General features: G+C 36.3%; 1 protein-coding gene, 3 long non-coding RNA genes and 1 pseudogene across 19 annotated transcripts; 1 reads left to right on the forward strand and 4 right to left on the reverse strand.

The window, feature by feature from the left end:
• Positions 1 to 24770: 24770 nt before the first annotated feature.
• LOC147522864 (uncharacterized) lies at positions 24771 to 37869 on the reverse strand. Its single transcript, XR_015195677.1, has 4 exons — positions 37738 to 37869; positions 36852 to 36941; positions 24901 to 25248; positions 24771 to 24811 (listed from the first exon to the last, which is right to left on the reverse strand). It is a non-coding gene; the product is annotated as an uncharacterized LOC147522864 (long non-coding RNA).
• LOC147522865 (uncharacterized) lies at positions 26315 to 28972 on the reverse strand. Of its 2 annotated transcripts, XR_015195670.1 has the most exons (4): positions 28753 to 28972; positions 27206 to 27312; positions 26771 to 26860; positions 26315 to 26514 (listed from the first exon to the last, which is right to left on the reverse strand). It is a non-coding gene; the product is annotated as an uncharacterized LOC147522865 (long non-coding RNA). The 2 variants fall into 2 exon arrangements; XR_015195669.1 differs by lacking the exon at positions 28753 to 28972 and having other exon boundaries at positions 27206 to 27471.
• Positions 29391 to 30384, reverse strand: LOC147522866 (uncharacterized). The gene is made up of 3 exons (XR_015195674.1): positions 30364 to 30384; positions 29624 to 29761; positions 29391 to 29502 (listed from the first exon to the last, which is right to left on the reverse strand). It is a non-coding gene; the product is annotated as an uncharacterized LOC147522866 (long non-coding RNA).
• Positions 30444 to 32042, reverse strand: LOC147522867 (carbon catabolite repressor protein 4 homolog 2 pseudogene; annotated as a pseudogene). The gene is made up of 2 exons (XR_015193136.1): positions 31850 to 32042; positions 30444 to 31341 (listed from the first exon to the last, which is right to left on the reverse strand). The product of XR_015193136.1 is annotated as a carbon catabolite repressor protein 4 homolog 2 pseudogene (transcript).
• A 14741-nt stretch (positions 37870 to 52610) lies between the features above and the next one.
• Positions 52611 to 58425, forward strand: LOC147522868 (uncharacterized). 14 transcript variants are annotated; one of them, XM_086595712.1, is made up of 6 exons: positions 52611 to 52764; positions 52936 to 54942; positions 55668 to 55713; positions 56094 to 56148; positions 56979 to 57049; positions 58209 to 58425. In XM_086595712.1, the coding sequence occupies exons 2-4, from the start codon at positions 53399 to 53401 to the stop codon at positions 56094 to 56096; spliced, it is 1593 nt and encodes a 530-aa protein (XP_086451838.1). In that variant the 5' UTR covers positions 52611 to 52764; positions 52936 to 53398; the 3' UTR covers positions 56097 to 56148; positions 56979 to 57049; positions 58209 to 58425. The 14 variants fall into 14 exon arrangements, with proteins under 14 accessions (XP_086451838.1, XP_086451775.1, XP_086451790.1 ...); XM_086595716.1 differs by having other exon boundaries at positions 52626 to 52764; positions 52966 to 54942; XM_086595674.1 differs by having other exon boundaries at positions 52627 to 52764; positions 52936 to 55115.
• The last annotated feature ends 13664 nt before the right edge of the window (positions 58426 to 72089 follow it).

The following is a 72089-nucleotide window of genomic DNA, read 5'->3' on the forward strand; positions in this document are numbered from 1 at the left end:
TTGACTAGGGAAATTATCTCCGACATACTTCAGATCCCAATGAATTCCCAGGAGTTCCTTTTTCCAGAGTCATCATTTGATTCCGTCAAAACTTTACTAAGAGCTACCATATCTCATGGCAAAGTGGGAAATAGACATCACGTTGTTCTTCAACGCTCTTTGAAACAGAATTAACGAGTTGTGCTCCACTAGTTGGGACACAATGTGATAGGTACATCTCACCAATCATAAGTCACAAAGTCTCAACTTCACCTACTTTGGGTTTTGCAGACTCAAAGGGATGATTTTTGTCTAATCTAACACCTCTGGAACGTGATCACAAGGAAAACAAGAAAGTCAGCACCTCTACCTCTACCTACTTTAGTCACGCAAATTATGATGTGTTGGGGTTATCCAGTAATTTCTCCATAAACACCACTTCAAAGAGCACATATTAGTGTACTCCAAACAGACTACTCCATTGGTTTTTGGACTCCTGATACTCTGACAGATGAACATAATGACCCAAGCTCAAACCCTGACCATTTCTTTGATGAAAATGCCATGATAAACATTTTTAATCCCATGGAAGGCATTCAATTTCTTCATCACGGCATGCAAGAACTATACGCTCGTCAGAATATCATTATTACAACTCTTAAGGAATTCCAAGAACGTCAAGCAATGCATGATGTTGAACAGGAGGAAATCTTGGAAAATCATTCTCAGTCCTTGAAAAATCACGCTCTCTTAATGGAGAATCAAACTACACTCTCTGCCAGCCAAGGGGACATTCATATGCAGCTCAGACAACAAATTGAAGAACTAAACACTGTGGTGCCGCGATATCGTCTCCAAGAGCATCATAATAATCCATGATTTTCTTATTGAATAAAAATGGAATAATAATACTAAGTGAATAAATAAATAATCGTATATATTATTACTTTTTTAATATTATTAATTTTGTTCTTATCTTTGTGTCATCTTTTGTAAGAAATGCTTGCTAGAATCATTTACATTGTGACTAACTAATTTTAACATGTGATTTTCAATGTCATTACAGGAGGGTTTATTTTCTTACATACTCATTTATCCATCCAGTTGCCTTTCTCATTGCCCATTTCTTTACTTCATCCACCATGGCATCTTCATCAAACATTGCATCTTCATCAAACATGACACCTCCAAAACTCATTCCTGAGCAATCCTTTCAGTCTATGATGGATTCTAATACTTATGGTCATCTCTTCCGTGACTACATCAATAACATTGGGTGGTCTTCCCTAGTTCTTCAACCTGACCAAACTTATTTTGCGAATTTGGCCGCATACTTTTATGCTAATATGGAGGACACACCAGCATTCAATCATGCACATGGCTTCTACTTAGACGGGTTCACAATCCTAGTTAGTGACACACATCATATTTTTTCTGAACAACAGCTTGCCCTAACTTTGGATCTTCCATATCACGAACCGGCCGCATCATGGCATTACATCTACCATAATTCTTACCGTTCCTTTCAGTGGCAAGTGTTTCGCGAAAATAACGGTGATGGTCTTGAGATTAAACGAGAAGGAGCTGGACATGTGCCATGGCGTGACATCACCATTCCCTTAGCAAGTATGACCATGAACATGGGGATTGCGATGTTGTTTGTACTCCTGAACATCATGGGAGATTAGCATTTTTCTACTGCCAATGAGGCTGCCTGCATAGTATTCACTGCACTGGCTCAAGGTCATACATTATTTAACATATTAGGGTCAGAAATTTCCAACCTCAAACGAGCTCGCGACTTTTTTCGGGATCGATATATTTTTTACTCAGAATCGCTTGCGCGAATCATGAAGACACATTTCCCACAATTTGTAGATACTTTTCATGATTGGGTCAAGGTAGATTCTATGTGCCCAGCAAACAGAATCATTCGTTCATTAAGGTTTAGGCAATGGAAGCGTCCCGCTCAGTATTTGAGGCATGTTCGTTGTTACCCGAAGGATGAAAATATGAAGAAACATTTGAGGAAATCTAGAGACAAAGAATGGGCAGAAATTTGGCAGACTATTATCTTTTGTCGCGATGCTAAGGAAATGCATTTCCTTATTAAGGACGCCAGACCTACACATCCCGCTGGATGGTAAATTTAAGCTTGTCATTGTACATATATCTAGCTAAAAATTATGTTTAGGTGTCTTTATTGTCTTTCATTATTCCGTGTGCTATGTTTAGGTGTGCTATTGAACATTTATTGTTTCTTTCCGAATAATATATTATGTTCTCCAACCTTTCTGTTCCAAAGAATCTAGCCCTAATTTTTGCTCCACGGTTTCAAGTAATTTCTCTCTTTATTTATTGATACTTGAGGACTAAGCATCATTCTCATTGGGGTATTTTTAAACCCACAGAGCAAAAATTAGGCATATTGTAACCTGTATATAGTTTTTATTTTCTTGTTAATAATTATACTTAGTGACAAAGTCTTGTTTCCTTTTCAATGATTAAAATTGTCTAGAAATCTCACATTAGTATCCGAATTAGGATTTGTTTTAAGAAACTTAAGATAATATGTATGCAATAGTTTATACATCTTTTCATGAACATTCATGCATTGAGTCTCATTGATTGTCATAGCAGTAAGTTTCTAGAACCAACGGTTAGTTACTTAAACTATAAATCCTGTGAGAATCTAACCAAAAGCCTTGACATGAGTGATTTGTGTGTGATGACACAGAGGAGTAGTTTTTCCGATTAGAGAAAATCACGCGTCTACTTACTTGATCACCACCCGAACCCTAGGCGAGAATTTAAGCCTTCTTTGGATCGACATAGCTAAAAATTCTTACCTGTTACAAATTTTACCACTAGTCACTCCACTAAACCTTTCATCAAACCTTTCACTTTCACCAAAAATTCCTTACCCATCTATTAAACCAAATAAAAGAACCTACCTAAGTGAGGAGTATGAGAAATAGGATGAAATGTGGAAAAATAAAGATAAAGACTTGTCCCAAATAAAAGTCAGTTACTTGCTTAAGGAAAGAAAAATAGAATCATGTTCTTAAGCAATAAAAAAAAAAAAAAAAAAAAAAAAAAAAAAAAAAAAAAAAATCATATCCAGAGGCTTAAGAACAAGGTTGGAAAACTCAGTTAGAAGAAGGAAAGAAAACAAGGAATTCTCTAGTATAAATATCTTAAAGACCCTATTCTCTCATACTCATAAATTTTGGTTATCCATTTCCATTTTCTTGTCCACTATCACCTAAGCCCCACAATACCTAATAAAGACCTCTAGCTCAATTAGGAGTAGGGTGGTGTGATAATAAGTAGTAGACATGATTGATCGACATCAGCTCATCTGACTGTCATTGAGATGTGAGGAAATGTGTGCCCACTGCACAATGGAGTTAACAAAACCTGAGTGGTAAAATTTTGAGTGGAATTGTGTTTCGACACATACCTGTGAGAACCCATTTAGGTACGCTCTCCAAAGGATCTAGAAACGACCCTGCTAGTACATTTCAATGCAAGTTCACTGTATGCATTATCATATGTAGATGTTTTAATTATTGGATGCATATTAACTTGAGATTCAAAGAAATCAATCCTCGTTCCCTGCTAAGGAGATGTCTTGATATCTGAGATTAATTTAGGAAACTAGTTTTTATCACTGAGTCGTTGTAGTATAAATGAAGTTTGTGAGTATCTTCTCTAAAAAAGTCTTACGAGGCTATAACTCGTCCACTAGAGAATTCCTAGTGGTTTAAGGCCTTATTGCATATGGTCAATGCAACCGCACTCTGCGAAACGAGAATTAGTTAGGACTACACATTTTTGGCCACTTATCTGTTTTAATGTCTCTTCTTTGCTTGAGGACAAGCAAAGTGCTGTTTGGGGGTAGTGTGATAAGCACCCAAAAGTGTATTATGAAACCCCATTGAGACATATAAATTTGGTTAATTATGTGTTTAATAATCATGAAATAAATATGTTTTCATAATTTTGCAGGTATTCACAATAAACATGGAAATATTGGTTAAACCTACGATAAAGCACGGGGAACGACGTATATATAAATTCTTCCAAATCCGCACAGAAGCATCAAACTTCCGAAGCTCCAACCTCTTGAACCAGGACTCCGAATGCGACAAGTGAGCTGCTCAGACAATCAGGGCGATGAACTCTACGTATAGGCGGGAAGTTGTAAAATTGCCCAAAGACCGGACTGCCACTGGACTGCACATGGACCCACTATACGGGCACGCAAGATTAGATAAGTCATCAATCATGGAGCATGTCAAGACAAAAATGACAAATTATTGGTGCAAAGTTGACACCTTGCATGTAATTAATTAGATTAGGTGTTAATAGTGAACAAAAAAGGCAAGGTGTCACTTTGTTTTAATGTGGTGGATAAAAATGAAGTAAATGTGGTTTGATGTTTCACGTGGGAGAAAATGAGATTTCTCTCAAATGGAGAAGAAAACAAAACAAGGGGGGACACTCCATTTACTCCCTTGACTTCTTTTCCTTACCTTGTATTATTTTAGTTCATTAGTCTTAGATTTTTATTTAGTTTTTATTTTGGTAAGAAATAGCTTGTAATAGTTTTAATGGAGGAAACCTTGTGTTCCTCTTGAAAAATTCTCACTTCTTCATGTAAGTGAGTATATAAATAAATAGTTTTCTTCTTTTTCTTGTCTCTCTCTCTCTCTCTCTCTTTTTACATTCCACACTTGTTTTAGTGTTCTCCCAAGGATCATGAGCTAACTTTCCTTTTTTGGGGAGTTAATAAAACTCATGTGAGGGAAAATCTTTGTTGTTTGGTTTAGTAAGTTGTTTAGGAACAACAACTAGACCTACATCCTATCCCAAAATGATAGTTGATGTAGTGTCTAGTTAGGGATCAAAGTGATGAGCTTAGAGATAAGTCATTGCTTTGGTTCCTCATGCTAGCATGTATGAGCTTAGAGATGAGTCATATATGTTAGGGATTAAGTTTTTTTTTATTAGGACTTGTCTATGAGTTCTAGGAAGATAATAATGAACTTATTAAAATCAAATAACAAAGGTTATCTTCACATGAAGAGGATTAACTCTCCACCTTTGTTTTTAGTAAAATTTTATTGTGTCTTAGTTGCATGATTTTTGTAACTTAATGTTTTTAATTTTTGTGTAGTAAAGAAACCAAGTATTTAGTATTAATATAATCATATTTAAACTTACTCACTCGTTCCCTAAAGAGTACAACAACCAAGTTGTAGTTTGTCCTAAGCTTTAGGTTGGTTCGAATCCTTACTCCAACTATATGAACACGAAGATCGTGAGTAAGGAAAAACTTTGAATTCGCACTTTCGCCAAAGAAGAGAAGCAATTCTCTAACATAGCAAAAAGGTAAATATCACAATACCACCTTTCTAGAGTATAGGCCAAACAAAAATTTTCAAACTTAAAAAGAGTTTTCCAATTTTGTTTGGGGGTGGCGTATTTTGGTCTTTCATTTCAAAATATTTTGCCACCCTTTGTCTTTCATGTTTACTCCAGTAGAGTTGATGTTAGTTAGTACGTAACAGTTTAATTGTGCTTCATGTTATCATATCATCTTTACAATATTTTTGTTATAGGTACTGCTAATTTTTGCCACGTTTCTATGGTAAATTGTTTCCTTATCTCTTTACAGTTTGAGGACAAAGTGTTCGATTGTTTGGGGGTGGGATGGAAACATTTGCAAAAATTAGGCACATTTAGGATGTAAATTACGCACTTTTCTTTATAAAATGTTAAAAATCATAAAAATTAGTTAGTTACATAATTTAATTGTGCTATTGAATTATTTCATTAACCCACTTCTCCCAAATTGTTTGGGGGTGATATATTTAATTTTAGCATATTGTACGTTCACGTATTAAAATTGCATGTATAAATATCAAAATCTTGATTTAATTGGGATGCATAATGTAATTAGGTACCTTAATTACGTGAAATTCACTATTTCACAAAATTTTGGAAGCTAATCCGATAGGAGCCATGATATGCGCATGCTTGATTTGTGAACATATAATATTATTTTATTTACGTTAGAGTCTGCTTATGTCCCAAGTGTTATTTATTATTTCATGTTATCCCCATAACGGGTGGAACTCATATAGGAGTTGCGTATGTTTTTATTTCTTTATATTAGTATAGATTAACCTTCTTTTTTAGGTGCTCCCATTTACAAGCACGTTTCTATGGTACTCTCTATCCTTTATTTTCATTCCATACTTTGGGGACAACGCATGATTCTGTTTAGAAACACGTTGTTCCCTTCTCCATGATGATATTAGTCTAGAAATCTCACGTAGTACTTGAATTAGGATTTAATTTTTGAAACTTAGATTAATACGTAGGTAATAGTCATTGCATCTTTTCATGAACATCTTGCATGAGCATCTTTGATTGTACTTGGCAGTATTTTTTTGAAACCTAGGTTAGAGTACTTAATACATATCCTGTGAGCATCTAGCCTAAAAGCCTCATAAGAGTGAAATATCTAAGTGATGAGACAAGGGAGAAGTAAATTCCAAGTAGAGAAATCACACATCCACTTGCTTGATCACCATACCATATCCTAAGCGAAAATTTAGGCCCTCTTCAGATCGATATAGCCAGAAATTCTCACCTATATGAAATTTATTATCCGCTAGTCGCCCCACTGAGCCTTTCATTAGCCTTTTCCACTATACCATAATGGATATTTGTAACACGCACCTTTTTTGCTTTGTAACAGTTTTTAGCCATTGGTAAATTGTCAACATTTTGTAAACGTTGGGAATGCGGTAAAGTGTAACTTAAATTCGGATGAATTTTAAGAATTAATTTCTACCACTTGAAAACCGTGTGATAAGTGTTAGAAATCCAAAAAACCAAAACAACTTCAAAATTTCGAAAATAGGGAAACAAAAAAGAAATCACGAAATAGAAAACCTATCTTTCTCTCTCACAGCCGCTGCTACTCTCTTCCCATTAGGGTTTTCTTATCTTTTCTCTTACTACTTTCTTTGTCTTCAATAACAAACAAATACACTTTGAATTTCGAGAGGTGAGCTGCAATCTAGTCTATGTACTAAGGATTTTAAAGGAAACTTCGCATCATCTATGACACAATTGGATTTTGCATAAACTGATTCGGTTGAGATCGATCCTATGTGCCGCCACCACCAAACATCGATTCTGGCTGACCAAGCCCACCAAAACCACCAATATACCAGCAGCCCTGGCATCTGTACCTTACCGAGCAGTGGTATTTTGTCTGTTCACCTTTTAATTCAACAACCTTTTTATATATAAGCTACTGGGATTAAGTGGTATGTTTGGATAGTATGATAGATCGAGTGAAATTTGAGTTTGGTATCTTCGTCAAGTTAGTTGAAAGGTTAGAATAATTCTCTCTCAATTAGTTAATTTAGGTTAGATTGAATTAATGTTAAATTTCTTTAGATTGTGATATATTTCAAAGGATTGAATTGGGTAATTGATTTTGACAATGGGAATTAAGATATAGTGGTTTGGCGTAATCACAATTGTGGAGTTTACCTTGCTGACTTGGTAAGAAGCTTAACTATTCTAATTTGTTAAGGAAGAAAAAGAACTTGTGCTGAATTTTAGATTGTTATAGTGCATTAAATACTTATCGCACATAAAGTTCTTTATCACTTGATTTGAAACAAGTACCAAGAGTGTGGTACTGGAGAGCTAATTTAGCTCGTGTAATATAAATTGTGGGTGTTGTTCTATGTTGTTCAGGCTAAGTAGACACCATTACACTTGTGTACCATCTGAAATACTTGATGAAAGGTGTCGAAGAGAACCATATAGGTGAATTGTTTGGTTCTCATATAGGCATGTTGTACTGATTGGTGATTGGTTGGAAGAGGATTAGTATCTGGCATAAGTGAACCAGTATTAGTTTCTGAACCAGTTTTTGAAGGGCTAGACCCATCCCTACCCATAGAGCCACCTTGATTGGTTCCCCAAAAGAGCAGCTACCAAACGAGTTTGCACCCCATGTTATTCCTTGTTTCTCCAGAGAGCATTGTTGCATTTAGGAATTGCTCTTGAATAGTTTCATACTTGCGCCTGAGCATGTTAAATCCTTCAGGTGAAGACTCGATGTAGGTACTTATTATTGAAATTGAATAACTTTTTCTTTGCAAAACTTGGACTAAAGTATTGTATATTTTCGTGTGTAAAAAGGTTGCTATGGTTTTGTGCCCTTCCATGTACTTTGTTGCTATTGCAGCAAGATAAAGGAGATGAAGGGAAGCTACATAATGATATTCAAGGTCTACATATAAAGATCTAGTGCAGTCAGGTAATTTCTTTGATATTGTATAAGTTTGTACTAGTGTGCATTAGTTTGAATATGGAATTTTTACAAGTAATTTTCAATTTTCTTGACGACAATATATGGTAATTTCTTGACTAGATGCTTCTAGTTGGACGTCATGGTTAGAGAATCCATATAATTTGCTCTATATATTTTCATTGGATACAAGTTTTAGTTTGAAAGTTTGAATTTCACTTGGTACAAACTAGATCGATCTACTTTATACATTGATATGTTCCCCTGCTTTTTAGAGTTCTGTTGGGTCCATGGTTTGCTATTATATGTTAATGCAGGGCAATATTTTTTGACACTCCTAGGTTTGTAGAAGTGATGCTTTTGTTTCTTAAAGTGTTTCAAAGCCTTCTTGAATAGCTAGATAGATAATTTTTATTATGGTTCAATGTGTTGTGTAGGGTATAAGTTTGATGGATGCAAAAACAAGAAGACCAAAAGAACAACTCCCTAATCAGATGATCATGCTCACGTCAAGCTCTTCATCAAGGTAAAAACTTAAAATTTCACCATCCATTTCTCATTTGTTCAACTTGTTACTTCCTTTAGGTGGATTTTCAAAATTTTAATTAATTACATGAGTTTAATTAGTATTATTGTATTTCTGAGTTCATTATTTGTTTTGTGAATTTTTAGGAATTAGATGAACTTTGTGGAGCCCCACTAGCTAAGATTTATAGTGAGTGAAGCCATCACTAATGCTTGGTATTGCAAAGATTTGGGATTGCTTGGAAAATTGTATCGAAATTTGTAACCCTTCGTTATTTGTAAATATGAATTTGTAACTCTTAGAAAATATTTTGAAGTTATACTATATATATGGTTTAACGAATATCCTACATGTTTCAGCCTTTTACTTGGGCTTGCTATTATTTACTTATAAGGTAATGGGGATATGGATAAATTCATATATGGAATTGAGATGTTTATTTCAGGGCCGAAAATATCGGTCGAAAAATTGATTTTTTTGCCGATATTTATCGTTTTTTTAGCCTACCGACTTCGAAACATTTGAAATATCGGCTCTGAAAATTAAATTAATTTTAAACCGATAAAAGATATATATCGGCGATATATTTCGATATATTTGATATATATCGTTCGACTTGGTTGGACAGTTTGACTTTTGACCGATTTTGTTGACTGTTGATCGATATATCCCGATCTATATCGTTATATATCGGTGATATTTCCAATATATCCAGATTTTCCAATTTTTTTTAATATTATCACCAAAATGGGAAAAACAATATATCGATCCGATTTTTCGATTTTTCCGATATGTATCGGTTTTGGGAGGGTCCGAAATATCTTCAAATCTCAAAACTTTCAGCCTTGGTTTATTTCAATATAGAACTAGTAGTGTCATTTTTGCAGGTTAAGGGCGTCCCAATATAATGAGAAATATGAGAAATTATTTTTTTGTAGGGTTTAGCAAGATAGGCATCTTTTTGCAGGTTTAGCTGGTTACTACAAAATACGAGATTTTTTTTTTGCAACCCATCAGTAACGGTTCATAACCGTTACAAATTAAAAAGCATTGCTAAAGTCTTGTATGAAATAGGCATAACCAAGCATTACAAATAATATTTACAATGGTTAAAAATCATTGGAAAATATTGCTTGCAACGGTTAAAAAGCCTTGCAAATATTTATAACACTTTACCCACGCCATATTTGAAACACTTAAAAAACGTTGCCAATATTATTAGCAATAGTTTTTTGCTGCTAGTAATAGCCTGTTATGGTGTAGTGTTCACAAACCACAAATCATTTACCCAATAAAACAAAAAATAAATAAATAAAAAATAAATAAAAATAAAAAACAGCCTACCTATCGGGATAAGTCTGAGAAATAGGATGAGTGAAGAAAAGAGAAGAGAAAAACATGTGTAAACAAAAATTAGTTAGTTGCTTCGAAAGAAAAATAAAAGAAAAGAAAAATATAAATATAAATAAAATAAAAACTCCAAAAATAGAATAAAAGAAGTCAAAAAGCCAAAATAAAAAGGCTAAGTATGGAGCAAAAAGTGTAGAAGCAAAAGAACAAGGTTTTCTCTAGTTACATAATATGAAGACCCTATTTTCTCAAACTTGTCTTTTTGAATATCCATTTCCTTCTTTCTTTAACCAACACCTACGCCCCGTATCACATAATAAAGACATCTAGCTCAATTAGGAATAGGTTGGTGTGATAGTAAGTGGTAGATGTGTTTGATCGACCTCGGCTTCCTTGGATTGTCATTGAGATTGTGAGGAAACGTGTGCCAACTACACACTAGAGTTAGCAAACTTGAGTGGAAAAATTAGAGTGTTATGTGTCTTTACCCATTCCTTGTGAGAACCTATTTAGGCATGCTACCCAAAAGTTTCAGAAACGGACCTGCCATTGCATTTCATATCATAGTTCATTGTATAGTTGTTTATCTTAAGATGATTTGATTATTATGTATGTATTAGCTTAATTTTTAGAATGATCATCCTTGTTTAAATACTAGTGAGATGTATAGATTTTGAGATAAAATTAGGGAACAATTACTTTTATTTCTTAGTCGTTGTAGTATAAATGAAGTTTGTGAGTACCTTCTCTAGAAAACACTCACGAGGCTATAACTTGTCCACTAGGGAATTCTTAGTGGTTTAAGGCCTTATTGCATATGGTCAATGGAGTCGCACTCAACGAAACGAGACTAGTTAAAAATACAATTTTAGCCACTTATTTTAATTTCACATATTTGCTTGAGGACAAGCAAAATACTGTTTGGGGGTGGTTTGATAAGAGCACAAAAGTGTAGTTTAAACCCTTTAATAGTATATATATTTAGCCAATTATATTTATAATAATATAGATTTATCATTAATTACGTGCATTTGAGTATTTCAGGCTTTGGAGTTGAATAAATATCAATTCGTTACTAATTAGGCGCTAAAAGGAGCTAAAGTGATTGCTAGGGAAGTTCTATGAAGAAAGCCCAAGTTTCATGGAGAAAAAGCCCTTAAAAAACCTAAGTCAAAACTGTTAAGTGAAAGTCAAGCCGGATTAGAGAGTTGAAGAAAAGTCAATAGAACTTCAAAAGGTCATATCTTTAGACTCAGGCCTCATATTTGGACCCATTTTATATCAAAATGACTGATTCAGAAAGCACTTTTGAATGGTCTTAGCCTTGACTCAATTGGAGTAGTATAAGTTAGTGAAAATGCACACTACATTAACACAATCAGAATTGGAAATCTTGGATTCAACCAATTGGGTTATGGACTTGATTTATAGGTCCATAACCTAGCCTAAAAGCCTATGCACGAAATTGTAAACCTAGCCCTCTCCTATATAAAGAGGGTTAAAGCTAAACAAAACTACTCTACTCCCCTCTTTAGTTTAGTTATAAATTAGGGTTCTCTCTCTATATCTGGTTCCTTCCCCATTAGTTTAGAGTAATTAGGGTTTAATGCTCTTGCCTCCAACTCCATTACACCATTAGTTTTATTAATATAAATTTAGTTTAATTTAATTATGTCTTCTTATTATTGTTTATTGTTAATGAACCTAATGAAACTAGGCTAAAAACTCCATTAGAGGAATTTTATAAAGTCTATATGAGGATTATGATTGTTCTTCATTAGTTTTCTTATTGTCTTATGTGCTTCAAGTTCAAGTTCTATAGTTGTCTAGAGATAGAGATTATTGAAGTTGAACTAGAGAAAGGAAACTCCACAAAGAGATTTGTGGAGGAGAATTTCTCTTATGCTAATCATATCTTAGTACAGAGATTGCTAGGATTGGTTAGGGATCAATAAAAATTGTGAGTTTTGTTGTTTTATCTTCTGTAGATTAATAAATGTTAAGATTAAAACATGAGAAACTAGTTAGAATAATCATAGCTTCACATTGATGGATTAATCCTTCCTCTATGTTCTTCTTATTCATTAAATTCACCTTTTAATTGCTTAGTTTAAATTAGTTTAATTTATACTTATTTTATTGCATTATTAGTTTAATTAATTTATAATTAGTTCCAGTTTAAATAAATCACAACACTACTCTCATTGTTCTCACCTTGATTTCTTGTAGAATTCTAAGCTTTTAATGATTAAGACTGGAACGAATCCTGACTCTCTATATTGCATAATGAATTGAGAGTAGGAATAATATTGATCGATAAGGCAGTTGAACATTAGTTGTTTGTGTTATTCTATAGATAATTAAGGATCAATTTTTACATTATCACCAACATGTAGGGTGACATCCCTATAGGTGTTTTGAAAACGGTTATGTATGCCCATAATGCATCACTTAGTCAGAGAGACCAGTCTTTCCTATTTGGATTAACTATTTTCTCTAGGATACGCTTAATCTCTCTATTTGAGACTTCCACTTGGCCACTTGTTTGAGGATGATACGGAGTTACAACCTTGTGGGTTACTCCATATTTTTTCATGATATGCTCAAAGACTCGATTACAAAAGTGAGATCCTCCATTACTAATGATGCCTTTTGGAATCCTGAATCTTAAAAAAATGTTTTCTTTTATGAAACAGATGACAGTTTTGTTATCATCATTACGACATGGTATGGCCTCAATCCATTTAGATACATAGTTGACTCCTATTAGGATGTAAATAAAACCATGAGAAGTTAGGAAAGGTCCCACGAAATCGATGCCCCAGACGTCGAAAATATCCACTATAAGAATGGGATTTAAGGGCATCATGTTACGGGCAAAAATACGACCAAGATGTTGGCAGCGAACGCAAGCCTTGCAATGAACGAAGGCATCACGGAAGAGAGTCGACCAATAGAATCCACATTGTAGTACTTTTGCAGCAGTTTTATTCACGCTAAAATGTCCTCTGATCAACTCCCAAATGTGCATTTTTATTACCCTTTTATTTATGCATTTCAACCATTCTTATGCTTAACGAAAAGACAATTTATAGCTTTTATTGCCATTTTCAGGTTATGGAGATATTTAGACCAATTACCACAAAAGCAGCATCTTAGCACCAAAAGGAGCTTAATTCACACTTATTATGAAGACTGGAAACTGCTAGGAAAAAGAGCTAAAAAAGTCAACAGTCAACGTCAAAGTCAAAGGTCAAAGATCAAAGACTCATAACCAAATAGCTAAAAGTCAAAGTCCTCAACTCTAGAGACCCAAGATGGATGTCCTTAACTCAAAAGTAGACATTATTCTCCTAAACCTATTTTGGTGGATGTGAGGTGTCTCAAGACTAATGGAGAAGGGCAAATCTGTAAAAGGCAAAAGTAGGGGTATATAGTCTAAAAGTTAGGGAGAGAGAAACCATCCATTGTATTAGGATCCAAACCATTTGGTTTGTTTAATTTCTTGTCTAGTTTTTCAATTCTAGTTTTTCAATTCAAGTTTTATTTGTTGTTTTATTTCCTTTCAATCAACTTGTTATTTACTTGTTCTTATTGCAGTCTACTTGTTATATATTGTTGTTTCATTTCAATCTTCAATCTTATTACTTTCAATGTTTTCAAGTCTTTTCAATATTTACAACTTTTTTTTTTATTGGCAAGCCTGTTTTAAATGAGATCAGTAACTCTTTGATGCTGGCGGGGTTCGACCCCCAGACCTCTGGTATCATCACCCAAAGGTTTTACCGACTTTGCTAGTCGACACCTGCAATATTTACAACTTATGCTAGCTTTCAAGTTCTTCCTTAAACTTAAACCAATCTAGTAGTCCACCTTCCTTCTTCACAACTCCCACACTCAACTCTAAACAATCTAGGATGAACCTCAGCTTCTAAAACTTTTTTGAAGTATACTTACCACAATCTAAAGCTTCATCCTCCACTGGACTACACGTGGCAAAAGGATAGCACGGTAGACTGTTTCCATTTTGGAATGCAACATCGAATAATTTGATTCAGATAGTACTTGAAAAGTTAAGAGTCGTCCCAATGATAGTACTTCCACTTGAGCTAGAAACTTTTTCCTCTGATTTCTATTCCATACGGACGGAGTCTCTTCAGTCACTAGATAGTTCACAATATCAGCATACCAAGGTGCAGAAAGGATCGCATAAAGGTGCTCATTAGGAAAAGAATCTGAGATGTGTTCGGAATCACTATCACTATCATTGGTTAACCTAGACAGGTGATCAGCCACTACGTTTTCAACTCATTTTTTATCTTTTATCTCCAAAGTGAATTCTTGCAGGAGGAGAATCCATCGGATTAACCTCTACTTAACATCCTTTTTCACGATAAGGTACCTAAATGCTACATGATCGGTGTAGATTAAGGTTTTAAAACCTATCAAATAAGGACAAAATATGTCTAAAGCATAGACAATGGCTAAGAATTCCTTTTCAGTGGTCATATAATTCCGTTGAGCTTTATTTACTATTTTACTTGTATAGTAAATAATTGTAAGTCCTTTATCATGTTTTTGACCTAGAACGGCGCCAACAACATAGTCGTTGACATAACACATGAGCTTAAATAGTTTTGATCAATTAGGAGGTTGAATTATAGGTGCAATTATTAAAGCGGCTTTCAACTTTTCAAAAGCCTGCATACAGTCTGAGTTAAACTTAAAGGGTACATCTTTTATAAGAAGATTGGTTAAAGATTTAGAAATTTTTTAGAAATCTTGGATGAATCTTCGATAAAATCCAGCATGGCCTAGAAAGGCCCGTATGTCACGGATGTTCAATGGAATGGGTAGAGTAGAAATTTTGTCTATTTTAGCCTTATCGACCTCTATACCATTTTTAGACACAATATAACCTAACATTATCCCTTTTTAACCATGAAGTGTCACTTCTCCCAAATAAGGACTAGATTCTTTTCCTGACAACGCGCCAAGACTTTGGAAATTTTGCTTTTGCTTTTGCTTTTTGATTTCTTTCTCACCAAGATAGGTTTAGGAGAATACCAACTTTTGGTTTAAAGACATCCATCTAGGGTCTTTAGAGTTGAATACTTTGACTTTTCAGCTCCTTGGTTCTGAGTCCTTCACCTTTGACATTTTACTTTGACCTTTGACTTTGACTGTTGACTGTTGACTTTTCAACACTTTTTTCTAGCAGCTTCTAGTCTTCCTAATAAGCATGATTAAGGCTCCTTTTGGTGCTAAGACACTGCTTTTATGATAATTGGTCTAAATATCTCCATAACCTGAAAAATGCAATAAAAGTTATGAGTTGTCTTTTCGTTAAGCGTAAGAAAGGCTATAATACATTAATAAAAGGGTAATAAAATGCATATTTGGGAGTTGATCAACTTTGTAATTGGAAACATTTAAAATTTTAAATTCTTGTAATTTAAAATTGCATATTAAAACAATAATTGTAAAAATAAAAACATATTTAATTGGTTGTCCCTTCCTCAGGTTTGCATAGATATGCCTTGCACAACATCTATGGTCTGCAAATGGTAACATCTCATTAATGATTTGCAGTAAACCTTTTTGTTGGTCAGTGATTAGAGTCAAACCAACACCATGGGCAATTCCAAGGTCATTAATCAACAAATCAAGAAACCATCTCCAACTGCTTGCATTCTCAGCTTCAACAACATCCCAAACAATGGGAAACATTTGATCATTGCCATTCATCCCAACTGCAATAAGAAGTTACCCTTTGCAGTACCCCTTTAAAAAGCAACCATCTAGACCTATGACAGATTTGCAACCTTCCACCCAACCCTTCTTACATGCATCAAAACAAATGTACATTCTCTTAAAAACAAGTTGAGCTAATCGTACAACTTCATCTACATCTATTCTCACTGTACTCCCTGGATTCCTCTTTAATATTTCAAAACCATACAACAGAACAGCACTTTTGTTACGGCTGGGAGGCGTCAGAATTAATATTTGTGACGCCTGGGAGGCGTTGGAATTTAGGCGTCTGTGTTGGTGTCAGAATTATTTGTGACGCCCAGGTGCCGTCACAATTTCTAATTTACTGACGCCTGTACGCCGTCACTAAATATGCATTACTAACGCCTGTACGCCGTCACTAAATATGAATTACTAACGCCTGTACGCCGTCACTAAACGTGCATTACTAACGCCTATACGCCGTCACTATTGAACTTTCGAATCTCCCCAAAAACTGGCGCTATAACTTGGCGCCAAAACAATTTAACGCCTCAGTACCGTCAGTAATTATAAATTTGTATTTTTTTTAAAAGGCTTACTGACGCCTGTCAGGCGTCACAAATTATTATATATTTGAAAAAAATAATATTTGTTTTTGGTTTCCATCCTAATATTTACCTTATCCCACCTTCCCCTCCAATTTAACTGTACAAGAGAGGAATCTCATCATCTAAAACACAGACCAATACGTACGCAACAACATTTCTTCATTTACATTAAGCCACAATTAGCTGGAGCGACCACTACAAATTTCCCATAACAGCTTTACTTAATCGGTGGTCATCTACCCTCTGGGCCACCAAAGAGTCCATAGCTTAATCAGCCTTCCATATCACAATGCAGCTCGGTACCCCCCAAACAACCCTTCTCTTAAAAGCTCCACTTGATGCAAATTGTTAACCAGAATAGCAAGGCTTGAGCTTTTATTGTTGTAGGATTGATGAAAAGTCAAACCACAGCAAGTGCCAAGTATCATCTGCCATTTCTCCCCGAGTAAAGTAGCGCTTCGGATTGGATGCCATCACCAATATTCTTCTTGGTCTTGACCTTATCGAGACGAGCTTTACGGACAGCCTGTTGAATTTGCCTCTCATGCTCTTTAAGCATTTCGTCGAGATTCCCCCCAGGAGGCATTAAAGGTCCAGAGTAACAGTATGAAGACATGGACATACTTGTAATGAGATTTGTAACTCAGCATTCACATTTGGATCTGCTGCAGCGTTGGAGTTTCTCGAATCCCTCCTCCCATATTCGGATTCACGGCCTTTAACATAAGCTGCTCTTTTGCCTGCATAAATATCGTCGATTCCAAGATGTCTGAAGAGAAAATAATTGCATGATAGAAAGAAAATAGTAACACTTTGTGCCTTTTGTGGAAGAGGTTGCGATCCTCGATTAGTGTTCGGATCTTCCTTTTCATTTTCATATTCAAAACAGGCGTAAGAGCTTCTAGCTACCATCTAAAACCATCTATAGAGGACTCTAGGAGATGCTACAAAAGCCTCACATTACATAAATGGCCTCAAATACAAGAAAAAACATTTTGAAAAATGGTTTGCCACCTAAAAACAAAGAGCATGAGGGAGTCTCACTCGACACATTAAACTGATAGGGCTGAATAGCATTTTCCAGAACAAAAGAATGACATAAGCTGAAATAAATTAATTATTACATACCTTCTAGCTTCCTCATCCCGGAGTTTAGTATCAAACTCCTTGCTCGGTGGATACTTGGGCAAAGTTGATGGATCACAGGGGTACGTATGGCTTTGTTGTAAAGAACTGACCAAACAAATGATCTTGAAGTTAGGAAAAAGAAATAGCAGGAAGTATATATATTAAAACATTACTTCTCAAACCAGATGCTCCACATAGGACATAACTAAGAATTCAGTCGTATAGATGATCCCCGGGCTTCAGGTTCTATAGCAAGTAGATTAAGGAATATTGTTGTCCATTGGCCTCAACCCAAGCATCTCCATTTGGAGCCTTTACTATCTTGTATGGAACCATTTTCATTTCTTTTTGTGTCTGTGGGTCATCAAACCTTCGCCAATCGACGCTTTTAGTCCCGAGACCGTGTTTGTCGGGTTTGTTACAGACTAACTTGGCGGGGAGTGCCAACGAAGTTCCCCCTTTTGGTTGAAGGCTACCATTGATGGAGTGGTTCGAGCACCTTCTGAATTTTCAATCACCTTTGCAGACTGCATACATGACAAGAACAAATAAGAAACAACCTTAACTAAGTAAACTCTTCGGAGAATTGACAAGTCTCATACCTTCCCTTCCATGACGAAACACACGAATTGGTGGTACCCAAATCGATACCGATAATATCATTTCCAAAGGGCTTTGAACCTAATAAAGTCGAAACTTAGTTATTTCATCAAAGAAACAATATAGAAATTAAAGAATAGTTGTAGTGGATATCATAACAACTCTCTCTTGTACCTGAATGGTCTTGCTAGGCTCGCCCATTTTGGCCGAAAAGTCGAATCGCCAATGAGTTCTTAACATTGCCACCGAGCCGCAATGTTATATCTTATATCTTATATTAGATGCAAATAGGAACTGTTAAAACGAATGAACTGAAAAGATTAAGATCTACCGAACGACGAGATAATGTACCGCTTTCATGGCTTCACGTGCTTTATTCCTTATTCCAACATTTGAAAGTGGCAATATTAAGTGCTCCCTCTGGTTCGCTACATTTCCTTTTTTCATCCAGACATTTCAAGACAGCACACAGAGAAAATGAAGTAAGTTAGAGCAACCTGCTGGCCGGAGAGAGGCAGCCGTGGCTGATGAAAGAGAGTCAACTTACCCCCTTCTGCTTCACTTGAGCTTCTTCTTACTTTGGTTGAGTTACCTACCATTACCAAGCAATCGCCTTTCCTTTGCAGCCAAGGCAGCCGGCGCTGCGTGAATCTCCCCTTCTATCGCTCTCCTACCTACCACGAGAAAAGAGGTAGAAGCAAACAATTATTTCTTTTTATTTGAACCTAATTCCTTCCTGGTGGGACAATAAAATTCCCTTCCTTTCGATCGCATCCGATCAAGAAATTGAATTTGTTATCACGCTAGATTACAACAGGCAATAAATGAAATAGAAGAATTGTATGCCCACCGCCCTCTCTTTCAATTGAAATTAATTATGCGCCTAAGAGTTGTGTTGACGGAGCTACTTCTTGTTTGTGTGCCCGTGCCCACCAAAGCACGGACTCTACTCACCCACTTTGACTATTATACGGGCTAGTGAGACTATTCCACTACTGATTGATGGACTTACTACTTTGGTGACCGATGAAAGGAGTTAAGACCGACTCAATATCGGGATAGACAGAGGTGGCTTGATGGCTTTACCCCTTTATTGAAGGATGAAAAACCCTTCTATTACTAAAACATTTATGTACTTCGGATAGGTGGCTAAAAAGATTGGTTGAGAATAGGAAATAGCAACCTATGAACTAACAACCTATTATTATAAAATCGGTTGCTACAAAGATAGGTTGTGGAAAGGATTGGGCTTCAAAGTGCCCGTGAAAACACGCTTCACTAGTAAACCTTGCTTTTTAAACAAAATAAGTTTTCGAGGGGATTCAAAATAGGAATCGGGGTTGTAGTAAGTGGGGAGTTTGACTTGCCTTTTAGGCCGCCCACTATCAACTCTTATCCTCTTACGGGAAAGAATCCGTTGTGGACATAGTAAACCTGCTACTAGGAGCGCCGCCCTTAGCCCATTACTGACTTTAGGCAGTCATCGAGGGTTGACGAATTCCTTATCAAGCTAAAAGCAAACGGGCTTAAGGGAATATGGATCCATTATATAATGCAGGATTAAGGGAATATCAAGAAATTATAATATACTCGAGATCAAAAGCTAGTTCTTGAAATAATAATGGAATCATCTGCTCAGATTTCTCACCTAAAGCTGGAGCAGCTGGTGGTACTTCAACCTCCTGCGCTAGGCGATTCCAACCACGCCTAACTTTCCCTGCCTAAGTCCATCACCGCAAAGGAGTAATAAGCATTAATAACCCAAGTAACAATGAGAAGCGTTTAACAAGATGGAATGAAACCCACCAATCTCTCGCAAAACTGTGCGAGCTCAGCTTTGAACTTGGGCACATGCGCATTGTGTCTAGGGGACTTCTCGAAACTAAGAAGAAAACCAAAATGAGTCAATCCATAAAACCCAATTCGCAATAAGAAGGACTATTTTTAATTTTACCTCTCTTTGAGCTTGGGATCATGAATTTTAGGGCAAGGTCCTGACACACCAGATTCGGATTCACGGCCTTTAAAGTAGTCTTTTTGCCTGCGTAAATATCGTCAGTTCAGTACGCTAACATCTGTAAATGCATCATCTCTGCATAAACTTAGCCGTTCACACCTTTTCTTCAATGTAAATTTGTAATGTGTGTCGACATTTGAGCATACACTTTGGAACATAAATACATAATAATAATAATAACAAAAAGTCGACCATAGACAAACCAAGTGAACAAGAAGATTTGTCGAAGACACCGCTTTAGCTCATTCATAGTCGTGACCCTCGGGATGCGACTTGAGCATTTGTAGAGCCTCCTTTGCTTAGAAAATTCAAATGCAAAATAGCATAAAGTAAATGTAAAAACAGTTGTAGTCGCGAGTAACTTTCTAGTATAGAGAAACGAGAGATTCGTTCAAAAAGTAAATTGGTAAAATATAATGGAGTGAATATAATCAAGACAAAAGCAAATAGGTTCCCTCGCAATCAACGAAACTTGTATCAAACATCTCCTTCTCTAGCTTAATTAATCTAGTCCAACGAAAGGCAAAGCAAAATTCCTATACATTCTTCCAACAATGCCATTAATCAGTATAGTCATATAAACAGTTCTACATCTCCATAAAAGTGTAATGCCTCCTGTTCTTCTTTTCTAACTAACCACAAAAGTCCAAATAAAACCACACATAATTCAAGTTCAAGTCTATAAATTCTCTTTGTATTATAATATTTTCCGTTGTGCCCTCTAATGGGTGGGCTGCTCTCAGTGTTGTGCTAACACAAGCATACCAACTAAAACTTGATAAGAATATGATGGGGAATGATGATAAACCATATGGACTTATCTCAAAATTTCCACTTCTGATATATACTTTAAGCTATCTTTGTTATTGTTTACAATATTTTCCACAAAGCAGTCATTTCGCGGAACCTCATATTTGAGAATAGTACTGAGAGAAATGGAACTTTGACATTGAAAGTAAGTTCATTAACCAATTTATTCCACGTCACAAAGATGATGTATCAAATTGAGGTCCATTTGACTAAAAACTATAAATGGAATCACAGAGTTACATGAGATTCATGGTTAACCAAAAATAATTATTTCCACATGCTGATACAAACATACTTGGCAGTTAAATTAGAAATTCATAGCTAACCGATACAGGATCGACTAGCAACCAGGTCTACTTCTTCGAGGATTAATTGGACCAATTAAGAGTTTTCTGCGAATGATTTTCATGTCCAGCACCGACTAACTACACCAAAGAGAAACCATCGAAGCTCTAGATTTTGAACATTGGGAGGAAAAAAAATGTTACCTTGGTAGCTTCTTTCACTTTGAATAAATTATATAACCACCGATACTATCAGAAGTCACCAACCAATAATACACTCATCTTGAATGTCACTTAAATGCTAAAAGATATCATCTACCACTACTTAAATACCGGTTTACATTAATCCTACAATCAATGACAAGCAAATAACTTCTCAATTAATTCAATCAGAAAAAAAAAAGTATTTAAGACGAATTTGGCGAGAGAATACTTACAGATTCCAAATGAGAGTAAGGAACTTGACGAGTTAACATCTCCAAGACAAGTCAGCCAAGACTCCATATATCACCGCAAGCCCATAGCCATGACTCTTCCTGTTGACAACCTACATTTCACAAAATGTATTATGACTTAACAAAACATTACATACATTATTCATGAATTCAAAAGGCAGATCATCCATGCATTGATTGGTATTGAACAATTAAACCTGACTTCCCCAATCAGATTGAAGTCTTGACAATTCCCCACCTAATGCAGAGTGTAAAATGGCATAAAAAAAAAAAATGCTCACCTCAAAGCCATCGAATGGAGTCCCTTTGCTAGACTTCACATCATTGAATTTGGTTGCTCATGAAGGTGAACAAAAAGCAATATAAGGTGACAAAGAACTACAATTGCTTAACAAGTTACAGAAGCTAAGAAAGAAAGAAACCTTTGCCAATCCAAAATCTGCAAGTTTCAGCGATCCACCGGCATCCACCAATATATTAGCACATTTAATATCCCCCGAGATGACATAAAAAGAAAAGTGTGTTAGATAGAACTTAGAAGTAGAAGGGAAAAGTATGACCGAAATATTCGGGACAAAAAAAAAAATTAGTCAAATCTAAAAGAGAACTCCAAAGCTAAATAACCAAAACACTAAGGCAAGCTTAGAAATCACTTGAGAAACCGAAACCATCCCATCCTAACCATCTTTGAATGTTTAAAATGTTTAAAATATCGGAAGTGGAAATTTCCACTTCGATATATACAATATTTTTCCTTCACCGAGACGGACTCTAGTCGAGCATCAATGAGATTCGAGGAGTTTCTCAGATTTCTCACCTAAAGCCGGAGCACCGGTGGTGGTACTTCAACCTCTGCGCTAGGCGATTCGACCACCCTAACTTTCCCCGTCTAAGTCCATCACCGCAAAGGAGTAATAAGCATTAATAACCCAAGTAACAATGAGAAGCGTTAAACAAGATGGAATGAAACCCACCAATCTCTCACAAAACTGTGAGAGCTCAGCTTCGAACTTGGGCACATGCGCATCGTGTCTAGGGGACTTCTCGAAACTAAGAAGAAAACCAAAATGAGTCAATCCATAAAACCCATTTCGCAATAAGAAGGAATATTGTGAATTTTACCTCTCTTTGAGCATGGGATCATGAATTTTAGGGCAAGGTCCTGACACACCAGATGAAATTAATTAAACACAATTATAATTCAAGAAAAAGTAATAAAAATGAGTGTAACTGACCTAGATCAGGGCCTTAAATTTGACGAACAATCAATCAATCAATCCATGGTAGTAATACCACGGTAGTCACCTTTCTCTCTCCTCATTTATCCGGGCTTGAGACCGGCAATGCAAATTTTTATGAGTTGCATTGGCGGAGTTAAAAAAGGGTTAGTAAACTTCTCTAAACCTGCAAAAGTAACCACAATACATATGAACAATCAATGGCAAGGAGCATACACACATATATAAACAAAAGAGTCCATTCACTACTAAACATATCCATGAACAAAAGGTCCATATAAGGCCTTGAACTAACAATAGATAAACCGCGTCCCTCGTGACTTGAGTTCCAAATTAAAACAGAACAAAACAAACGAAATTAATCTTCATATTGCAGCCTGCCTCCAAATTCCCAAATCAAGAAGCCTCCAAAGAGCTATATCTCAGTAGATACAAAATATCATCCCGGGGACCATCATACACAGGGAGCATCACCAACCAAGACATTGGTAATATAGACAACCTTTTCATCTCCCATAATATCTCTAAAATGACATTTTTGGCCGTCGGTCTTAACATACCCATTAGCCACGTGTTCACCTTTCCTCCCCAATATCTTCACATTGGGTAAGAAGTCCTAGAAGGAGGGTTCAAATATCCATTTCGATTAATCAAATTTGGAACTTGCGAGTCACGAGGGGCGGGGACGAGAGTAGAATCAACTTCAGTTGTAGGTGTAGATGGTTGGCCATTTGTCGATCCATTAAGTTTCACATGTTCAAGAATACCCTATATACACACGATGAACAACAACAATTACATAAATAAAAAGAAGTTACAATTATGGGAAAACAAGAAATAGCACACAAGTCATAACTTACCGCCATCATAGTCTCCATTCTCGTTTGGCTAGCCAAGAGGTTTCCCACTGTAGACTTCACCTCAGCTAATTCATCCTCGAGCTTCGATTTACTTGAGCTCTCCTGTTCAACTAGCTCCTCTACCATAGCAAACGTTTGCAATTGTTTGTTGGACATGCAAGAGCTCAATCCACGAGTACGACTCCCTTTATCCTTCCCAAAAACTTGAGCCAATGGATCACATGTGATGTCGTAAACCACTTCACCCCCATGTTCACTTGCTTCTTCACCATCCGTTCTTCAACACTTGTAACTTCGATCCTGAAATTTTTTGGGGGCATATACTTGAGTATGGACTGCAAGACTTAATTAAGATAAATTTTTTACAAACTCACATAGTATTCTTGGGCACGCTCCAAAACAGTCCCATCTCGATGTTTATGACCATATTTCCAACTATCCGTGCGTCTATGCTTCTTCTCCGGATTAAACTTCATCCTACATAAACAAGTATACATAGAAAGTTATTAAGTAATAACATAGCAAATGAAAGGAAGAGATACAGTAGTGATAATGATACATACAAGTTCCTCCAATATTCTTCCATAAGGTTTCACGCCACAAGTATGGCCAATTAAGTTCATACTTCTATTCTCGATTCTTAGCGCATACATATCCTTTACTTCTTTGTCTGTTCTCATGGATTGCAAATGCTTCCCAATGAATTGGATCAAACCCGTTGGACATGATGAAATAGCTTCTTGCTCAGATTCACAATTCTTCAATATTTTACCTCATGAAAAGCATATTTCCAATATCGAAACTTAGGAGTGAACCATTTCTCTATATTTTTCGAGCCCCCATTGTTGGGTTCACATTGAGTTGGAACTCCTCCTACAAATCACATATATACATTTATATATATGCTATGACTAGTATGGTTATGGAAACAAAAATAATAATAAAATAAAATAAATAGTTACCATTAACTTTAACCAAACTTCATCTTTGAAAGAACCATCTACTTTATCCCAACTTGCATAAGAAATTGGGACAATAGCTCGTATCCAATAGCCGACTCTACTGCTCCACTTGGCACTATAAACTCCTGTGACCCTACCGTCGGCGTGCGCTATGATTGGCAGCTTACCATTACTAGATGGCAAAGTATTGTCTCCCGCTGATTTAGATGGTTGGGACACATTAGGTTGATGTGAACCTGAAGGAGACGACTGGGGCATTGTACGGTGTTGTGGGTGTTGTGAACCTGAAGGAGACGACCGGGACGCTCCACGACGTTGTGAACTTGAAGCCATTATATTAAAAACAACCTAATGATTGAAGAAAATAAAGTAAGTTCATCAAAAACTAATATAGCACAAACTTGTTACATGATAAGAGATATTGGCACAACATATAATTAATCAACCAAAACGAAAAAAATAATAATAGAAAAATAGAGGTCGTGAAGTGTACATTACCAACAACAAAAAATAAAGTGCATATTACAACTACTATCATTTGCGAACTTTCTGCATCAGGGGTAGCAAATTAGGTCGGTCATCAAAAAAATAGATGGACTTCAGTTAGGCTTCTAGATCATCTACGTTACTACTCAATCGAGGAGGAGGATGTATGACCACCCACCAATCAAGATTTTTCAAATCATTTGAATAGAACACTTGACTAGCCTCGGAAGCAAGAATGATTGGCTCATCAAGTTGATGATGGACACTCTTGAGCCTATTAAAGTTGACCATCACCAAATTAGAATCGGGACAAAGTTTACAACCATTAGTTTTGTCCTCAACCCTCACCCAATCGCAATAAAAGACCACTTCATGGAAAGTTGTGTAGTCCAACTCTAAAATTTGCTTGATAACCCCATACCACATGGTTTCTGAGTCGATCGGATTTTTGCACTACACCATAACAGGCTATTTGCAATGGCAAAAAACCGTTGCGAATAATTTTCGCAACGCTTTTTAAGTGTTGCAAATAGGGTGTGGGTAAAGTGTTGGAAATTTTTGCAACGGTTAAAAAGCGTTGCAAACAAAATTTTCCAACGGTTATTAACCGTTGCAGAGTGACAATTACTAACGGTTAAAAAGCGTTGCAAACCAAATTTTCCAACGGTTATTAACCGTTGCAGAGTGACTATTACTAACGGTTAAAAAGCGTTGCGTAATTTGATTTGTAACGATTATTGATGATGTTTTAATATTTAATTTTTGCTTTGCAACGGTTTACAACCGTTACTAATGTGTTGATATAGTAAAAAAAATTATTTTAATTTTTTTCATGCCCTAAACCTGCACCTCTTGGTTTCATATAGAAGCAAATAAAATTACCAATACTTTTTCACACCATTTGACAAGTAAAATAAACACAAACAAACGCATGAAAAAAATATTATATTCATTGAATCATATATATAACTTCAAAAGAGTTTTGAGGATTACAAATTCAGATTTATTAAGAGTTACAAATTTCTATATGATTTTCCTAGCAATTCCGAATCTTCAAAATGCAATAACAAGCATTAGTGACGATGGCTTCACTCAATATAAATCCTAGTGCCGCTCCACAAAGCCCATCTAATTCCAAAAAAATCACAAAACAAATAATGAACTCAGAAAAATAATCATACTAATTAAATTCATGCAATTAATTAAATACTTGATATTAATTACTTGACCACCCCCCCCCTCAAAGATAAACCATTTGTTGTCTACTCCCATATCTCGACGACATAAACAATGATTACATAAAATCGGTGCATAAAAAGAAAACCTTGTAGTAACTTGATGAGTTGAAAATTGAGAAAATAGAGAGTGGGATTTAAGTTTTTACCTTAACGAGGAGCTTGAAGTGAGCATGACTCATCAGATTGGGAAGCAATTCTTTTGGCTTTCTTGTTTTTTCTTTCATAAAATCGATACCCTACACAATACATCGAACGACAACAAAATGATCTATCAAGCTAAGAAAAAACTTGCACGAGTGATAGGTCTTACATGTAAAGGGTCCTGTACCCATGACTCAAAAATAGATTTCCGAAAGTCCACATAAATATATTATGAATTAGCTCACTTATGCAAATCTCATTAGATATACAAATGAACCTAATTCAATAGCAATTCACATACAAGACATAACTTCCAATATTTCTTAAAGTATTCAAATGTATCAGGGCATAACTTACATAAGCAAAGCAAATAGACTCGTACTAAGAGAAATTTAACAAAGTAATTATAATAATGAAAAAAAAGGGTGAGAAAGAGAGACCTTGAACTAGTGGTCCGTTGTTCCGCAATAACTTTCCTCCGACTTCGACGCCAAAAATTGGCTCAATGCATGTATTTCAACCCACAGAGGATCTCATACACAAAATACTGCACAAAACATAGAGATCACACAAATTCGTTAATTTCATTACAATATACAATTTTTTCTTGTCAGATCGGGAAAATCGGCAACCACAAGAAGACAATAATTAAGTAACTTGGACAAACAAAACAGAATATTCAATTATGTGTCTCGGTGTCCAAAGTCCAAACCACGTGCATCCAGCAAATCATACATATCAAACGCGGGCTAATGTGAATAATCGTCTTACACTATCCTTTCTTGTTTGTCTCTGGATATCCTATTCAGAAAATGCATACGGACGATTTAAAACATGTGAGTGTGAATGAATACTGCAAAATCAATGAAAAATTAAAAACTACAAATATTTTTCAGTTTTATAGTTATATAGTACTCTTAAGGGATCGTAAACACTCCCTGCTTCCCGGATTATCGAGAACAAGTATCTTTTAGAAATGAACTATGAAGTATCGATGAAATGAATTTTTTATAGGCTTCTAAAGGGATGTGAGTACTACGAACAGTCCCCCGGTGTTTGTACCACAGTTCTTATAGTTCTCGCAAAAGAGTTCAAATCTAACTCAAACAACGAAAATAACATAAGTATCTTTCACGAAAATACAAGACAGTTCAAGCATCACTTAAAAGGAACATTTCTTTTTATGTATAGAAACACTTGGAGAAAGATAAAGGCAAATAACGATGATAGTAAATCGAGGATCTTTGAGATAATTGATGGGCTACCTTTTATGAAACATTGCCATATAATTATAGCAAAACATGATCCAAGTAGAGCAAGCAATTGATCCAACTGAAATAAACTACAACCCAAGCTTCCAGAGACCATCCATTATGCCCCTGAGTTTAAAAACTAACTAGGACATGCCAACTTGATGAATAGTTAACCTCCAGGAATGTTGAAGCTAGATAGATAGGTGAACCCATGCATTCTATTCCTTTTTTGTCACTATGATACCAAATGTAGCTTATCTTAGTATATTTAATATATTATAATAGTTTGTTGACAACCTCAAAATAGCTAGCCCACAGTCGCAGAGATGAGGCTATGTATTTTGTTTTCATACAACTTTATGAAAACAATAAAAAGCCTTAATTTGTTTCACAAACACTCACATACTGCAAATTCAATAATCAATGGTTAATTTACTACTAGTAATGCATGAGGCCCATCTTGTAAGTTTGACTTACAAAGCATGATCAAATTGCACACTGTTTCTATCATGGTAATGACAATATTATCAGCCTCCAACTAACATATAATAATAGTATCTAGATAAAGCTATTTGCTACTTAAGCAGATAATGATTGTTCAATTAGAATTACAAATCATACTAATAATCAAGAAATTCAGATGATTAACACTTTTATCCGAATAGAAAATACGAGAAAATATATTTAATATAAAAAAAGGTGGGGAGAAGAAGAACTAAAAGCCATTAACTTACAGTTGCAATGATAAGAAATGCTGCAACGAGATATTTCTTCATTCTAAATGGAGGAACAGAATATATGGTCCCAAGAAAAAGTCCAAGGCAGTACAGGGAAGTAATAAATGGACCAAAGTTGAAGATAACGATCGAAACACCTGCAACTGCAACAAATAAGACCAAGGACCATGCTGATTGAACTGAGAGATCCCCTACGGCTATAGGTAAATAAGGCTTGTTTACCATGCAAACAACAAAATGCATCGAACCTAAAAATAATAAGAACTATGTAATAGATGCTTATATCATATGAGGTTGTGTATCATTAAATGATTAAGACGAAGTAAAACAGGAACGCGGATCATTCTGTATTTGCTTACTTGTCAATACCAACATCATAGATCTGATTAATGCCCACTATATAACCATTACCACATATAAGAGCAAAAACACCACGCGGCCTTTGAACAAAGAATGGCCACTTAATTAGATCCGTGTTTTCAATCAAAGCTCTTGATACCAAAGCACCGCAATAAAACAAAACGGATGAACAACAATCATTTGCTTTGGGGACTAACATAAACGATAAGCAAGGCCCAAATATACGTTTGACAAACAAGTTATTAGCAAAGCACTAGCATGATTACTACTTACCGCGTAACCCAATGCAGTCCCCCGTATTGTATGTGGCCTTAAGAATCTCAAAAATGCATCTTTGAACACAAAAAAACTTTTTTAATAATGGATCATCAGATCCCGCATCTCCAACTTGAGTAGAGCCCAGCACATGTACATATCAAAATGTGTAAAATTAGATCCGAGCTAAAAAAAATGATTATTAAAAACAAAACACTCATTTTCATATAAGAATTACAGTAACTTAACATACCCAAATAGAGAGATGCCTCGTTCTTCGACTTGGTATCGACTTAGTGAAGTTTACACTGCTAAAACTGGATGAATTCTTGGTGGAACAAGTTTTCCAGTCGTGTTCTTGAGAAGAAACAGAAGAATACCCTTTCGCTTACTAAATTTAAATATAATTTGATTTAGTTCCAAAATAACAATTCCATTCATATAAATCGTGCTTGAACGGACCCTAATCATATTATATAAGTAAATTTTCATCACTACTGAGATATTTGACGAAAGTGCACTAATCAATACACACTTTAATCGCTCTGCCTTTAACAAAAGATGCTAAAAGTTACTGAACATGGCAAAACTCATGTTAGGACACATTAAGCCTCAAGACAGAGCAAAGCTTGTTTTAGGAGATGTCAAAGACAAGTTTAACCCTTTCAAGAATTTTTTTCCTCAGGTATCACTATGAAGAACTACAAAGATGGATACAATATGCAAAGCACATTATTACAAACTCGAACTGTGGTGTAACATGTGAATCATGCTTGGGGGTAAAGCACAAGCTACTCCTTAGAAAAATGGGGGCGGCGAGAGTGAGATGAAAGGTCTCCCTCAACAGATCCCAAGTTCCATTATGTATGGCGGGGAAAAAAACACAAAAAAACACAATTCCTACCAAATCAAAGAGTATAAAGCTGGACTAAGTAGCATGTTAAACCAGAAAAGGGAAGAATAAAAAGTTAAGTTCCTAAGTTATATACTAACCACACAGAGAAGTTGTTTTTTCGAGGGGTGTTATGCCCTGGTTCTTGAACTTTGCTCCTAAAACTGCTATTAGAGCGGCGTTATCCCAAAATTAATGGAATATTCACAAGAATTAATACGCTCTGCACACCAAGGAAAGTACGCAGAAAGAACACATGGTGCAGACCCACCAAACACCGAATCAAATGATTTTTCATAATGGACAATAAAACGTAGAGTACCTCTTGAAGGCAAAGGATGTCTGCACAATATCCAACAATCTCCCGCAATAAGTTTTGTCTACAGTAGGCCCAAGAAAGGGCCCAAGAAGGGCAATAACTGTATAAATCATTTGAAGCATACACATCTGACAGAATATTGTATGAGAGCACAGTAAAGGTTCCTGAAGGTATGACCGTCCAAATCTAAATTGCCCATCACATCAACACCATTCACTGGAACCAAGCGCCTCGGACTAGGGGTTGGGGGTGGAATTACATGGGAAGTCAATATTGTGTTAGCATGACCAACATGCAATTTCTTTTCTGCATCAAATGACACTCAAACTTGAGAACATGCCCAATATCATCAGCTGTTGGTGTATAGGTCTTCAATCGTCCGACCTCAAACCAGGTTTCACCACCACTCCTTTCGGTAATAGCTGCTGGATATGAAGGAGTAGATCCATTACTTAAACTAGTATTATGCCCTATACTTGGAGTAGAACTGGACAGGCTCGCATTGCTAGCTCCAGATCCAGAAGTATTAAAGCGTCCAAAAAGCTCTTCCTCTTCAGTGCCATTTTCATTTACATCACTAGCTGCCCTTTCATGTAAGGTACGATGATGCTACCAGGCATCTGAAAAGCACTTAGGAGAGCAATGGTAACTTTTCGCAACATGTATCTTTGCTTTGACACAACCAAGGCACTGCAAGGTTGCTTGTTCAAAAGGATGCACACTGCAAATTGCAACTTTTCGATCACTTTGGATGTGATACCTACAAAAGAAAACAGAAATGTAACTACATCACATGAATGACTTTTGCAATCTCAATAACAACATAACATGACTATGCATTGCTTGAAACATTGTTAGAGAGAATTCAAGTGGATCGAGGACACTGCCCATTTCCATCATCACAAACAGTTGTCTTACTAGCACGTCCAATAAACAGGTCAGTACTTATTATTTCCCTTAGTTATGAACAAAAAGTAAAAAACTAAATTAAGCTCTCTGTCAAGGCTATAGGCCACTCTACCATGTAAAATGTGACTATTATTTTAAGTATAGATGCCTCCAAACAATAGGCTTTACCCCCAAACAATATTACTTACTAACATACACAAGCCAATAACATCATATGGAAAATAATATGAGAGTATCTCCTATTAGTCTCTTACACGTCCATATATGTGTGCCTAATTTTCACTTTCTGACATTATAGGGTGAAAAACGAGTAGAGCATAAAAAATAAAAAGAAGAAGAAAAAAAAGTGGGAAACTTACCACCTATACCTCAAGCAAAAACCATCAATAGGGGAAGATTCAGGAACATCATCAGTAGTAATAGAAGTATCAGGGCATTGTAAAAGTACATAAGGAGTTAGCTCACATCCTACAATTGGAATGTCGGACGGAAGATGTACTCTAAGCACACTTAGCATTCTTCACAATCTTCTTCTTCACTCTCAAAGTAGTAAACTTCTTCTTCTTCTTCTTCTTTTTCTTCTTCTTCACTTGTTAAACTCAGACGGGTGTCAAGCAGATCCGCCATCACTCATAAACCATTAAAACCCGCCAGCCTTTAATCACTCTCAACTTAACCCTTTAAAATTCAATAAATATAACCATATTAATCCATAAACCCCACAAAAATCACTCTTTCTGCATCTGAGAAAGAAAAGATTAGATTTTTTTTTTTTTTGAAGTCTTGAGTTTGTCAAGAATAGATGGTTGAATTGAATTGAAGAGTGACAAAAGGGGAATTGAGGAAAGAGAGAAAGAGAGAGAGAAAATAAGTATAGAGTTAGGGTTCTTCTAGTGAAAGTGTGTGTAGGCCGAGAGAGGGAGGGAGGAGAATGGAGAGCGTAGCGGCGGAGAGAGAGGGGAAAGAAAGTAAAGTTAGGTTTTATATTTCTAATTTGCAACACTTCTTCATACAATTTCTAAGTGTTGGCAATTAATTCCTTAAATTCACATAAATAAACTAACGCTTTGTAACATTGCAAACGCTTATATAGCGTTGGCAACTTGCTAACGATAAATAACCGTTGCAAAGAAAAAAATGTCAGTGTTACAAATATCCTATTATGGTGTAGTGTTGTCTTTCCTACTTGCCATAAATGATGTAATAGCCTTCATACAAACACCACTGTTTTGAGTGACAACAGTATCATCGTGAGACTTGGTAGAAAAGACAAATCCATTAATGCGATACTTCTTATATGATTTAGCCTTGTGCATTGGCCCTTTAACAAACTGCCACAAGTCACCTTGCGTATCTTTAGCCTTCAACAACTATACAACAAAGAAAAAGAAAATTAACAAAATACAAACAATACTAAAAGGCTCACCCTAGCTACTAGAAATGTAAAGTAAAAAAATACCTTATTGTATAACCAGACAATGAATTCTGTCTGAATCTCCACTTCTGACTTTGCTATTCCTCTTCCTCTACCACGAGTAGTGGACTGCAAGTTATGATACTCACTACAATTCATTCATGGAAGTCCATATATACGTGATTATTCATAAATTACCAAAACTAGTCAAATTCAAAGCCAGAATGAACAACCCACTTGTAGAATTCATCAAGTCTTTCAACTTGTAATCGAAAAATAAGCCATCTCCGTATTTTTGTATCCATTGTGCGTTTCTAGCATCACAACTTTGAAGTCGAGCAAAAGGCCCTTCATCAATGATCTCACCATTTTCGTCAAGGTAGCTTTTACGAAGTTAATTTTTATTTCCTCCACGTGGCATGTACTCCATGGCATATCGGACGGATTCGAAACTATATAGGACTCTACAATTGACCCTTCAACATATCGTTTATTGCTAGGTATGTTTTACACTCTTTCATCGCATACTGTTAGTATTGAGAAATGCAATAACTATAAGTGTGTTGTTAATGCCTATCTTTATAAAAGAAATTGAACTAAAATATATGACATTGTTGACTTCTTTGCTCAAAAGGATACATCCACCTAGGCCACACAGTCCACAAATCAACGCTTCATCCGCTAGATGCACCATAAGATGGATACTAATATCAAAAAAGATGGTGGAAGATGCTTCTCCGGGACACACAACGCCTCTACTACAATCATGACTTTGGCACCTTCCATATCCTACGACATAAAACCTTCGAACACAAGATTCTAAAGAATAAGGCGATCCGTTGAAAGGCTCTTCGCCAAGTCGCGGTTTTGGAAAAGCATGTTGAAGCAACACAGGCAAACACATATTGCATTATAACATGATGGTCATGAGACTTCATCATGAGCAAAGAAGGTGGGTTGGAACCGACAATGTTGCTTTCGGGTTAGGCGAAAAGCCCGAAGGAAGTTTCAAGTCTTTCAAAATTTGGAAAAAATGTTTTTCTCATCTGCATCTAAGACATAGGAGGCCTTTGGTTTTTCTCGCCTACCGGTATTTAAGTCCTCTTGCATCCACAAACCATCTGCGGATGCCCTTCATCTTCAAATCCTCTCTAGCAGCCCATTAGATCCTTTGTTTTTTCAGGTCTAGGATCGGATACAATATATGCTCAGAAACATTCTTCTCATCATGCATCACATCAACACAATGTCGAACTTTATGACTTGGCCAATATAATAGCTTAAACAAAATGGACCTCCTATAAAAAGCCTTTGTAACTTCAACACTATCATCGTCGTCGTCGTCGTCGTCATCATCACTATCATCATCATCATCTCTATCAACAACATTTACACTCCCATCAACTCTTGACCGTTTGGAACCTTTTTGGATCTTACCAGGTACATATTTAACGCGGTTCAACAATTTATCAACATCTGTTCCTTTAAGACGTGATGGAGGAAGGTTAAGCTCTTGCTCCCCATTGAAGTGCTTATTATACCTAAAGATAGAAAGTGTTAGAACTGCTTATTATACCTAACTTGATTATTTAAAAAAAAACAATATTTGAAGTGTTTACTATACCTAAATGGGTGATCTGGATCAAGAAACAAACGGTAGTTTGTGTACACAATCTTCTTACTACAAGGTAAACGCTCCGAGGGAGTGTTGTCACCACAAATAGGACATGCTTTATAACCATGTGTCACACAACCAGATAAGTTTCCTAGAGCCGGAAAATCGTGTATCCCCCACATCAACATAGCTCTCAGAGTAAAGTGTTCCCTCTTGTGCATGTCGAACCCAGGGACTCCTTCTCTCCAAAGCTGATCCAACTCATCAAATAGTGGTTCAAGGAAAACATCAATGTTTGTAGTCGGCGCCTTCGGTCCAGGTATTAACAAAGACATCATCTGAAAGTCGGATTTCATGCACAATGAAGGTGGGAGATTGTATGGCACTAATATGACAGCCAACAACCTGTAGCCCGGTTGATTGAATGCCACGAGGATTGAAGCCATCGGTTCATCGCAAGCCAAACATTACCCCTCGATGGCGAATTCTGGCCATCTCTCTTTAAATTTTGTCCATTGGACTGAATCAACAGGATGTCGCATATAATCCCATGAAGGTGTTGCTCGAGCATGCCATGTCATTTCCCGTGCTAATGATGGTATCGTATACAATCGTTGGAGTCGTGGACCTAAAGGAAAATGTCTCAATACTTTTTTAGGCACTTTGGATTCCTTCCCTTTTTTACCCTCCACTTTATATCTAGGTGATTCGCAATGAGGACATATCGTCAAATCTTTCTTTGTCCCATAATACAAGATGCAATTATTCTCACATGCATCGATGCGCTTTGCTTTCATCCCTAGGTCTGTCAACATTTTCTTCATTACTGGCCACTTTTCAGGTAAAGTATTTTCTTTTGGCAACCAAGTTCTTAGCATAGACAAGAGTGCGCTCACACTATTTCCGGACCAACCATACTGTTTCTTCAAGTCATGAAGCTCTACAACTGCAGATAGAGTTGTCACAGGACCCTCACATGAAGGGTATAATTTTTCTTCGGCTTTACTTTTGTATTCACATACTTTTTACCCAAATCTGGTTGGGGAACAAAAGGTTGTTCAAAATCAGAAATTTGATCAAGAGTCCCTCCATACACATCACCCCCCTACACCTTCATGCACGCCATAACAAGCATCAACAAGATTCTCTAACCCAAGCCCTCTATCTTCAATGTTTTCATCTTCAACTATGTCTATCACAGGATACTTCAATTGTTTTTCACCATGTAAGGACCATATAGTATACGTTAGATCAAAACCATTTTGAATTATATGCCTTCGGACTTCGTCAAACACCAATCTTTTCCCATTTCGACATTTTACACAAGGACAAGGACATTTGTCAACCCTTCATATTTTTTTTGTGCCAAATCAATAAAACTAGCTACCCCTTCCCTATAGACGGTGCTCACTCGGTTTGGTTCATGAATCCACTCTTTCTGAATCGGCCGTGACATTCTACCATTATGTAGATACAAAGATAAGAAAGAAAAAAGAAAGATAACTCTCGAGTTAGTTAGTTAATTTGAAGCAATCATAGATGACTTAACACTATTACTACCAAGCTCAATTACTTTGTCAGTCTTGAAAGATTTTCAATAGAGAGACTTGACAATTTTTTGATCGAGCTACTATTATACCAACATAAATCACTATTCTACTAATAGAAATCAGGGAGACAATGACTTCAAAGTTCAAAGCACATTCATAATCAAACTATGTCAAACGTCAAAGCATTCACAAAGTAAAATAACATTATACTGTCAGTAAGAAAATTTAAGACCTGCTTTCGTAAAACATTTAGATCAGAACTTAGACCAACCTAAGTTAGGAAGCCAGAATGTTTGAATTCAAGCTACCATGACTGAAAATGGATACAAAAATGTTGGAACACTAAAACTTGGGATTCATTATACTTGAACATTTTAGAACAAACACATATTTTAGTATTTCAAATAGAGGGTGCTCAAGATTATAGGACTAGCACCACCACCACCACCACTATCGTCACCTGAGAAAAAAAACAATTAACAAAAGCCAAACAAAGCCCCAATGTCCTAAATAGATATAAATATTAAACAATTCAGGCACAAATTATGAATTATGAATGGCTAGCTTCAAACAATCAAGAAAAAAAAAACATAACTTTATAACTTCATATCCTTAAAGCTAGGATTTTTACGCAAAAACATAACTTTACAATTTCAAATATTTCAAGCTAGGATTTTACGCAAAAACATTGCCTAACTTGATATAGAGATTCTGTCAAACATAAAAATTTTGTAAACAAAAAAAAAAAAAAAAAAACAAAAGAGCAAACATTAAGAACATACCCTCCAAAAGCCGAAAGTTATCTGTCTAAGAGAGAGACTTCCAGAGATAGACTTCAATAACCTTCTCCAGTAATCCTTTTGCCAATTTATCTATTTCAAAACATAAACCCAACTATATTACAAATAACTCAAACCATTAAAAGCAAAAATATCGTTCTATTATTACTATTATTACTATTAAGAACTCATATTACTATTATTATTATTCCCATTACTCTTTCTTTCTTTCTTCTTCTCTTTCTCTTTGTTGTTTCCTTCTTTATATTCATTTTTCTTCTCACTGATTTTGAATATATCTCTCCAACGTTTAGAAGTTGATGATGACTCAACTTATGGCCATGGTCGACTTCGGTTAAACTCGGTTTCTTGTTCTAGCTCTAATGGAACTGAGTTGGGTTTGGGGTCTTGGGAAATGAGGTGTAGAGGTAGAAGCACACCATCTGCTATCAACTCATCAGCAGAAAGAAGATGGGGCTGTGGCCAAGAAGGGTTTCTAACCATCCAAAACTCAAACTCGGAGAGTTAGGATCGTTACTTCTTTTTCTCACTGCTTTGTTACTTGAAGATAAGGTTTGGGGTCGTTTTGTTTCATGTTCTTCTAAGTTTGGTTTGTCTTCCATTGTAGCGAAGGAGAGTTGAGAGAGAGAAGAAGGAAAAGAGATTTGGGTGGGTGTGAAGCTTCTACAAGATAAATGAAATGAGATATATCGCAAATTCCGCCAAAGTTTGAGGAATTGGCACGATATTTTACCCAGCATCAAAACTCAAAAGTATAACTGAACAATTGAAGATGCTCAAAAGTACAAATAACTCAAACCTAAAATTATAAAAAGCCAACAAATAATCAAACGTGTAAAATTTTGTAATACTAAGTTCGAGACCTTACCTAGCTAGCGAGTGAAGTGAGTCTGATTTTGCGTTAGGGTTTTGAGATTGAGGCCGATAGAAAAGACGATACTGTTTAGAAGAAAGAGAGATGAGGTCGAGAAAGAGAGATGAATTTGACGCCCGCATCTCATATCACATGCCTAACACGTGTTTTAGTTGTGACGGTGTATAAAAATAACTCTAACCCCTATTTGTCGTCACTATTTTTCTATGCATTTTTAAAATAAACTAAAATACATTTATGAATTATAGTGACGCTTAAAACCACAAACCGACGCCTTACATGTCATCTTCGCTTCCTTCGACGCCACTTTTAAGGCGTCCACAAAACCAAAAACCCCCATCACAAAAAACACTTTGTTATGGTGTAGTATATATCTCAACTAAATTTTTTTCAATGTCTCCCATACACTTTTCTTAGCCTTGAAGCACATTGCTTATGATACATTAAACTTGTAATTTTGCAACACTTCAAACTTGAAATCACTTAACTTCCAACATGGATTACTAATTATTCTATCATGATAAACTTTAGCCAACTACTGATAGTTAGCAAGCCTACTGTTCAAGTTCCTTGAACATTTATGAACATTAACAAGTGTCTTGATTTGGAAACTTTCTTCATTCTACATAGGACTAGCCCACAGACTCCAAGGACATTCACCACTTTCTGGGTGGCATCTTGATTGCATCCTATTTGCTTTGTTGATATACCACTTAACTGGGCACCCACTAGCAACAACGTAATCTTTCAAAGCACCTTTCAGTTCACTTCTATGACCAAACCTCATCCCAACTTCAAACGGAATCTTCTTTATCTCAGTCTTGGTATTAAATATTGGGAACTTGTTCCTATTTCTAGCTGCCAACCTAGGCATCATCTCATCCTCTTCATTGCCAACCTCAGGACTATCATGATCATCACTACTAGCATAATCAGTTTCATTTCCATCCACCATTGGTGCTAATCCCTTAATACTTGGACCACCTCCATCAGATGGAACATCCTTAACATCCTCAATAACTTTTAACTTCTTCTTCTTCTTCATACTAACCAACTGTTGTGTTCTTACTTCAAGCAATTCTTCATCCACATCACTTAAATGATCTAAACTAGCAGCATCAAACTGATCAGATTTATCCTCCATTTCTACTGTAGTCTCAAATTCATCACTACTCACATCCTCTTCTATAACAGGGAATTGGGACATAGCGTCATTGTGTTCAATATACACCTCAACTACACCTGTTCTCCTAGCATACTCAACCATCTCAATTGTCTCTTTGTCACTAAGGATTTGGTGGATATTATTCTGCAAAACTCTACCTTGAGGTGTCCAATACATGTTAGATAAATTATGTATATTCAAATCATCCTTCACTATCCTTAAAATTTCAAAATAAGAAATCATATCAAAGTCCAACTCTGTGACATACTCTATTATACCACTGTAATTTAGCATTGGTGAGGTTTTAAATCTCCTAGAATGGTGAAATTCTATCATCATACTCTCATTATTAGTTTCCACTGAAAAGGAAATAAAAATGATTTCAAATAAAATAAAGAACAAACATTATTATATCAAACATATACAAATAAAGAACCACCAATTATAATATATCATTATAGGTCATATTCTATACAAATATCGAAATGAAACACAAAGAAAAGTAATAATAATATAACTTACTTGTTTAGATAGTTAAACTAGGTTTTCTTTCAACAAGAATTTCCACAAGAACAACTGAATTTCTTCAGACAAGGGTTTGTGAAGTTAGGGATTTTGGAGGGAGATGAACATGGACTTTGAGAAAGCCCAAAGTTCTTGAAGACTCCCATGAGTGAGAGCGTGTGTCTTTCATTTCTCGTAAAAAATCCAAGATGGAAACTCACGTGTCGTGCATGCGCTACTTACGTAGAGACTAAGTTGCCATGTTTACACATTATGTATGCCAAATCATCAAATGCGTATACATACTTCACAGTATACATAGACAATACCCATTTTAGCAATATTTGAAATCTATGATACCCTATTTTGCAAAAAAAAATAATACAGTACCCATATTGTAAAATCCACTATAGTTCAGTACCCAAATCAATAACTTTTTCTTATATCTAAAATCCTGGCTAATAGGCTTAAAAACCATCTTCACAAGATTGTTTCACCTTTTCAAGGGGCTTTTATCAAAGGGAAGAATATTGGAGATAACATTGGCCTAGCTTATGAAGTTTTTCATCATATCAAAAATATAAAAAATAAAAAGAAACAAGGATGGATGGCTTTGAAAATGGATGTGGCTAAGGCATATGACAAAGTGGAATGGGTGTTTTTGGACAATATCTTTGAAAGGCTTGGAAAAGTGGAGAACATTGATTCATTAATACCTATCTATTGTAAGCTTTAGAGTGTTGCTCAATGGGTCACTTTTGGAACATATTCTCCCTTAGAGAGGTCTAAGACAAGGTGACCCTTTATCACCTTATCTTTTAATCATTGTGTATGAGGCTTTATCTAGGATGATTGCAGATGCAGAAAACAAGCAAGAGATTCATGGCATGAAAATTAGATTGAGATCCCTTTTCCATTTCTCATCTACTTTATGCATATGACTTGATTTTGTTTGCTAAAGCAAATCTAAAAGAAGGAGGACATCTAAAGCATATTCTTCAAAAGTATTGTGATGCCTCTGGGCAAATGATCAACTTTGAGAAATCTAGCTTGTTTTGCAGCAAAAATGTCCACCATAAGCACATACAAGTGCTTAGAAGGTTCTGGAAAATGAAGTTGTTTAACAGTAAGGATAGGTACCTGGGTGTCCCCATTGTATAACCAAGGAAAAAATTGGAAGTCTTTGATTACTTGGTGGACAAGGTCCATAGTAAAATCAAAGGGTGGAGAGGTAAGGTCTTGTCCCAAGCTGGGAGGACTGTGCTCATTCAAGCAGTGGCACAAGCCACTCCCCTATATGTAATGTCAACATATGTTATTCCTGTTTCTACATGTGATAAAATCGATAGAGCATGTAGGGTTTTCTGGTGGAAAGGTGCCTCTCAAACAAAAAATATCCATACCATTGGGTGGGATAAAATTTGTAAACCCAAATTTTGGGGAGGTTTGGGCTTTAGACAAACCAAAGACATGAACCAAGCAATGTTGGCCAAGCTTGCTTGGAAAGCTATAGATGACAAAAGCTTCATATGGACCTGTTTATTCAGGAGCATCTATAGAAAAAACTAGATTGATATAAAGGAAGATCCACCACCTTATGTTTCATACTTTTGGAAAGGGTTGCATAGAATGGGTGCATATAACTTATACACTCATAAAACAAGGTATGATCTGGAGGATTGGGAATGGGGTGAGTGTTTCTACTTTAAATGATCCTTGGATTCTATGTAACAATGTGTCTAAATGCATCAAGCAGTTGGGACATTATAGTGATGAACTGGAAAGTAAGATGGTTAGTGACCTTATGAATGGGGATGGGAGTGCATGGGATGTTGAGAAGCTTGAAAATCTTCTTACACCCTTTCTTAGTCAAAGGATTCAAGAGATCCTCATCAGACCAAAGGCAGGGGAGAGTGATAAAATTATTTGGAATGGCACAAAAGATGGCAGCTTGAATGTGAAATCAGCTTACATCTTTCTTTGCCAAGATAAGTGGGAATGCCAGGCATTAGACTTCAACTATGTTACCATAAGGAACATTTGGAAGGCAAAGCTCCCTGCCAACACTCAGTTGTTCTTGTGGAAAACATATATGCTTAGCCTAGTTACTGGAGACCTGAGAGAGAGAAGGAATATGAAGGGTGACTCTGAATGCCCTTTCTGTTATGAGGGTGTTGAAAGTCCCAAGCATATATTCTTTGAATGTAACTAGGCTAGAAGTGTTTGGTTTGTAACACTTGGTTTGAGGGTGGAAATGGTTGTAGGTAAAACCATGAGAGACTAGATAGATGAGATAAGTAAATGGATGTGTAGTAAAGTGGACTATATGTCAGATAAGGGAACCATGGCATGTCTTATCATGCACTACATGTGGGAGGTTAGGAATAGGATCAAGTTTGAAAGAGTTAAAGGGGATAGATCGAGAAGAAGTTTTCAGAGATACTAAGCATCAAGGAATCAAATGCATACAAGCATTTTAGGGGGAAACTAGCCATAACAATGTGACATCAAAGGCTTCTACATATGCTTCTAACTCTTTCTTTACAAGATCATTTCAATGATATTTTTCCTTGTATTATTCCATATAATACTGTAAATATAAGAATAGATGCCTCTTTTGACAGGAACTCCGGCGCGGCTGCTGCTAGTAGTGAAGGAATCCTAGTAGGAGCAGGAACAAGGCGATTTAGAGCAAGCAATGCAGAAAAGGCAAAGATGATAGCTGTGGAAGTTGCAATGAAGCTAGCAAGGACTCTGGAAGGAGCAGAATTCCTGTTTGGGGGTGACAACTCTTCAGTGATCAAAACTTTGGAACATAGTAGCTGCTTAGTCAACTGGAAACTAGAGACACTTAGAAACTCTATTTTGAGGAACTCTTCTGATTTTATTTTTTGCAAATTTAAATGGTTAAATAGATTGTTCAATAGGGAAGCACATGCAACAACCTTACAGCCGAAACTCACCGTTGGATCACCCCATCTAAATTAGAAATCAAAGGCCTAAATATTGCCTTAACTAAATATAGCAGGGGTATTTTGGTAAATTACTTTCTTTCTCACCCAATTTTCATTTCTATTTTGCGATCAAAACCCTTACCTTCTCGCTCTCTCTCTCTCTCCAAAAATAAAAAAATTCCATTTTAACTATCAAAAATCAAGATCAAACCGAACCCAAAACAAACGCTTCTCCTCCAACAAACTATTCTATTTCACGTACCCAAATTTGAAATCAAAAGATCCCAAAACCCCCTATTTTCGATTTTCAACACCCAAATTTGAAGAACCCATTTTTTATTTGTGGACACTGAAGGAGACATTATGGAGGAGGAGGAGGATGAAGATGGTAACAAAGACGAAGATGATAAGACAATGAAGAGGAAGGTATGGACGAAGACTGATGATCATGGTGTGCTTGAATGGTATATCTCAAAGTTTACATTTTCGATACTTGGAACTCTACTCTGTAAACCTGACAATTTCATCAAATTGTGTATTCTAACAATGCAACTGTTCTAGGACATAGCTTAGAAAAGATAATATTCCCAAGAAGAGGTTCTTCAAACTGTGGTATCCGAGGGTTTGATGACGAAGAAGGTTATAGGTAATGCGGTAAGATTAGGAGTATGTAATCAAAAGTATCATCATCATCATGAGATTCCTGAACTATGGAAGTCATACCAACAAAAGATGTGTACTCAAGGTTTTAGTATTGGGTCCAAAGATTGATGTAAGATTAAGAAATTGTTGTCTGTTTACATTGCAGTTAATGAACATTGAAGCTTCTTAAGTTGTATTCTAGTTGTTTGTGCAAACAAATGCATTTAACTTCTCTCAGATTAATGATGTTTCAGTTTTTCTAGATCTCTATTTCGTCTGCACATTCACTAACTTCTTAGAGTTCATAGAATTTGTATTAGGAGATGATTTGGGGGAGCAGATATGGTCTTTTTGTTTTCATATATTATTAGCCTATTAATCTGTTGTTCACAGTATTAACTTCCGTGGTTGGTATATACATTTTTGCAATTTTAACTTCCGCGAGCAGCCCTTACCCAATGCTTGATAAATCTTATTGAGCTCCTAAGCTTCCTACATATAGGGACATAGGGTCTGATGCTGATTGTATGATTGAAAAATAAATGATAGTTCACTTTAAAAGTGCATTTTCTTGAACGTGTGGTTCCTTGAAAGGTTCACATTGTTTGTGCCTTTACACTATATAACAAAGAAAGTTTATAAATTACAATGTATAAGCTGTCCAACAAGAGTATGAACATTTATTGTTCATAGTCCAACAAGAGTATGAACACTGAATGTTCATAGTCCAACAAGAGTATGAACATTCATTGTTCATAGTCCAATGGCTACAAGGTATGAACACTAAAGCCTATTGATTTATTGTGAAATACCAAGGATTAATGGCTTTAAGGTTTGTTGATTCACACACAAGGAATACCAAACAATGGAAACAAGAGAAGTAACTCTTAATATTATTAACTCAAACTGAAACTGAAAACCCTAATACAGATTGACTACCAGCCTTTTATATAAGCGAAATACCCTAATTGCCACAAAACTCGAATTTTTCCAAAAATGGAAAGTTTTAGGATAACCACATATTAAGAAACTACTAATCAAAATATAACTAACCCAACTGACCAAATAAAAAACGGGCTCTCCTATCAAAAGATATAGCAAAAATAAAACTTTCCTAAAACGGCAAAAACATGATTTTGAAGGCCTAAACGATGGATTTAGGGCCCAAGAGGGTGGTGCCCACGGCATAGCGGTGGGTTATGCTTATTTTGACGTTTCCAATCAAATATGGTCGCGTCCTTGTCTTTCCGACTTTGTTACCCGCTTTTCCAGTTCATTGACGTATGCCAACTTCATTGACATATGCATTATATGCCAAGTTCATTGACTATGAACACTAAATGTTCATAATCTAACAAGAGTATGAACATTCAGTGTTCATAGTCCACTAGGAGTATAAACACTGAATGTTTATAGTCCAACAAGAGTATGAACATTCAGTGTTCATAGCCCACTAGGAGTATGAACACTGAATGCCAAGTTCATTGACATACATATCATATACCAAGTTCATTGACATACGCATCATATGCCAAGTTCATTGACTATGAACACTGAATGTTCATAGTCCAACAAGAGTATGAACATTCAGTGTTCATAGTCCAAACACTGAATGTTCATAGTTCAACAAGAGTATGAACATTCAGTGTTCATAGTCTACTAGGAGTATGAACACTGAATGTTCATGGGTCAATTTGAGATACCCCCCTGTTATCTCTTCGACCTCATTACCTTCACATACTACTTCAAACACTTCACCATCCCCAATTGAAAATCTTTTAGGAGGCACAACAACAAATTCCACAAATAAAATAAAAAATCTAGTATCATCAACATCAGAATCCTTCACAAACATTATACAATCACTATCATTCTTTATAGTTAGTCTATCCCCATTTAAGCAATATATTGAGTCACCACCAATCTCAAGTTCATAACGAAATGGGTTCGGGACAAGCATAAGAATCAATGCATTCAATCGAACCAAGCACAAATTTTTTGCATCAACATTAAAAATGCAATAATCATACCCATTAATATAATCTTTAGCAGTAGTCACAATAATCAATGAATTTTCCCCCATGGTGCACCCTCATTTGTATCTTGGGCAATGGAGTTTCAACAATTCAATTCAACTCAAAGATCTAGTTTATCATTTCCCATCTCAATCATAATTAAAACAAACATCCACATCACAAGTTCAAAAGAAAACAAGATAAATATACTATGAACGAAAACTATTTCTATCTACTCTCTTAATAATCATTATCCTTAACTCTGCTTGCATCAGTATCCTTAACTCTGACAAAACTCAAAACTCTGACACCCTTAACTCCTCGATGTAACTCAAAACTCGACGGACCTCAAACTTGCATCAGTATCCTTAATAATAGACCACGAAAACGCAATCAATAACCAAAAATACTTACATTTCATTGATTACGTATTCTTTTTCTTTGGACAATTTCTCGAGTCATGGTTAACAATCTTTCCACAGTTTTTACACATTCTTCCTAGATTGTTTAGGGCTATCTCCCTAGGGGATTTAAATCTCTCTGTGTTCTTATTTCTCCCTTTTGTTTGAGAAATGTTAGGATTCAAAATCAATATCTGAAATAAAGATTTGAAAGTCAGAATGAAATAAATATTAATATCAAATTAAACATTAAAATCAATTAACCTGTGAGGTATCAATCAAAGGCTCTTCATTATCTGTGACTCCTTCGGAAGTTTCATTCAACTTTGAAACTCCAATAGCCATTTCACCCATCTTTTCTATAAAATATGAATAAGCCTGAACAGTATTCCCTGCATCGTAAGCCATTTGAGAAGCAACCTTGATACAATGAGCCACTCTTAAAGGTTCATGGTTTTCATGGTCGACCACTAATCCAGTATCAAACTCCACTTTATATGTGTTTGACTTTTGCATCCACCGCTTCAAAAGAAAATGCCTTGGAATCTCTTCGATCTCGTAACGCTGAAAAAGCTTTAACATATGACCACAAAGTAACCCCATAACTGATAATGCTTACATTCACAGTCTCCCTCTAAGGTTCTTCTATTGAAACTCACTTTCCAAACGTACTTCTTCTGCGGGTCTCTGAATTTCACCATGTAGCTTCCGGTTATATTGTTGACAATCTCGTCCCCATCAAATTTGTACTCTGTCTTTGCCTTCTCTAATTGCTCCTTAAATTTATTGAATGGATTAATTGTATAGACCTTCGCAGCATGCATAAGGAGAAAAACATATTTAGGCACAATTCGTGAACTATGCTCGGTGTGGTAATAAAAATCTATTTCATTCCTAGCAATCAAAGCCAAAGACCTCTCATTACCATGTACAAACTCCATCAGCCTAGTTGTCGAATTTACGAATTGGTCATAATGAGAATTCATCGATTCACTTCTCCCAGTCGTATGCATACTAGCAAAAAATGTGTCACTGAGATAACAAGGCACCCATTTCTCCCGTATATTATACATTTCTGTCAACCAAGGATTTTCAGACAACTCATTATTCTTTATTATTGTACACCATCTTCTTTCAAAATCACTAATGCTATACGAGAAAGAAATAATGTTCTTCAAGTCAGTTACCAGTGTCTCAATTTTAGTAAATGACAGCTTCTCTTGAAATTTTTGCATAATATGCCAAAGATAGTAACGATGACGAATATCAGGGAACACTTTGGCAATAGCTGCAGTCATCGCTCTATCATGGTCAGTGATGATTGCCGTTGGTGCACGACCACCCATGGCTGTAAGCTAGACCTTAAACAACCATATGAATGTATCTTCTGCCTCATCAAGTAACAATGTGCAACCAAACTGAATTGACTGCATATGATGGTTGACTCCAGTAAAAGGGGCAAACTGCATAGAGTATGCATTGGTACGATATGTGGTATCAAAAGAGACAACATCCCCAAAATACTCATACTGCACTCGAGACCTCCCATCAACCCAAAAAAAATTTACTGCAGTCTCATTTTGATCTAGATCAATGGCGTAGTAGAACTGGGGATTCTCTACACTCTTCTACATAAAATAGTTAAGCACGACAGTTGCATCACCTTTTTTAGGAATTTTTCTGGTCGAACCATAATGATGGTTCCAGCAATCCCTCTTTGTAAACCTAAGTTCTTCCCCATTAAAAACAACTGCAACTTTGCCGACTGGTAAACCATTTTCACCAAAAATTTCAGTCAACCTCTTCGCCGCTTCAGGCATATTTTTGTTTGATCTCATACAATTTCTCTTTACTGGACTAACCAAACCGTGGCTATGGTCATTTTCAGCGCAACTTACATAGTATATATCTTCATATTTTGTTTTCGTAACACGCATTCTAGCGGGGCAACTACACCTGATAGTGCTAGTATTTCTAGAAACACCCACTTCTCCCACTTCTCTCTTGTTATGGTGCCCTTCACGAGAGCAAACCATTAAACAGCCCGTAGCCAAATCCACACCGCTTTTTTTCCGATCCGTCGACCGAACACGAGTCTCAAATCCCTCTTGTTGACCATATTGTTTGTAGTATGTCTTTGCGTCGTCAACACTACTAAAAACCATACCTACAAACGGAGCAACTAGTTTATGTATTTCTCTATCCGGGGATTTATTGGAAGAAGACCCAACAACTACGTCTTCTTCTATACTGATAGCTATATTTTCTGCCATTGACTCCATTATACACGTATTTCGGTTTGATTAAATTATTTAATTAAAAGATTCAAATGTAAAATCAATTATTCACAAAGCTCTGTTAAAGTTGATTTTTAGAATTTCAATTTTCGGTTTGATTTTGGGTTTGGGTTTAATTTTGGGTTTGATTTTTGGGTTTGATTTCAGTAGTGGAGGAGAGAGTGAGAGCGCGCGAGAAGGTAAAAGTTTGTTTTGGGTTCGGTTTAATTTTGATTTTTGATAGTTAAAATGTAAATTTTTGGTTTTTGAAGAGAGAGAGAGAAGGTAAGGGTTTTGATCGCAAAATAGAAATGAAAATTGGGAGAGAAAGAAAGTAATTTACCGAAATACCCCTGCTCTATTTAGTTAATGCAATATTTGGGTCTTTGATTTCTAATTTAAATTAGGTGATCCAACGGTGAGTTTCAGCTGTAAGTTTGTTGTTAGATTTTCGGCTGTCAACCTATCCGACCCGTATATATGTGGGGGGGGGGGGGTTCAGTGAAAAAAGATAGTAAAGGTGTCAATGGGTACCTGTTTAACCGGAATCGGAACCGAACCCACATAAAAAATCATGGTTACGATTCCTAATTTTAGGAACCATTTAAAAATGGGTACAAAAAAACCCGAACCATATAGAACCGTAACTGAATGATTTTTTAAACAAAAGAACCAGACCATAACCAGAACTGAATGTAATCGTACTTTTAACATAAAAAATATCTAAATAAAGTATATAAAAATTCAAAACGTTCATTTATATATTACTAAATTCTAATTTTTTAGTGTAATATGTATTTTTCATGGTATTTAATATTATAAATAATATATAAATATAGCTTACAACCTTAAATATATAGTTTTACTTAACTTTATTATTGAATGACATAATTACTTATATCAATATTTAAAAAATCGACTCGTTCATGTGATATTTTTGTGTTTTTATTAGTACACCATTTTTAATAAGACTAATAAAAATGTGTGTAAATAGTGAATCTCTTAATTAAGAATTGAAATGAAGAACCGGAACTGGAAATACCCACTAGGAACCAGTGGTTATGGTAAGGTTCCACAATTTTAAGAATCGTGAAGAACCGAAACTAGAACTGGAACCGCAAAATTAAATGGTTCTTGGTTCTTACAACACTAAGAACCGGACCAGAACCAAACCGTTGGCTACCCCACTTGATATGGATGATGAAGAAAATTATAATAGTAGAGAAATATATCTACCATTTCAATCGGATACAATATTTACGGTGGCTAATACATAAAAGTAGAAAAGAACGAGAGATAACGACCACAAAAAATATAGTATCAAATAGTAAATGCGAAATAGGACATAAACAATTCTAGACATAAGCAATGAGTAAATACCACGAAAATAACACAACGGACATTCTCTGTGTCTCTCTATTATTTTCATTTCTTTCTGTTTGTGTTATTTCTTTGTCCTAATATTGGAATTTAAATGATATTTTGGGACAATGAAATGAATAAATAAATAAGCGTGAAGATTACATAACATAAGTACTCAAAAACCTAGTAGAAAAGGAAGAATTATATCTTTCTTATCGGCATCATCATTTGCATATATCGATATGGTATTCGAAGTCGAAAAACTATAATTTATTGTCTTGTGGCCTTTCTAGCTCCAAGAAAAAACAAAAACAATGGATGATACAATTTGGACCCACGAAGTTGGCCTTTTTTATGTGACTATGTTATGCGTTGCCCAAATCAATACCATTGAGAGTTCAGCAGAATAAAGAGAAATAGACTTGAGATTGCACATAATAACGATACATATAGTTGAGATTTTACGTGGTTCGGCATAGTTATTGTCCACGTCCACAAGGGTTAAGTTTGATCTTTATTAATGGAGTTGTGATGATGGTGATTACAATGATTTGAGTGTGTACAGAATGAGTTTATAGTCTACTCCATTCCATTTACCTCCCCCCCACCCCCAAATACACAAAAAAAAAACATGGTCAACTCAAGTTGACTTTTTTTTTTTTTGTACTTAGGGGGAAGACCCTAATTTCCCCATCTAGTAAGGGGGAAATCCTAATTGGCTTATCTAAGGGGGAGGGGGTAATACTAGTTAACCCTACATATAAAGGCATTGGAAGCCATTAAAGGGTGTGAAAGAGAAAGTAGAGATAGTCCCCTAGAGAGTGTGGAGAAGTCTTCTTTATAGTTGTGATTGATGAAGCCTGATCTCTACACTTCTAAGGTCTAAAGATACGAATAACTCGATTCCGTTCGGTGTAGATTTCAAGTCCTTACTCACGTGATCGTGCGTTTTGCTCGAGTAGGAATTCGAACCAACCTAAATACTAGGACAACCTACAACTTGTATTTGCTCTTAGGGAACTAGTGAGTAAGTTTTATTTTTAAATAACAAATATGGTTGGTTATACTAAAACTACTTAGTTTTCTTCTAAATTTTTTTAGTTTACTTAACATGCACACTAATATAAAGTGAAAATCAATTATTAGAAAGGTGTGGAGAGTTAGTTCTCCTCATGTGAAGACAATCTCTATTGTTAACTCTAGATTGTTGCATCTTAATCTTCCTAGAACTAATAGACAAATCCTAACAAGATTATTTTAATCCCTAACAATATGACTCATCTCTAAGATCATATTGCTAGCATGTGCAACCAAAACAATGACTTATCACTAAGATCATCATCTTGATTCCTAACTAGACTCTACACCAACTACCATTTGTGGATAGGATGTAAGTCTAGTTGTTTTCCTAAACAACTAACTAGAAAATCAATACAAAAGGATTCCTCACATGAGCATCACTAACCCTCCACAAAGAGAGGGTTTTAGCTCATGATCCTTGGGATTAAAATGAAAGTTACAAGAAAGATATGTAAAAGAGAGAGTGAAAGAAGAAAGGAATACAAAATGTAACAACTAATTACCTAAGGAAAATAGAAGTTTTTAGTAAGAACCAGAAAGTGTTGTCCACCATTAAAATGTTGCAAGCTTTTCTTACAACTCCTACTAAAAACTAAAAACTAAAGACAAGTCAAATGAAAATGAACAAAAGTCCTTTTGGAAGTAAATGCTCCCTTTTACATAAGAGAGCTTTCTTTCTCTTCTCCCACGTGAAACACTCCCCCCTCATTTACTTTTCTCTTATCCAAAACTAAACCCCCCTTTAACACCTTTCATTTTCTAGATAATCATCACCTAAATCCAACCAACTTCATTAATTTCATGCAAGGTGTCAAATTTGCACCAATTATTTACACAAATTATTTTGTCTTGTATGATGACTCATCAAATCTTGCGGGGCCGCATGGTGGGTCTATGTGTTGTGTCCAGTGGTGGTCCGATCGTTTGGAATTTTTACAACTTCCTACCAATGCGTAGAGTTTGTCGCACTGATCGTCTGAGCAGCTCCCTTGTCGCATTCGGAGTCCTGGTTCAAGAGATATGAGCTTCGGCAGTTTGGTGCTCCTGTGCACATAATCCCGTTTCTGACTGGATTATGTACTTTTTTAGTCTTTGGGCTTTAGTCCGGATTTGTTGGGTTTCACATGGGCTTGATTGGAAGGCTTATGTATAATCCCTATTCCGTGCTTAAATGCTGGCTTTATAATTATTTTTACATTAGTTGCTCCAACCTGCAAAAAGCACGAAGATGCGATTATTTCATGATTATTAAGCACAAAATTGACCAAAATGTTACATCTCTACGGGGTTTTATAATACAGTTTTGGGTGCTTATCACACCACTCTCAAACAGCACTTTGCTTGTCCTCAAGCAAAGAAGAGACATTAAAACATATAAGTGGCCAAAACTGTGTATTTTAAGCTAAGTCTCGTTTCAGAGAAATCGCGGTTGCATTGACCGTATCGTGAATGCCTTTAAACCACTAGGAATTCCCTAGTGGACGAGTTATAGCCTCATGAGAGTTTTCCAGAGAAGATACTCACAAACTTTATTTATACTACAATGACTCAGTAACAAAAGTTTGTTTCCTGAATTAATCTCAGATATCTATACATCTCCCTAGCGGTGAACGAGGATTAATTCCTTTGAAACTCAAGTTAATAAGCATACAATAATTAAGACATCTACATATGAACAGGCATGTAGTGATCTTTACATTGAAATGCACAAGCAGGGCCGTTTCTGGATCCTTTGGAGAACGTACCTAAATGGGTTCTCACAGGTATGTGTCGAAACACAAATTCGCTCATAATTTTTTCACTCAAGTTTCGTTAACTCCAGTGTGCAGTGGGAACACGTTTCCTCACATACTCAATGACAATCAGAAGAGCCGAGGTCAATCAATCACATATACTACTTACTATCACACCATTATACTCCTGATTGAGCTAGAAGTCTTTATTAGGTATTAGGGGGCTTAGGCGGTGGTGTAAAAGAAAATGGAAATGGAAAATAAAAAATGACAAGTATGAGAAAATAAGGTCTTCAAGATATTTATACTAGATAAATCCTTATTTTCTTTTCCTGCTTTTACCTGAGTTTTCCTACTTTGCTCTTAAGCCCTTATACTTATTTCATTTTTTTTTAAAGGCTTAAGTAACATGATTCTATTTTATTTTATTTTTTCCTGAAGCAGGTAACTAACTTTTATTTAGGACAAGTGTTTCTCTTTATTTTTCTACATTTCATCATATTTCTCATACTCATCACTTAGGTAGGTTCTTTTATGGTTAATAGATGGTAAGGAAATTTTTTTTTGGTAAAGGTGAAAGGTTTGATATCTACACCAAAAGGGTGATTTAGTAACGCACTTCTTTTTCACTTAGTAACGTTTTTTCACCATAACACACTTACTAACGTTTACAAAGCGTAACTATGTAAATTTTTCCGTTACTTAATTTCAGATAATTATCAGAATTAATTTTTCACGGTGAGCTAACACATTGATACCGTTAGAAAAAACAAATCACAAAAATAAAAGACAGTCCAAAACCGCACTCATCTCTCTCACTTTCTCACTTTCAGAGGGCCGAGATGTGGATAGCTCAAACCTAGACAACCTGATCTAAAAAGAATTGATGGTAAGTTTTTTGTCTTCTTGTTCTCCTTCTTCTTCAATTCTTCTTCTTCTTCTTTTTTTAGGGTTTGGAAATTTTAAATTTTTTTTTTTTCGCCCTTCCTCTTGGGTTTTTTTCGTTATTAGTAAATATTCTTCAATTCTTTTCATGACTTGTTGTCATTATTTGCGTTAGGTTTAATTGGATTTCAGATTTTTGTTTTAGAACGAGGTAGGGTTTTGTCAATGGTACGCTCAACAATACCATATCGGCTTCTCCTGAGAGAACTTCTCAATCTACTTTGGTAGATGCTCCACATGCTCTCTTACAGGTTGATGTTCTTGATCCTTAAACAAACTGTCAAGCATGTTTACCTACAAGGTCTCAATTGATGGCGAAGAGCAAGCTCATGATATATCAGCTGCTATTTCAGTTAAAACCCAAGGTTTTACTACCCAAGGAATACATAGTAACTTGACGAGTAAGCAGCAAAGAGACGTAAATGGGAATTCAGATTCGGCAGAAGCTAATGGCCTTACTAGTGGTAGCGCTGAACCAGCTAAAAGTGATGGGTTGAGCTCTCGACCATCTGGTTGGACTGCTGAAACACTAGGCTTGAATGCAGTGCGGTCTGGAAACTCATCACATGGTTCATTGAATGGTTGGTATTCTTGGTCCTCGAACAAAATCTGGAGCATGTTTACCTCCAAGGTCTCAATTGGACGGCAAAAGTAGATCTCATGATGCGTCAGATATCATTTTGGTTGAAGCACAAGGCTTTTCTACTCCAGGAATGGATAATAACTTAATGAGAACAGACAACCAGCAAATTGACTTAAACTTGAATTCAGATTTGGCAGATGCTAATGGCCTTCCTATGGATAGCAATGAACCAGTTAATGGTTTGAGCTCTAAATTGTCTGGTTCACCTGCAGAAACAGTAGACTTGAAAGCGGTGCGGTCTGGAAACTCATCACATGCTTGGGAGTCATTGAATGGTAATGACACTATGTCGGCCCCTCTGGAAAGGACTTCTCTGTCTACTCTGGAAGGTGCTTCACATGCTGTCTTAAAGGATGATGTTCTTGATGCTCAAACGAAGTCTGCAACATGTTTACCTACAACGTCTGAATTGGATGGCAGAAAGAAAGCTTGTGATGTGTCGGCTATCATTTCTGTCGAAACCCAAGGTTTTACTGCCCAAGGAATGCATAGTAACGTAACGAGAACATGCAACCAGCAAATTGACTTAAACGGAAATTCGCATTTGGAGGATGCTAATGGCCTTGCTGATGGTAACATTGAACCCGCTAAAAGTGATGGTTTGAGCTCTGAACCATCTGGTTGGACTGCAGAAACACTAGAGTTGAAAGTGGTGTTTTCTGGAAACTCATCACTTGATTGGGGATTATTGAATGGTAGTGATACTATGTTGGCTTGTCAAGAAAGGATCTCTAAATCTACTCTGGCAGATGCTTCACATGCTGTCTTACAGGATGTTCTTGATCCTCAAACAACGTCTGAAACATGTTTTCCTACAATGTCTGAATTCGATGGCGAAAAGAGTCGGGATATGTCGACAATCATTTCAGTTGAAATCCAAGGTTTTGCAGAGCCTCCTCAACCTGCCTTAGATGAAGCCTTGATGGATGTAGGTGTGAATTCGGAAACTTTACCATCTGAACTTGCTGGTTCGAGTGGCTTGATTGGAAACTCATCTGGGAATTGTGATAATCTTCCAAAAGAGAATCAAGGATGGGATTTTTCAGATAAGAAATCAGAACAGGGTCCTATAATTAAGTCAGAATCACTCGAATGGAGCAATGAATTACCAGTTAACCAAAAAATGCGTTTTGGTTCTATCGCTGCATTTGCTGCTGAAAAACCTGTGTTACCTTTTGAAAAATGGAGAAATGATCCGTGTGTTGTTAACAGTTCTGCTGCATATGTAAGTACACATACTATCTCGGAATATAATCTGGATCCAGACTCAAAACCTTCTTGTGGCTCAGCCAACCCCCCAAAGTTGAGTTGTGGAGGACCAGCACAAGAAACAGTGACCATGGATTTGGTAACAGCATCAGAGGGAAATGAAGCAACTAATTGGGGAATGTCACAGCGGGGAAATGTCAATAATGGGTTGGGTACACCAGCTGGAAACACTGCCATGCAGCGAAACTATCAGGAGATTTATGAAAACAGGTATTCTAGACATCAGAATAGGGTTACTATGTTGGTATCACCGTACTGGAAACCTTACAGAACCCAACTGTGCTGGTATCACCAGAGGGGTTATTGCAATGAAGGAGGTTTCTGTCATTTTCGACATCCATCTATGTGAGAGTACAGAACTAAACAGAAGAATTGATTGAATGGTATCCGATTTATTGGTATCATTTTAGTTAAATTTTTATGTTATTATCCGTTTTTCTAATGATTTGTTGTCAACTCAATAATTTTAGTCTACGAAATAGAAAACCTTGCTATTCCACAGAAATAAAGGATGACTTTTTGTTCAAAAAATAAAAAGGAAAGGAAATACTTTATTGGTCCTAGTCTTAGTTTGCTTTCTTTGCAGCTTCCATGTTAACCATTGCACTTATGTGTCGTGTTAATTCTTTAATTTTTTCTGCAGTCCACTGATCTAGATGTTTTATGTTCATAAGCCTGTTTAGATAGATTTTGAAGATACATGGCCTCTTTTTATGAAATATAGATTTTTGTTCATGAAGCAATGCAAGTAGAAGTTTTGAATAACAAATCTACTGCCCAAGTATTCATGAAATGACTCACTTTGTATTCATAAATTGCAGCACTTGCATTTGACCGTTGCGAGGATATTTTTTTTTCAACATGGGCATGTTGCCAAGCCATATATGTCATGGTTTTGTCTAATGGGTGTTGTTGTATTGCGTTTCACATTTTAGGGATTTGTCTTCTAATGATCTCATTGGACCTGTGCCTAAGCTTAAGGTATTTCATATAACATCTCTTTGTTGCATTTAAAAATCTTCTAATAGTCTATAGTCAGCAAATTGGAATGAGCGGTCTATAGGGTAGTTGGCAGAATGTGGTTGGTGATAGTAATTGCTTCTAATGTATTATAGTTGCACAAAATTACATGTGATGTACACATCATTTGTCTTATTAGAGGATTAATTACATGTGATGTACACATCATTTGCTTCTAATGTCTTATTTGTCTCAAATATGTTTCGTTCTTGAGTTATTTCCTGCCACCGCTTGTAAATATGCCCTCCCCTTCCTCTTCCTTTTAATTACATAGGGTTTGGTAATTTTTCAATTGGATTAATTAACTTCTCTCTCTCTCTCTCTTTGGATTAATTCTTCAGTGAGGGATTTGCTCAGTTTGTTTCAGTCCAAGTTCGATTTGAGTTGCTGCAAAAGGTACGATTTTTTATTTTCATTTGTGCATGTTCTTTGAGCGAAACTACTATCTTCTCTACAAGGGATATGATTTTAGGGCTTATGATATTTACTTTTACATAACAATCAGACATCAAAATTAATTGTTTTTGGGAGTTGTTAGTTCTCTATTTCAGTTTGTTGCTTTAATCAGATATGTAATGGGTATGCTCTATTATATTATCCACGACATGGCGGTGACTTCAGCCGCAGACATTTTACGCTTTATGGACGTCCTAAAACTATCTATACCACATGGTGTGTATGTTTATCTTATAAAAGAATGCACCCATATACGTGATGCTGAAACTGGTGTACAAGTTCACACTCACATGACCAAAAGTGGTCATGGGATGACTTTACTATTAGCCAACAGGTTATTATTCATGTATGTTTCTTGTGGTAGTCTGGATTCGGCACGAGAACTCTTTGATAAAATGATTGTTAAGGATTCTATCTCGTGGGCGATTATGATTGCGAGTTGTGTTGAAAATGAGTATTTAGAAGCACTTACTTTGTTTAGATATAAGCAGATGGGATACCAATATATGAATACTATGCAGTTTGAACTCTTCTTTTGAGTCTCTGGATTGTTTGTGGAAATGCATTTTTGTGGTTATTATCTGTTTATATGTTATTATCGTTAGTATATCTCTATGGGTTTTTTCCAAGTAAAATGATTGTGGTAAGTAAACTAATCGATGGTGTTAAAATTGATTTTGAGAGATCTTTTCTTACATGTCATTATTTGGACAAATATTATCTTGTCGTCATTGTCATGACTGAACTCGAGTGTTTGTATTTTTCTTTAGTATTTCCTTGTCAAATTTGTTTGGTGGCTTTGGTAGATCTCACTAGTGCTGGATCCAGCAGAAGACTCAAGGTAAATAGAATAAGTTACTTACATTGTGTTATAACATATAGAAATTGTTTCAAATTACAAGCCTAGTACTGGTTTGCCGCGAGCTTAATTAATTAAATACTTAGTTATGGGGAGAATATTCTCATCTGCGCCTTTAACTACCTAGCTGATTTATATGGATGTCACAAAATGGATTTTGGCTTATGTTTTTTTGTCATTCTGCAACTTCATTTATCTGAAGTGGTCCAACTTCATCAGATAGTGGTGTTCACCTTACCCTGTAGCTATTATAGCCTACTTCTCTTTCAATTCGTTATCAACTCAATTACATTCATCTTTAATTGCAAAAACACAAACCTTTCATATTTTTTTTTTCTCCTTGTCCCTGTCCATGTTGTCACAGTATTATATTTCTTTCAAAATGCTAGGTGTTCCATTGACGTAATATGGTTTGCTAGGAATTATTAAGATAGATTCTTTCTTTTAAATTCTCCACAAATGTACTGTGACAATGAAACTGGTGGCGTGTAGAAAATTGTTAGGTATGAATATGTTACTTTAACTGAGCCAGGAGATGCCAAGGCAAATGAATGAAAAAAAGGCTGGGAAAGGAATGGTCATCCAGTCAAGCTATGTATGAAAGCATAAAAATTGTTGAAACCTAAGTAAGATGGACATTTCATATTCCCCAAAAAAAATCCCCCTCCGCTTTATGCCCCCATTGGAATGTAGTATACTAGTGTATATAATTTATAGTGTCTTTTTATTCGAGGATTGGTTATTTGACTTAACCGGCATTGGTCGAGATGGTTAAGTAGTCGGTTCTACTGAATCAATATATATTTGAGTGGCTAGTTCTACTTAATCAATATATTATTTGATTTTCGGTTATGACAGATTTATGTATATGAAATGTTGAAAATACAGATGAGACTTTGTCGAAATTTTTATGTCTTTAGTCAAGGTGTCTTACAAGGTTATAGGGTTTTGGGGCATTACATAAACTTTCATGTCTATACTATGCTTCTATTGCTACTAGCTTGCTACTATATTCTCTTTTCTGAATTCTGTAGTTTGAGTATAATGAGCTACTACTTAAGAATAGGATATAAGTATATATTTATACATATTTGTTTTTTACTGCCTGACTTATATTTTATATATTTCTATTGGTGTATAGGATGAAAGGGACTTTTCTGATGATACCATTTCAAAATCATCCCCTGATGCTTGCAACTACTGAAGGTGCTAGTTCTATACAAATGACGTGAGAGTTTGAGTTTAAGGACAAGTCCCATTGATTTGGAAAATAGTGTGTATTTCATTCATGGCAAGTCCTATTTATGAAAGATGTTTTGGTGATGTTATTTTAATAAAAGTTTATGTGATTGGATGTATTTGTGAGATTAATTTCTTGTTTATGTTATGGATGATTGTAGAATACCGAATAAGTGGGGGCATCTTTATGCGTGTTTGATGAGTCTCCCCAAAAGAGGTTTTTGGGGAAATTATTTTTTTATATGAAATAGTTTTGTAATAGTGAAAAACCGTAAGTAAGCTTTGCAATGAGTAACACTTTATGCGGCAAAAAACCGCTACCAAAAGAAAATTAACCGTTACAAATTTTATAAATCAAGAAACACAAAAAAAAAGTTACTAACTTTATAAAAGCGTTCTTCGATAATGTTAGAAAAGAGTAACACAAAAAGTGTTACTAATTTTATAAAACCGTTACTAATGTTAGAAAGGAGTAACACAAAAAAAGCTACTAACTTTATAAAACTGTTACTGAATAGTAATACAATTGAGCAAAGAAAACCGTTAGCAAATATTTTCAGTTACGGAAAAAACTGTTAGCAAAATAATGCTTTGTAACGCTTTTAAACCGTTACAAATATTTGTAACAGATTACCCACGCCCAAACTGTTACGGATAAAAAGTGTTACAAATATTTTTTGTAACGGTTTTTGACTGTTAGTAATAGCCTATTATGGTATAGATACTAGCGGTAAAATTTGTAACAGGTAAGAATTTTTAGCTATGTCGATCCAAAGAAGGCCTAAATTCTCGCCTAGGATTCAGATGGTGATCAAGTAAGTCGACGCGTGATTTTCTCTATTCGGGAAAACTACTCATTTGTGTCATTACTCACGAATCACTCATATCGAGGCTTTTGGTTAGATTATCACAGGATTGATAGTTTAAGTAGACTAACCGTGGGTTCTAGAAACTTATTGCTATGTACAATCAATGATACTCAGTGCATGAATACTCATGAAAAGATGTAAAAACTATTACGTACATATTATCTTAAGTTTCTTAAAAACGAATCCTAATTCAAATGCTAACGTGAGACTTCTAGACAATTTTCATCATTGAAAATGAAACAAGACTTTGTCACTAATTACATTTACTAACAAGAAAATAGAAACTATATACAACCTACAGGTTGCCTAATTTTTGCCACAGGATTAAATCACTCCCAAATAGAGTGATGCTTAGTCTTCGAAATAAAAATAGATAAAGAAAGGAATTACATGAGTCTGTGAGCAAAATTAGGGTTGGATTGCTGGAACAGAAAGTTGTGGTAACATAATATATTATACAGAAATAACAAAGAAAAACAATAGCACACTATATACAACTATATACAGTTAGATATATGTACAATTCCCTACTCAAGTTTACCATCCAGGATGTGGTGATGGTCTGGCATCTTCTTTAGTGAAATGCACTTTTTTAGCATCGCGCCAAAAGATAATGTATTGCCAAATGGTGGCCCATTATTGTTCATCGGATTCGTTCAAATGTTTCAACATCTTATCATCATTTGGGTAACAACGAACATGTCTCAAGTATCATGCAAGACGTTTCCATTGCCTAAACCTTAATGAACGAATTATCTTCTTTGCTGGGCACATAGAATCTACCTTGACCCAGTCTTGAAAAGTAGCTGAAAACTGTGGGAAATGTGTCTTCATAATTTAGCACGCAGTTATAGGTAAAAGTATATACTGATCCCGAACAGTGCGAGCTCATTTCAGATTGGAGATAACACAGTTTAAGATATCAAAGAATGTATGACCTTGAGCAAGCTCATTGAAGACTACACATGCAGCATCATTGGAGGTCGAAAAATGTCAATCTCCCATGATGTTCAGAAGGACAAACAACATCGCATTTCCCACGTTTATGGTCATGCTGGCTAAGGGAATGGTGATGTCTGGCCATCTGCCAAGTTTAGTTCCTTCATCTTTAATTTCAAGACCATCACTGTATGCTGCGCGAAAAGCAAGCCATGAAAAGGAACGAGTAGAGTTGTGAAAAATGTATGGCCATGTTCCTACCGGCTCGTGATATAAAAGATCCAAAGTCAGGGCAAGCGTTGGCTCCGAAAAGACATGGTTTGTGCCACCAACTTGGATTGTGAATCCGTCTAAGAAAAAGCCATGAGCCAGCGTTGAATTCTGGTGTATCTCCCATATTAGCATAAAAGTAGGCCGCCAAACTTGGAAAATAAGTTTGGTCAGGGCGAATAACAAGGGAAGACCACCCGATGTTAGTAATGCAATCACGGAAATGAAGGCCATAAACATTAGAATCCATCATAGCCTGAAAGGAGTGCTCATGAATGATTTTCAGAGGTGTCATGCTTGATGAAGATGCTACGTTTGATGAAGAAGCCATGTTTGATGGAGTAGAGCGATGGGTAAAGATGGAAAAAAAATGTCCAATAAAGTTTGACTGGATGGATGACAGAGTATGGAAGAAGATAGACTCCTCCTGTAATCAAATTCAAAATACATGTTAAAATTTGATTATTGGATATAACAATGTGAATTATGACAATCCTAGTAGGTTATCTTACAAAAGATGACAGAAAGATAACAACAATATTAATTAAAGGAGCACACGATGAAAAACTTAATTAATAATAATTATTTTATTTATTTTATTTTGGGAAAAGTTGAGTTTTGTAAAAACAGAACGCAACCCCCCCCCCCCTTTCTTTTTTTTTTAAAGACAATCATGGATCAGGATGATGATGAAGATGTTGATAGGAATGTAGATCGTGGACAACACTGTTCAGTTCATCAATTTGTTGGCTAAGCTGGAGTTGAAGGGCCCCCTGGTTGCTAGAGAGTGTAGTTTGATTTTCTTTTAGGAGAGTGTGATTTTCCAAGGACTGAGAATGAGTTTTCAAGATTGCCGCCTGGTCAACATCGTGCATTGCTTGTCGTTCTTGGAAATCTATAAGACTTTTGATGATGATTCCCTGACGTGCGTGTAATTCTCGCATGCCTTCATGAAGAAATCGAATGCCTTCCATTGGATTAAAAATGTTCTGCAAGGCATTTTTATTAGAGAAATGTTCAGAGTTTGAGCTTTGGTCGTCCTGTTCATCTGCCAGACTATCTGGAGTACAAAACCCAGCGGAGTAGTCTATGTGAAGTATAGTAATGGCCGCTCTTTGAAGAGGTATCTTTGGAACAATTATTGGATAACCCCAACGCGTCATGATTTTCGGGACTAAAGTAGGCAGAGGTGCTAACCTTTTTGTTTTCCTGGTGATCGCGTTCTGAAGGTGTTGGATTATGTCAAAATCATCCCTTTGATTCTGCAAAACCCAAAGTAGGTGGAGTTGAGGCTTTGTCACTTCAGATTGGTGTGATGTCCCTACCACATTGTGTCCCAACTAGTGGAGCACAACTCGTTGATTCTGTTTCAAAGAGCGTTGAAAAACAACGTGATGCCTATTTCCAACTTCGCCACGAGATACGGTGGCATGTAATAAAGTTTTGACAGAATCAAATGATGAGTCTGAAAGATGGAACTCCTGTGTGTTCATTGGAATTTGCAGTATGTTGTAGATAATTTCCTTAGTCAATTCAAATTGTTGTTTATAGGCGTTGAAATAGAGTTTTCCATTTTCAGTTCTGCTAAATTCGTAGAACATCAAAACCAACTCTCTGGAATAATCAGCTGCTGAATGATATAGAAGAGGCATCTATCCTCGACGTACAATTTCTGTGTCAAAAGGAGAAAGTCGGCCATCAACAAAAAAATTTAGGTAGTCTTTTTCGGGCACTATCTTTCTTGGTTGCTCCATTTGAAAATGTAAGTGATGGAAGGATAGTGTAGAAACCGTGAAATGAAAATGGCTGAAACGAAGAGATTTATAGCCAATATAGGATCTGGTACAAATTAAAATGCCAAGTGCAGCTAGATCTAGACTTAATATGTGAAAACACAAGTGAAACATGTGGTGTTGGTACACCTAATTATGTACAACAACTATGGGTATCCATAGTATGTCTTTTCATGTCAGATGTCCAAAAACAATTAATGAAGTATTAAAATGATAGAAAATACGGAGGAAAGTTTCAAAGGGCAGTTAGACCTACACGTAATTTCAAAATTGATGATCACACCTCAATAATGGAAGCTGGATAGGATTGTCGAGCTGTGTGCGCAACAATTGTTTAGGTGTTCCGTATAGCGTGCGCGATCTTTTATTAATATAATGAGTTTAGATTGAATTATCTTCGTGATATGTTGATTTTTCTTCGTTGTTATGGATTTGATAAATTTTTTATGTTTATGATCAGGTGAAAATACAATTAATACACATATTTATTAAATAGGAGACTTCTCCATTTAATACGTAACTCATACAAATGGTTGAGAATTATTTAACACACCATAGTAATATACAAAGGGAAAGAGATATGTAGGTTACATAGATCTAGATATGCTGAAGGATGTCATGCATGATTAACAGTATCACCACGATAAATATTGTTATCAAGACCACTATAAATGCCCCATCACGTTGCTCCTTTCCAATCGCTCGATCGGATCCATTGTGTTGAATGAAAAGATAATATGTGAAGATTAAACTTTGGAGAGTGAGAGAATGGGGTGAGTGAAGGGTGATGAGAAGTGTCGGAATTTATAAGCGAAAATTTGACCGTTTGTGGATATCTGACCGTTGGTGGATATCTAACCGTTTGTGGATATCTGGCCGTTGGTGGATATATGACCGTTTGAGCCTAGTAATGATTCCGATGGAGATAATATTTGAAATAGTCTGTTGGGCCTAAAGAGTAGGTCCAATGCATAAAGGAAGAACTAATATATTTATATAATAAATACAATAATTTCTTATCGTAAATAATTTCTCATTAAATCGGTTTGGAAATACAAAATTATGAGAAATTAATTAATATACCGTTTTACAGTACTTAGAAAAATCAAATGCAATACATAAATAGAAGAAATGACATAGCCATTTTCCAACTGGAATAAAGAAACTGCTACTGGGAATCTTCAGGGTTAGCTGAAGATGAACCAGGGTTCTGACGGCGATGAGTACTGCGAACTCCTGGTTGAGATAATTGTTCATGTATGGTTGCTAAAGACCGAACCACTTGTTCCTGAAACTGCTGCTGATTAGCTATCATCATGCGCTGGAAACGGCCTTGACGATTATGCAATTCCTGTTGAAACTTATCCTGGCGGACAAACATGTTGCGCATGCCCGAGTTCATGTGTCTCAAAGCTTCCATGGGAGTGTTGATTCGGCGCATGGTATTCTCATTAAAACAGTTGGGCGGTGAAGGAGGAGGAGGAGGCACATTATCACGCTCAATATCATCTCTCGCTATAGGTTCCCAGTGATCCATGACACAAGTCTCGAAAATCGCAAATTTTTTGAAAGACCTTGGTTGAATTAATGGACTAGCGGACTGGAACCCTAAATTAATCATAATCTGTGTAACAAGTACAGCAAGAGGAGCTGAACTGTTAGAAGCAGTCGTAAGGACATGGCCAAGGAAATGGACCATGCAGAAAGTTTCTTTCTTCTCCTGAAGGATCCACAGCAGATGCAAGAACGTCTTGTTGACGTCAGACATCTTCGATGTACCGATGACGTTGTAGGCCAGCCATTGCGTGACTACCAGTTGGTTCCGTTGGAGGGAATGTTGGTACACGCATCTCGAGCCATCATTGTATTCTTTCTCGAGAAGCGTGTCAAACATCAACTCCATTGTATTCAGATACTCCGATATCAGCAGTGTCGGACTATCGGAGTTAATCAGAATATCCATTATAATCGACAACAACTCCAACGTAATCCAAAACTCATTTCCCCGGAAACCACCATTGTTGTAAAATTTAAACACCAAATCTTCGGATTAATGAGCCGGCACTTTGTGTAAGAGATACTCCCACTCCCTATTCGCAATTTCCCTATCAAAAAAGGGGTGAAACATGCCGGAATCATAAAGATTTTTAAAATTTCTCTCAACTGTGATTCTCCGATTTCCAGCCATAGAGTGATCGAGATGAGTTTCTGAGGGTGTATATATATTGGTTGAATGGAGTGAGGGGATGGTGCTGTGTGAATTTTTTTTGAATCGGTGGCGAATTGCTCGTGTGCGCTGGTCAAAATCAAGCTATGGTTACCGCGTATGCGAGGATGTGTGAGGGGAAGCAAGATCCGGATTTTCGGGGGGAAGAAATGTGAGAGGCTGACGCGTGGGTCGTCTCGCGTGATGGGTTTTGTGATTGGACACATGATTTGGGTCGGGTTCTAATTTTTGGCCTAAGCCCAAATGAATTCCGGAAATTCCCCTTATGTCCCGAAATGTCCAAAAATTTCAAACTCGGAATTTCGATTCGTTTCAACTCCAAATTAAACGAATGAGATGCCAAAATGATCAACATTAGAAATGCCATCCAATGGAATATGAAGAAGGCACCTTCAACCTTTTTTTTTAATATATATGTACAAATGTACAAGTGAAGATGAACGTGGCAATGTACAAGAGAAGATTAATGTGTCAATATACAAAAGAACGTGTCAACAACACCGAACTATAAGAAGAAAACCATTACAATAAAATCAAGCAACTATCATGTCGGCTCTGGGGCGAACCCAATCCAGCCAGACTGTGGCTTAACCTTTATGTTTTGGGGGCCTAAGGCTCAGGATGGTACCATCCCTGACCAATGTGTAATGGTCTAATAATAATATTACCCTTAGTACATATGGTATAGCCTCAAACTGCCCCGAACTGCCATCAAATAGAAAAATGTTCGGGGTTGGTCTGGTGAAATCCATTACCCGTGCGAACGAGGGACCATCTGATATTACACGTCACGACTCTCTTTGTGCATAATGCTTAGTGCAAAGGTGAAAATAAAAGACACGAGTATATACATGTTGAGTCTTTTAACGTCAGATCCTCGAGATGAATATGAGTCTTTTAACGTCAGATCCTCAAGACGAATATAAGTCTTTTAACGTCAGATCCTCTAGACGAATCCCAACTTGTGGGAGCAACGGGGCGACGACAAAGTTTATCTTGTTGAGCTGGTGTCAGACAAAAATATACCTTATACCGGCTCATATCAGAGAATAGTTCAAGACCTGGATAGAAAGGTGTTTGATAATTCATACACCACCCCATCCTTCACGCACGTTGCTTTCTTGCAAAAGTACTACGACCATTACCTATTCGAGATAGGTGAGTGATAACCCTTAAAAACACAATTAGATTACTCTAACCTTATTCTTACGGTATCAATCATTTTTCCTTACTCTCTCAAATAATAATGAAGCAATATAGATAAGAGTACGGAATCGTTCCACTTTTAACTCTCAAGACTTAAACAAATTCAATTGAACAAACACAAAGAACAATGGTGAGAGTAATGATATGTGAAATTTCTATTCTAAATAACAACTATTTTAACAAGCAATCATCCTCACATGGCTTCCTTAATCTCCTCTAATGGAGGTTTTAGCCTAATATCATTATACTATCATTCCCAACATAAGAACAATAATAACAAGTCATAATTTAATAACTAATTTTAACTTTATAAATCTAATTTTAACAATAGTCTAAGAATCAAAATGAAGACAACCTAATTTATGAATTTAAAACAATTAAAACTAAATAAGAATTTAATCAATAACTAAATTGAAATGAAGAACTAATTCTTTATTATAAAACTAAATTTGATTCTAAATAATAATCTACTTTGTTCTAACACTAATTAATTGAAGGTAAAAACTAGATCTAAAACAAGTTATTTTCTCTCATTAATGGAGTCTAACCTCCTTTTCTAATCTAGATCTAGGTATCCTTAAGAGTTAAGTCTTCTACATACAAATGGAAGAGACTAGATCCACTTTTTCGTGCATGGGCTGAGAAGCCATGTTTTGGGCCAGAAAATCGAGCCCAAAACCCAATTTCTTTAGTCCACAGAGGCCTTTTCAGTTAGATTTGGCTTCTATGGACTTTTTACCCACTTTTGCTCCTCTGATTGGGTGAAAGCTTGAACCATTGGAAAGATCTTTCCGAGCTGGTCGTTTTGACATAAGATAGCCCCAATTCCGAGGTCTAAGTCCAAAGATACGACCTTCGAAAGTTCTGCTGACTTTTGTGCGTTGTTTCTGCCTGCGTTGACTTCGACTTTTCAGCTTTGACCGGGCTTTAAAAAGGCTTTTTCTCCTTTAATCTTGGCCTTTAATTACAGAACTTTTTAGCAATCAACCCTTGCTCCTTTATCTCACAAAAGGGGCGCATTTCTGCACATATTCGACTTTGAAGCCTAAAATACACAAAAACACAATAACATTACTAACTCTTACCTATTAATCACATAATTGGTCTCAAAGCAATATTGTTAAAGGGGTTAAAACTACATTTTTGGGCTCTTATCAGTGAAATTTATACCAAATGATGAGCTGGAGTTCACGAGGAAGAGAATAGAAAAGGGAAGAAAAGGAAGGCTGGGAAATTTTTGGTACCCATTGTTTACCAGAAGGCACGTTTGCTCGATTATCAGAAGACATTTATACTCAGTTCTGAAATAGAGTTTTTGTGGACTAAGGTTCCGACACTTGCAACCACACACTCTAGGATATTTAAGAGAAGAAAATAGAAGAGGGCCCGACTACCATAATGGTGTACTTTCCCTGTTTTAAACACCTGGAAAGAAGTACACCAACGAATCTTTAGTCTTTGTAGACTGGATCGTTGAGAAGAGTCTTTTCGATATCTGGAGAGCGCAACTCATGATAATGTTTAAGGCGTTGGCCATTTACTTTAAATTCGCTGTCATCGTTTAAATTTTTCAAAGAGATAGCCCCATAAGGGGTGACGACAAAGACAGTGAAAAGACCAGACCATCGAGTTTTTAATTTTCCTGGAAAAATGTATAATCTCGAGTTGTACAACAAAACTTTCTGACCAATTTTGAAATCTTTTCTTAATATGTGCTTATCATGCACTCTTTTCATGTTGGCTGTATAGGATTTCGAGAGATCATAAGCATCACTCTGAATCTCCTCAAGCTCATTTAACTGCAATTTCCGCTTCTCGCCTGCTGCATTGGTATTATAATTGAGGCTTTTGATGGCCCATAGAGCACGATGCTCAAGTTCAACTGGAAGATGACAAGGTTTACCAAAAATGAGGAGGTAAGGGGACATGCCTATAGGTGTCTTAAAAGTTGTTCTATATGCCAAAAAAGCATCAGATAATCTTAGAGACCAGTCTTTTCTAGATAGATTAACTGTCTTTTCTAAAATTGATTTAATCTCTCTATTAGAGACTTCTACTTGGCTACTGGTGTGAGGATGATACGGAGTTGCCACTTTGTAAGTGACTCCATATTTCTTTACTAATGATTCAAAAAATTTATTACATAAATGTTTTCCCCCATCACTAATTATAGCTTTGGGAACACCAAATCGAGAGAAAATATTTTCCTTTACGAACAAAATGACCGTTTTATAATCATTAGCACGACATGCCAATGTCTCGATCCATTTTGATACGTAGTCAACAGCTACCAGTATGTATAGGAAGCCATAACTATTTGGAAAGGGACCCATAAAGTCGATGCCCCATACATCAAAAATTTCTACAATTAAAATTAGATTTAAGGGCATCATATTGCGTTGAGTAATGCATCCTAGCTGCTGGCAGCGGTTGCATGCTTTGCAATGCTCATGTGCATCTTTAAACAACGTTGACCAATAAAATCCACATTGTAGGACCTTGGCCGCAGTTTTCTTACCACTGAAATGACCACCACAAGATTGTTCATGGCAAAAGAATAACACGTCATTATATTCCCAGTCGGGAATGCAACGGCATATCAGTTGGTCGGAACAATACTTGGAGAGGTAGGGATCACCCCAGAAATAAAATTTCACAGTGGATAAGAACTTTTTCCGGTCCGATCGAGTCCAAGATAAAGGGACCTCCTCAGTAACTAGGTAGTTTATTATATCCGCATACCTAGGAGATAAAAACATAGTACAAGTGTTCATCTAGAAATGAATCGTAGATTCGTTCGGCATCATTATCGACATCATTGACAATTCGTGATAAATGGTCTGCTACCACGTTCTTGCAACCTTTTTTATCTCTAATTTCTAGAGTAAACTCTTGCAAAAGAAGGATCCAGCAGATCAACCTCTGTTTGGCATCTTTCTTTGTTAATAGATAACGCAGCGCCGCATGGTCAGTGTAGACTATTGTGGAAGAACCAACCAGGTAAGGACGAAACTTATCCAGGGTATATACAACTGTGAGAAATTCTTTTTCAGTGGTGGTATAGTTACGTTGAGCATCATTAAGAGTTTTACTAGCATAGTAAATGACAATTGACTTGTTCTCTCGGCGTTACCCTAGGACAGCTCCAATAGTGTAATCACTTGCGTCACACATTAATTCAAAAGGTTTAGACCAGTCAGGTGATTGAATTATCGGAGTTGTAGTCATGGCGGACTTTAAGGTCTCAAAAGCTTGTTTGCAATCGAAAGTGAAGCCAAATATGACATCTTTAAGTAGGAGATTTGTTAAAGGTCGAGCAACCTTTGAGAAATCTTGAATAAATCTCCTATAGATGCCAGACTGGAAAGGTTTATCATTTCACACAACTGTAATGCCAGACTTCTTGGGAACAACGTGTACGGGACTTACCCAAACACTATCTGAGATGGGGTAAATAATACATGCATCAAGTAACCTTAAAATTTCTTCCCGTACCACATCCTTCATGGTTGGATTTAGACAACGTTGCGGTTCACGTGATGTCTTGGCATTTTCTTTAAGATGTATGCAATGGGTGCACACATTAGGGTCAATGTCTTTAATGTCATCGAGAGACCATCCAATAGCAGAACGGTGTTCTTGAATGACCTTAATTAAACGTGATTCCTGATCGGCAGTCAATTATGATGATATGATAATTGGGTGACTACCATCTGAATCTAAATGTATGTATTTTAAGTCCGAATGAATAGGCTTTAAGTCAAGGGTAGGAGGAGTGGGTATTAAAGATTCTTGAGAAAAGTCATCTTCCAGAGAGAAAATAGATTGATGTTCGTCCATGTCGCTTGATAGGATGGTAGTAGGGTCAATTAGTGGTATTGACTCTAAAAACTCGTATACATCCTGTGAATAATTATCAACATCAAACTCAGAACCACCAAAAGAATGGAATTGGTGTACTTCATCTTCAGGAAAAGAGTTTATGAAATATTCTTGTACAAGGGTGTCAACCAGGTTAATCTCACCATCAATGTCATTCTCTGGAATTTGTTTCATCAACTTGAACACATTAGCCTCGACCGAAAGATTTCCGAAAGACATGGTCATGGACCCATCCCTACAGTTTATGAGCGCATTAGCAGTTGCGAGAAACGGATGCCCTAATATGATAGGAATGGAGTCACAGGCAACTTCTGTATCCAAAATGACAAAATCTATGGGATAAAAGAAATCTTGGACATTTACAAGGATATTTTCCACAATGCCTTTTGGATACTTAATAGATCGGTTGGCTAATTGTAGAGTCATCGTGGTAGGTTTAAGCTCGTGTAGACCTCGTTGTTTAAATAAGTAATAAGAAAATAAGTTCACACTAGCTCCTAGGTCTAGTAATGTTGTAGCTGTATATTTGTCACCTAATGTGCATGGAACTGTTGGTCTACCGGGGTCCTTGTATTTTACTATACCATTGTATTCAGTGATGGACGGAAATTGTTCAGTAAGGAAGGCCTGTTGAGGCACATTTGTTTTTCTTTTTGTGGTGCACATGTCTTTTAAAAATTTTGCATGTTTTGGTAATTGCTTTAGGGCATCAAGAAAGGGTAAGTTTATTGTCAAATTCTTAAAGGTTTCTCTAATTTCATCAAAGTTTTCATCAGGTTTATTATTTGCCAATCGGGCAGGAAATGGTGCCTTAAGGCGGAATTTGGCATTAGGGTCCACTTTCTCGTTTCCTAATTTTTTAGATGGTAATGTTGTTGAACTTGGTGTTTCCATCGTAAGTTCATTCTCTAAAACAGATTCATTGGAACCTCCGGTATCTTTTGTTTGATCATCTAGCATACGGATTTGATTGCCAACGGTTTTTCCAGATCGAAGAGTAGTGATTGCATTCACCTCACCTTAAGTTGGAGCATTTGTACTAGGTGTATTGGTGAGTTCAAAGGCAGTATTCGCTGGCTTAGGGTTTGGAACTGCTTGGCCAGGAAACACGCCTTTCTGGCTCTTTTCTTGCGCTAATTATTGAAGTGATTGTTAGATAGACGTTAGAATTTGTGATTGTTGGTTCATGTAAGCGAAGAAAGTTTCGCTTGTCCTACCAGTAGCGAGAGGCATAGGTTGTGCAACAGGGACTAGTTCACGATTATTGCTGAGAAGTTGTTGATTATAGCCAAAATTTGGATTGGCTGGAACAAGGCTGCGGTTGTTTTGATAGTTAGCATTTGAATTACTTTGAAATTGATTTTGACTTTGTTGGTATTGATGATTATTTCCTTGGTGGTATGGAATAAAATTGTTGATTGGTCGAACAGGTGGATTGGCAAAACCTGGAGGAGCCATTTGTTGGTTATTCGGGCGCCAAGCGAAATTTGGATGTTGTCTCCATGGTGCATTAGGAATGTTGAATGCATATGCCTCCTCTGGTATTTGGGTAGGGGGAGCATGTAACAAGGGACAATAAGCACCAAGATGGTCTGGACTGAGACATAGAACACATGGGGAAGTGTTAACGTTCATATCCTATTGTGGAAGTTGATCGTTTACTTGAATTGCAAGAGCATCTACTTTTTTAGTGAGGGATTCTATCAGTTTTTTCAATTCGGGATTGGGTTTTACCTCAAAAATAGACGTAGCTTTTGTAACAGTAGCCTTAGATGACCTAGAATAATCAGTGTTACCCCAATGTGTACCTTTTTTGCCTTATTTTTCAAGAAAAGTATATGCTTCAGTAGCTCCTTTATCCATGAAGCAACCGCCGTTCATTATATCAAGAGTTTCTTTTTGATGATTAGAAAGTCCATTAAAGAATGAACGAACAAGGACAGCTTTGTTTAGTCGGTGATGAGGACATTCTAAAAGAAGATCAGTAAAGCGACTCCATGTTTCCATAAAGGATTCATGAGGATTTTGACGAAAGAATTGAATTTTCTGAAGCATTTCAGTAGTTTTCTTCTGAGTATAAAATTGAAGCATGAAAGCTTGAACAAGTTTATTCCATGTGTCTATGGATTGTGGTTGTTGTCCTGCTAGCCAAATTGACGCTTTATCTGCTAAAGTGAATGGAAACAGCCGCAGCAAGAGTTGTTCCTTAGAGACTGCTGGATGGTGAAATGTTGTGACCACTTGTTGAAGCCTACGAAGGTGATTGTACGGTTTTTCATGATACAAACCATGATACACAGGTAACAAACTAAAAACGCGCGTTTGGTAGAATTGGAAAATCATCGACAATATCCTCGAGTTTGATGCAGGAAGGTCCTTCCTGTATTGCTGTATAGAAGTTTGAAAGGGGCTTCTTAGCTGGAAAATCAGCCATAATGAATGACGGGAATGGTGACAAGGAATCTTGCTGATTTGGATTAATAGATGAAGAACTTTGTGGTGGTAAGAACTTATGCAGATGCTTATCGTATTTTCTCCTACGATAAGTATGTTCAAATTCTTTAGTCGAACCAGACCGTAATCTCATGCAAGCATAA

This window comes from Coptis chinensis, chromosome 1, assembly GCF_015680905.1.
Source record: "Coptis chinensis isolate HL-2020 chromosome 1, ASM1568090v1, whole genome shotgun sequence".
Taxonomy (NCBI): domain Eukaryota; kingdom Viridiplantae; phylum Streptophyta; class Magnoliopsida; order Ranunculales; family Ranunculaceae; genus Coptis; species Coptis chinensis.

Bases quoted from the DNA above. Each gene is read 5' to 3' on its own strand.
- LOC147522868 (XM_086595649.1), top strand. From the start codon at position 53,399: ATGGTTGGTATTCTTGGTCCTCGAACAAAATCTGGAGCATGTTTACCT.